At 50.8% G+C, this 71,004-nt stretch overlaps 1 protein-coding gene across 2 annotated transcripts; it reads right to left on the bottom strand.

Annotated features, from left to right (window-relative positions):
* Positions 1-30,570: 30,570 nt before the first annotated feature.
* Positions 30,571-59,311, bottom strand: VAPB (VAMP associated protein B and C). 2 transcript variants are annotated; one of them, XM_049776366.1, is made up of 6 exons: positions 59,136-59,311; positions 44,881-45,033; positions 37,969-38,072; positions 35,203-35,283; positions 33,624-33,800; positions 30,571-31,811 (listed from the first exon to the last, which is right to left on the bottom strand). In XM_049776366.1, the coding sequence occupies exons 1-6, from the start codon at positions 59,191-59,193 to the stop codon at positions 31,647-31,649; spliced, it is 738 nt and encodes a 245-aa protein (XP_049632323.1). In that variant the 5' UTR covers positions 59,194-59,311; the 3' UTR covers positions 30,571-31,646. The 2 variants fall into 2 exon arrangements, with proteins under 2 accessions (XP_049632323.1, XP_049632322.1); XM_049776365.1 differs by having other exon boundaries at positions 30,571-31,814.
* Between the last annotated feature and the right edge of the window lie 11,693 nt (positions 59,312-71,004).

The following is a 71,004-nucleotide window of genomic DNA, read 5'->3' on the forward strand; positions in this document are numbered from 1 at the left end:
GGGGGACACATGGATCCCAGGCCTGGTTTCTCCCTCCACTTTCTTTGGAGAAATTCTGTTTGTCCCCTGGTAAATCCTTGGGTCCATCTACTTTCCACTCCTGATCCTTGCTCCTTCCTTGTACTGGGATCTGTTTACTGCTTTGGGAACATTACTAGGATTTTTTTTTTTTCTCCAACGATCATTTCTCCTCTTCTTTGTTTTTTTCTCCCCTCTGGGCGGTGTCATTTTGACTTTCTCCTGAAAGTGCTGATGTTCTTAATCCTGTTTCTGCATTTTCAGCCTCTTTTCCCTCCTAAATGTTGGGAATTTCCTTTGATCTATTTTCCAATTCATGGATCCCCTTTTCAACTGTATCTAATCTTCTCCCTTTTAGTCACTAAATTTTATGCCAAAAATTATAATTTTATTTCTTAAAATATTTCTTTTCAGAGCCATACATTTGTCTATAGAGGTCCAACCCTCTGCTCCTTATATTTTAATTCTGTATTTTAATGAAAAAAAAAGACCTGTTTTGCTCTGTTTTTTTGTTTGTTTGTTTGTTTTTGGAGACAGAGCCTCTGAGGAGTCTCTGCTGGCTCAAGCTCATGGCCAGGCACCTACCTGATGACCTTGAACTACCCTACAGGTCTTCATGGCCTTGATCTATTGAAATCTATTGAAATCTTTGGGGCTAGAAGTAATGCTTTTCTCAAGAAGCCCTGTTCGCTTCTGGGAGCCAACAAGCACTGACCCTGGGCACTCTCTTCTGACTGCCCCTCACCCAGCACAGACCACAGTGAAATGTGCCCATATTTGTTTACTTTCGGGGCAGGAGAACCCTGAAGTTTTCCTTCATTTCAGAAATGACAAAGCCAATCTGTGGGGACATCGAGGCTAAACTTTAGGGTATCCAGCATTGGGAGACCCCTTGGCATTCTGCAAAGATCATAGTCCTGACAGGAAGGGACTAGGGGTGTGGACCAGGGGCCTTCAGGTGGGGCTGATAAGAAGATAAACAGAAAGGGTTAGCCCAAGGTCACAGGGACACCTGACTAGCATGCCCCTCTCTTTGCCTATGAGCCTCTAAATGTACAAGACTACTGGAGACTTTGCTTCTTTGCTTCACATTAGATTTGCAGAAAGTGAAATATTTTGGGGGGCTAGATAAGGCAGCAGGGAGGGATCTTGTCTTGCATGCTTCTGACACAGGTTCCATACCTGGCACCCAGAGGATTCCCTGGATTCCTCCAGGAGTAATTCCAGTGAGTCCAGGGGTAAGGACCAGGAGTAAGCTCTGTGCACTGCTCGGTGTGCCCCTCCCCTCCAAAAAAAACCAAGTGCATGTTAAGTAGTCATCATTGTGACAGAGGTCTGGGAAGCAAAATCTCACACTCACAGAGGAAGGGTGAGTGGAGCTGTGCATTTGGAAGGAAAGACAGTCACCTCAATGCCCAGTTTCATGCACACCCCATTTGGGCTACGGATGTCTCCTGCAATGCTGTTTATGTGCAGATACAGTGACAGGCGTCATGGTGACAACTCCAGGGGAGCAAAACCATGACTGGGATAAAAAGAACATGTCAGAGACAGGAATTATCCATCTGAGTGAGTGAGACTGTCTATCTCACAGACATCAGTCCCTGCCGACAAGCTCTCCCTGATCTCCCTGATCTCCCTGATACATATATATGTATATACATACACATATATATGTATATATATATACACATAGGCAGCAGAACAGAAGCATGGAAATGGAAAGACTGCATTCATAAAAGCATTTTGATGGCCAAATAAAACATGCGCATTTCTAGGCAGAGGTGGGTTTAAAATCATGGCTAGAGGCCAGGTAGATGGAGAGGAAACGGGACTCATTTTCATTTCACATCTTCCTCAGACCTTCATCAAATTCTCCCATCAGCCTCATGGCTTTGGGGATTGGGCTGGACCAGTTTTTATTGGCCTCTTCCTGATTCAGGCTCCTGTTTCCTTATTTATTACAGATGCTGCCATTTTCAGAGCAGCCTGGGGACCCCCTTCCCTGTGCCCCAAGACTTGGACTGCCCCCCCCCACGCCACTATTCTGCAAAGCTGCCAGAAATCTCTTACATCATCCTATGCAGATTTCAAATCATAAAGTGAGGACTAGCCCAGGCTCCCCTAGAAACAGTGGGATAAAGGGATAAACAGCGGAATCAAGTATTTGTGTGGAAGCGTCTAGAAAGATTTATTCATTCAACAAGGATGCATTCAGGGTTGTGTGGGCCAGCGGCAGTGACCCAGAGATGGAAGTTCAATAGGGGGTGGCCAAGCCCACGCCTGAGTCTCAGACTCTGGACTGTGGGTTTGGAGAACAGTCAGGAGGATCACAGCCCCCCTGGGAGTTTCATATGTCCCCTCTGCCACTTTCCGTGTCTTCTGATCTGCCACTGTGCTCCGGTATGGCCTAAGAACTTGTATAAAAATGATAATTAAACCATAAAACACACTGAGACGACAGCTGCTAGGTCTGTTTACGCCCACCTGCGGCTGAACTGTTCCCCCCACCCCAACCTATTCTTGTGCCTCACCCCGTGTTCAGCTTCCCAGCACCCCTACTGGTCACTGTCTTCTTCAGGCCAGCCCCAGCCTTCGCCCAGATGGACAGACCGTGTATGGACTGGCTGGCTGCCACACAGCACTCAGAACTCAGACACCCCCAGACCACTCAGAAGCCAACCCCTGAACTCTAACATCAATGCAGAGACACCCCCACCTCACCCCCTGGACTCTAATCTCAATGCTGAGAGGCTGAATGTCCCTTGATCCTCACATTTCAGTTTGATTTTAAGGATCCCTCCCATCCCTCCACCTTTGGGCACCCTTCACTGGTCTAGATCCCCCATTTCCTGCCTCTGGGAGCCATCTGGCAATCCAGTCCCATCTGAACAATTGTATTCCTTCCACCCCATGGACTCACTTTCAGGTCTATTTAAAAATAGCCCCTGTGGGGCCAGAGCCATAGTACAGCGGTAGGGCATTTGCCTTGCATGCATCCAACCCCAGATGGACCCCGGTTTGATTCCCATCATCCCTTATGGTCTCCCCAAGCCTGCCAGGAATGATTTCTGAGCGCAGAATCAGGAGGAACCCTTGAGCATTGCCGGGTTGTGACCAACACCCTCTCAAAAAAAAATACCCTTTGCCTAATGCCCCCTATGCCTGGTGCCAGCAAAACTGGGTTCCACTTGGATGAGAGTCTAGATGTGAAACTCATCCCTCATGCGAGCCAAGCCAGCTTTGTAATCATGTGATGTCCACCAACCTTCTTACGGAGCTCCCTGCTTGCACCCCAACTTCACTCCTCCTGCTCTTCCTCCCTGTTTTAGAGTCCCTCTTGCCTTGCTCGGCTTCACACCTCCTTGCCACCTCTGCAGACAGCACCCAGGCAGCTCAGCCACCTGCCAAGGCTCTGCGTCCTACCAGGCAACGCTGCCCCTGGGCCCACCTTGGATCTGTCTGTCTGTCTGTCTGTCTTTCTGGTCCAGGAGTTGGCTGATTGAGCAGATGAGTGGACACCCACCAACTGAGATTTCAGCATCCTTGTTCGCTTTTCAGGATTAGAGGGCACCCTATCCCCCAGGGCTTGTTCTCAGCAGACCCTGGACTCTGATTCAAGTGTGTCTCACACCCAGCGTGTTAATCTCTAGGGATTAATCTGCTGCTGACCCCTAAGGCGGGGAACTTGGTGCCACAGGGCAGGGGCCAGCGTGGGCAGAAATCACCAACCTGTTTATTTAACATTTAGGGGCCAACACATTTCTCTGGGCTTGTCGGCAACACTTAAACCAATATTTGCGTCTTCGGATTCTATTTGTATGGTAATTTAAAAATAGGGTCTGGACTTGCAGCTGGCCTTTCTCCGGAAACTCCAAAAGCGCATTAATTTTCCGAGATGGCAACAATAACGCCATAATTAAATATTACCATTTCTCTGAAAATAAAATCAGGTAAGTCCGAACAAAAAGGAATTTTTTATTTATATTTTTCGAAACATGATGTAGGTTTTCCCACAAAATTGCACTCCCGGGAAATTCCTGATTTTGAATGTCTGAGAGAGACCACGCGTTTAATCTCCAAGCAATGGAAGAAAAATTGATTTGTTAGATGACAATAATTTTCTTGCATTTAAGATCTCACTTCTTCCTGACGCACTCATCCTTTGGGGACCCCCATGTGCATCTTTGGGGAGAGGCCTAGGCCCCAGATAGGTCTTCGCTGCTGCTCCCCAACTCGATAGATTCTATTGTTGCTTTTGTTCAATGTTGTAGGAAGAGAAGATGGGGTAGCCCCATCCCTGGGCCCTTCTGCCTCAAAATCTCCTTCTCGACATGACTGGGAACCAAGAACGACCCCATGAAAGAGTGCTTGGGCCCCAACATTGAGCCCCGAAATCTGCAGGGGGTCCGCTAGGCCCCAACATTGAGCACCAAAGACCTGGCTGGGGTCCCCCAAGGCAAGGTGGACCTCAAGGTGGAAGGGAAAGGTTGAGCGTCACCCCCTTATCCAATAGCCCCAACCACAGCTCAAGGGCGCCCCCTAGTGGAGGCTTCCCAGAATAGCCCTGAGTGGTGTCTGTTTCCCCCCTACACCCCCAATGCTGGAGCAACTCCCCCAAGTCCCCCCATAGCTCTGGCCAGTTCTCCAACTCAAATGCACCAATGGAAACGGACGTGTTCTAGCCTACCCTCAAACCCGTACTGATTCTGGGGGTTCAGCAGGCTCTTGGCCCACACTCCAGCTCCCCAAGAAGAACCCCAAGAGCGTACACTCAAGAGGAACCACCATGGCATTGTATTGTCTTCCTTCTGCCAGGGCCATCGACAGTGGCGTCCAATTCCTGTTCTATAGAACAATGAGGGCAGCAGGCGCCTTCCGTTGAGAGGATGAGGATCCACCCACAAGGAAGCTTCTAGAAGGAGTTCTGTGGAGCAAGAGTTGACCGATCTGCTCCTTCCTGATCAGGCACCAGGATGTCCAGAGAGATGGGGAAGTGATCAGAAGCTCCCTGAGGGCTGGTACTTCGTCTCTCCAGCCCTGGGTTCCCCTGTACCCCTGCGGCAAATCTTCCCAAGCTGTATCCCTTGGACAGAGCTGACCAGATCTGCTCTTGGTTACCCACAAACATCAAGAGTCAAAGAGCTCTATTGGGAGCTTGTCCCAAGACCAAAGAACATCAGGGGGTCCAGGCAACTCCCCTATCAATCACCCCATGGCCTGGCCTTGGCTAGAACCTTCTGGGTATGAGGCTCTTCCCTATCAATCACCCCCATGGCCTGGCGTTGGCTCAACCAACAAGTAGAATCCTTAGCTTCCCTGAGGAGCGAAAAAAAATTAGGATGTGAGAAAACAAGGAAACTTGGTTGAGGCCCAGCCCTGGGGGACAGACTTCAGGGTCCCTAGCAGCCCCTTCCCTCATTTCAGCCTTCCTAAGTGGAAAATGCTGACCAGAGGGCACACACCCGAGGTCCTATGCAGTCACATCCTTCTCCGCATATTTTCCACTTGCGAAGCCTAGGCCTAGACCCCTCAGCTCTGAAGGGGAGCCTGGTTAAACCTTCCCGACACCAGTGTCTGGCCTAGACAGAGCTTCACATGCAGAAATGGGGTGGGGGGATCAAAAAAGCCAGCTATGCTCCAGGGAGCTAAATGAGCTAAATGTGTAGCCACTGATTCCCTGTACTCTTAATACTTTCCTAATGGTTTCTTGGCAGACTACCAGATCCCCTCAGGACAATGCTCTGGCAGGGGGTATCTTTGTTTTGGTCATATGGTTCCTGTGGGAAGAAGGAAGGAAGGAAGGAAGGAAGGAAGGAAGGAAGGAAGGAAGGAAGGAAGGAAGGAAGGAAGGAAGGAAGGAAGGAAGGAAGGAAGGAAGGGTATCTTTGTTTTGGTCATATGGTTCCTGTGGGAAGAAGGAAGGAAGGAAGGAAGGAAGGAAGGAAGGAAGGAAGGAAGGAAGGAAGGAAGGAAGGAAGGAAGGAAGGAAGGAAGGAAGGAAGGAAGGAAGGGAGGGAGGGAGGGAGGGAGGGAGGGAGGGAGGGAGGGAGGGAAAAGGCTACACCCAATAGGGTGCCTATTTCCAACAAGCATGTCCAGCCCCCAGATTTTGGCTTCTAAACCCCTTCTCGAAGTCAGAATGCCAGGAAAAACAGCATCCCTGAGGCCAGTGAAAGACATGAATACCTACCATGACAAGAGTCTGGAAGACCCTCTGGGTCCAGCAAATAACAAGAGAGTATGGAGTAGACACAGGAGTCAGACACATGAGGAGCAAAGGGAGTGTCAAGCTGAAGCACACAAGAAAGAAAATTCCCTGGGATTTGGGGGAAGACAAATGGAGACTGGAAGGGGTCACTGAGAGATGGACTGGGATGTCCTCACTGCAAAGTACAGTTCCAGCTAAAACAATCCCAACAAGGACTGAGCATTAGGGAAATACCACCAGAATGTCCTGATTCTGATGATTCTGATAAGGAGGTTGAATGAGATTTTTCTCATGCATATCTCTAGGTTTTTGCCATATGCTTAAAGGGCTTTTGTGCAGTCACTGGCAGAACATAAAAGAGAAAAACCAAAGAACAACACTTTAATTGCAGGGACCCCAGTCTGTAGACAGAGATACGTGCCTTCTTGGGTGAAGGGGTTCCCTCTCGGTAGACAATACTTTTACAAGCCTGGTATTTGCTTCAAATCAGAAAGTCCAGAGACTAAAGTCGATGGAAAAGCCAGTCAATGAGCAAAGTACCGAGCTACGGAGGGTGGTGTGGGACGGGACCCATAGGAGAATAGACAGATCCAGCTACCAGGGCCCCCTTTTTATAAAAACCCTTCTAAAGACAGAGCATCCACCCAACACAGGAATGAACAGGAGGTCCTGGGTTTGGGCTAAGGCAGTGACAACTGAACCCACAAACTTGAGGCCACATGGAGATGGATGAACCATGTGCTGGGGGCACAGTGGCACCGTCTTCTCTAGAACACATGGGTATTTGAGGGGCCACCTCTCGAGGTCTGTGGGGTTCTGCATCATCGACAGCTGAGGGTTTAGGGAGAGGAGAGGAAACAACTAACACTGTAGGGTGGAGAGAGCTGGTCAATGGGGTGGCTCTGGGTGTCTGTTGTGGTTTGAATCGTACTCCTCAAAACACAAAGGAAGAAAATTGGCCAGCTGGTCCCTCTGATGATAGTCTTTGGAACCGGTTTTGGTCTTTGCAAAGTAATTGGGTTGAGCTGAAGACTGTCAGATAGGACTGTTAGAAACTGCAAGGAGGTTTGCTGGGTGAGGAGACTGGGTTCTGATGGGGAAGGAACCTGATTGGGTTTTCTCAGGGAGAAGTCATCAGATGGAATATCTCTCTGGAAGGGAACACTGGTTGGATTCTGTCAGGGAGGGAATGCTGGTTCATTTCTGTTAGGGAAGGAAATTTGGTTGGGTTCTGTCGAGTTCTGTTAGGAAGACGATGCTGGTTGGGATCTCTCTGGGAGGAAATGCTATTTCAATTCTGTCAGAGAGGGAATACTAGTTGGGATCTGTCCAGAAAGGAACACTAGTTAGAATCTGACTGGAAGAGAATGCTAGTTAGGTTCTGTAGAAGAGGGGAACACTGATTCGGTTGTGTCAGGGAGATTATGCTGGTCCAATTCTGTCGGTGGGTTGCCCTGGTTTAGTTCTGTCAAGGAGGGAATGCTGGTTGGGGACTGTCAGAGAGAGAACACTAGTTGAGTTCTGTTGAGAGGGAACTCCGCTTCTGTCATGGCTGTCATGGAGGGAATGTTCATTGAGTTTTTATGGGGAGAGAATGCTGTTTTTGGTTTGTCAAGTAGAGGATGTCTGGGAGGGAATACAGGTTTGATTATTATATCAGGGTTTGATTGATCAGGGAATACAGGCTTGATTATTATATCAGGGGGAATGCTGTTTGGGATTTTTCTGGGATGGAATGCTGTTGGTGAGGGCATGCTGGTTGGGATCTGCTAGTCATGGAATGCTGGTTTGGCTTTACCTAGAGGGAATGTTGATTGGGATCTGTCTGGAGGAAAAACTGGTTGGGTTCTGTTGGGAGGGAACACTGTGTTGGGTGTGTCCTGGAGAGAATGCTGGTTGGGTTCTGTCTGGGAGGGAATGCCATCTGAGAGGGAATGCTGGTTAAGTTCTGGAAACGTGGATGGGTTCTTTCGTGGGGAGAGAATGATTGTTTGGGTCACTCTGGGATGGAACACTGGCTAGGTTCTATCTGGGAATATGCTGCTTGGGATCTTACAAGGAAAGAACGCTGGTTCAGTTTGTCAGGGAGGGAATTCTTGCAGGGATCTCAAACTCAATTTCCCTGGGGGCCGCAGGAGGCAAAGTCGGGGTGATCCTTGAGTGCAAAGTCAGTAGTAAACCTTGAACATTGGAGGGTGTGACCCAAACAACTCAAACAAAACAAAACAAAAACAGATTCCTCTAGGGCAGGACCACAAAATGTACGGAGGGCCGTTTGTGGTCCGAGGGCCTCGAGTTTGAGACCCTGATTACTGGGATCTGTTAGGGAGAGAATGCTGTTGGGTTCTGTGGGTGAGGAAACACTGGTCAGGATCTGTCCAAGAAGGAAGGCTGGGTTGGTTCTGACTGAGCAGAAACAATGGTTGGAATCTGTCTGGAGAGAATGCTGGTTGGGTTCTGTCAGGAAGGGAACACTGGTTGAGATATAACAGGGAGGGTTGTGACACAACCCATTGTGGTTGTGTTGTGTCAAGAAGGGAATGCTGATTTTGTTTTTTGGTTTTTTGTTTGTTTTTTTTTTTTTTTTTGGTTTTTGGGCCACACCCGGCGGTGCTCAGGGGTTACTCCTGGCTGTCTGCTCAGAAATAGCTCCTGGCAGGCACGGGGGGACCCTATGGGACACCGGGATTCGAACCAACCACCTTTGGTCCTGGATCGGCTGCTTGCAAGGCAAACGCCACTGTGCTATCTCTCCGGGCCCAGGAATGCTGATTTTGATCTCTCCAAGATGGAATGCTGGTTCAGTTCTGTTAGAGAGGGAATACTGGTGTGATCTCTCTGGGATGGAAATCTGGTTTGGTTCTGTTGGGGAGAGAATGTTGGTTTCGTTCTGTTTGAAAGATAATGCTGATTGGACTCTGTCTGGGACAGAATGCTGGTTGGATTCTGTTCGGGGAGCGATCACTGGAATCTGTCTGAGAAGGACCACTGGTTAGGTTCTGCCATGGAAGGAATGCTGTTTGGGATTTGGTGTGGAGGGAACTCTGATTCAGTTTTGTTGGAGAGAGAATGTTACTTCGAATCTATCTGGGGGGGGGGGGATGCTGTTTTGTTTCTGTCAGGAAGGAAATGTTGGTTGGGTTGTTTTGGAAAGGGAATGCTGGTTGGGGAGAGATCACTGGTTTGGATCTGTCAGGGAGAAAATGCTAGTTGGGATCCTTTGGGGAGGAAATGCTGGTTCAGTGATGTCGGGTTGGAATTCCAAAACTGGTTGGAATTGCTCTGGGATAGAAGGTAGTTTTGGTTTTATCTGGGAATAAGAACTTGTTGAATTCTGTCAGGAGGGAATGTTGGTTTTGTTCTGTCAGTGAGAGAACATTTGTTGTGTTCTGTTGGGGTGAGAATGTATTTGTGTTGTGTCATAGAGGGAATGCTTTTTCAGTTCTGTCTGAGAGAGAACGCTAGTTGGGTTCTGTCAGGGAGGGAATGCTGGTTGGCTTTGGTCAGAAAGGAAATTCTGGTTGGGTTTTTCAGGGAAGGAAGGCTCATTTGGGTTCTGAAGAGGAGGAAATGCTGGTTCTGTTCTGTCAGGGAGAGAACACTCATTGGGATCTGTTGGTGAAGGAACTCTGGTTCAGTTCTGTCAGGGAAGAAATGGTGGTTTGTTTTTCTCAGGGAGAGAATTCTGATTCAGTTCTGTTGAGGAGGATGGTTGGGTTCTGTTGGGGATGGAACCCTGGCTGAATTCTGTTGGGGGAGAGAATGTTTGGGTTCTGTCAGAGTATGCTGGTTGGGTTCTGTCTGGGAGGGATTCAGTTATATCAGGGATGGAATACTGGTTGTGATTTCTCTTGGAGGGAACACTGGTTGGTTCTGTTGAGGAGGGGACACTGGTTGGAATCTATTGGTTAAGGAACGTTGTTTTGTTTCTGTTCAGAGGAAACACTGGTTGGTGTCTGTGGGGAGGGAACGCTGGTTCAGTTCTATCTGGGAGAGAATACTGGTTGGGTTCTGACTGGGAGGAAATGTTGTTTGGCTGTGTTGAGGAGGGAATGCTATTTTTGGAGGGAATTTGTCAGGGAGGGAACGCTGGTTGGGTTCTCTCAGGGAGGAAATACTGGTTGGGACCTGTCCAGGAGGGAACTCTGGAATTTCTTTTTTTTTTTTTTTTTTTTTTTTTTTTTGGTTTTTGGGCCACACCCGGTAACGCTCAGGGGTTACTCCTGGCTATGCGCTCAGAAGTTGCTCCTGGCTTGGGGGACCATATGGGACACCGGGGGATCGAACCGCGGTCCGTCCAAGGCTACCGCAGGCAAGGCAGGCGCACCTTACCTTTAGCGCCACCGCCCGGCCCCAACTCTGGAATTTCTGTCTGGAAGAGAACACCAGTTGGGTTTTATCAGGCAGGGAACATAGCTGTAGATATGTAGATATGTCAGGGAAAGAACATATCTGTAGATATGTAGATCTGGTTGATATCTGTAGAGTAGGAAACTCTGGGTTCTTTCAGTGAATATGGTGCTTTGATTCTGTCAGTGAGAAAACACTGGTTGGGTTCTGTTGTAGGGAGGGGGAACACTGATTGGATTCTGTCAGGGAAGGAATACTTGTTGGATTCTGTTCAAGGGAGAATACTGGTTTGGTTGTCAGGGAGGGAACATGGTTGGTATCTGTCCAGGATGGAACACTGGTTGGTTTCTGTCAGGTTGGGAGCCCTCGTTGGGATCTGTCTGGGATGGAATGTTGGTTGGGTATATGTCAGGGAGAAAATACTGATTGGGGGGCCGGGCGGTGGCGCTGGAGGTAAGGTGCCTGCCTTGCCTGCGCTAGCCTAGGACGGACCGCGGTTCGATCCCCCGGCGTCCCATATAGTCCCCCAAGAAGCCAGGAGCAACTTCTGAGCGCATAGCCAGGAGTAACCCCTGAGCGTCACAGGGTGTGGCCCAAAAACAAAACAAAACAAAAAACAAAAAACAAAAAAAAAATACTGATTGGGTTCAGTCAGGGAGGAATGATTGTTGAGTTCTTTCAGGATAGATTGCAGTTTTGGTTCTGTCAGGGAGGGAATTCTGGTTCATTTCTGTCAGGGATAGAATGCTGGTTGGGTTCTGTCACAGAGGTAATGCTGATTGGGATCTGTCAATGAGGGACTGCTGGTTCAGTTCTGTTATGGTGGGAAAACTGGTTGGGATCTTTTGGGGAGAGAACACTGGTTTGGATCAGTCATGGAGGGAATGCTAGTTTGGTTCTCTTGGGTGGGAATGCTGTTTGGGATCTGTTATGGAGAGAATGCTAGTTAGGTTTGGTGGCTGAGGTCACACGCTGTTGGTGGCATTGGGTTAAGATCTGATGTAGCACTTTCATAAGTCCCCATCTTAGGGGACTTAGGAGAAGGCATCCCCCACTCTTAGATATGAGCTCACAGGCAAAACCCCGCACTTCTCCCCACTCTCCCTAGAGCTGGCGGCATCCAACCAGGGCCCAGCACTTCAGGCCCATCTGAAAAGGTGTGGAGGCTGCTGAGGCATTTTAGCACCTTCTCCAAGCAGAGCTGGTAGAGGGATTGGAGGGGGGGAACAGCCTTGGAACAAGAACAAGGACCCCAAAGAGGGTGGGGGTGGGCAGAATAGCCTCCTCAAAACAGACAAGGACCTGGGGTGTTGGAACAAGCCAATTAGGGGAAGAAGGAGTGAAACCTCAGCTTTGTTTTGAGCCCTAGTAGGAAGTTTCTGAAAGCTGATTTTTTCATCAGCTCTGAGGACAGAGTCTATCCTCACTCGCTCCTCCATTCTTGCGACAGTGCAGGGAGGAGGCTGTGAGGGAGGTGTCTCTGAACCCCCTTTTGATCTGTGTAAAAGGGGTCCCCACCAGAACTGCCCCCCACAGTTCAGAGGATAGGATAGGGCGTGAATTCTCACAGCGTGTTTAGGCTTTGTCAGCACAGCTCATCTCATTAAAATGGAGAGACTTGGGTGGTAAAGGGGGGCACACTGTAAATCTGGGATGGAATGGGGGCACACTGAAAGTATCATATTTCCTTTGGGGGGGTGTTGAGAACGTTCTGGAACCAGGAGCTGCAGCACCCCATGCAAAAAATACCTGGATTTTCATTGGATCCTTTCCCGAAACAAGAGATGGGATCTTTAAACCTTATTTTATTTTTCAACTGAATAAAGAGGCAAAATTTGAGGGTGAGATTGGGGGAGAGGGGGCAGGACACAGTCTGAGTCCCATCACTGCCCAAAGCCCGTTTCTTCATCTGCATTGGAGGGGAGGCTTCCAGGGCCCTCCAAGATGGGAGACTCTGTAGGTGACACTTTTAGGAGCAGAGGAAATAGGAGGCCCAGGCAGGCCCCCTATTTCTTGATGCAGAAAGCCGATTTGTGAATGAATCCCCCCAACAATGTCAACCAACAACACCCACTCAGAGGAGGCTGCATCTGAGAATCCCTTTGCCCTACCAACCCCAGGTAAGGTTGCACACCTCGAATGCCCATTTCCAGTACTAGCACTCAGCACCAATGGTCACAAACACACCAGGCTGGACAAGATCGTATTTGAGAGCCCAGAAGTCTGCTCCGAGCCATCCATCGGGTGCTGTGGGTTTAATTCTGCAGGTAATTCAAACGATGCTATCGAATTTCAAATGGCCTCGCTGTTATGAGTGCAAAAGCAGCATAATTTTTAATTAGTGGCTAAGCAGTAAATAATGGCTGGCAGTAAGTGGACTGTCCTGCTAATTAAAAAAATCCATGGTTGATAAAAATCAATTTGGCCCTTTGCATTTAACTCCCATCTAGCGGGTCCCTTTGTAAAAAGGTGCACGGCACAGCCTGCGTTTACCATCTGCTCTTAGCACCTGTTTCTTGAGATGGAGCAAACTCAGGGCGACCTCTGCAGAAAAAAGCTCAAGTGCTCAGCAGTGACTGGCTCGCTCCACTCCGAGGCCCTGAGTGTTGAAGGTGACAAGAAGGTACTCCGTGTGCTGGGAAGCTGTGGGGAATTAACTGTCTCTCCAGCCCCCCACACTCCAACTTCACTGAGTCCTAATTTTAAGGGGTAACTTGCCTTCGAAATTCTTCCCAGTTGAGGTGGCCAAAGGTTGTTCTCAGGAACAGAAAATCCTCCCCACCCCACCTCCAGGAAATGGTGCTTGGGGGAGACAAGACTGTGGGCAGTGCCAGGCACCTAGGGTTCTGCTGGAAGGTGGGAAGCTAGCTTTATAGACCCTTAGGGCCCCTACAGGAGGGGTAGGCAGAGGGTGTCTGGTCGAGGTTTTGGCCTCTCTCACCCCCTGTGCCCATAAGTGGGCATCTCCTTCCCAAATGCTGGACCATGACGTGACAGTCACCCAGGAGATGACACCATGAGGACACCCCCAGGACTGTACAGCCTGAGAAGGGGCAGGCATGGGCCACTCCACGAAGTGTTGATGGTCACCTCCAAGGTGTGGTGACATCTGTCTGTTCTTTAGCCTGCTCTGTGGGCAGAGTCTGGAGACTCCTGAGAGCCTCTGAACCCCTCACACCCAGCACCTCAATGCAGCCTACATGTCTGACAGGGCCTAAGGGATGAGACCCTGGAACCAGGATAGGCCTGGCTGGACACAGACAGTCCACATTCTATCCAGCACAGACCTGCCATAGCCTCTGCCCAGAGGGGTCCAGGCTATAGCTGATGCAGGAGAGACCTGAATCTACATACTTGGTGAGGGAGGGAATCCTGTGTCTGTATATGGGGTGAGGGAGAGATCCCAGGGGTAAGAGGGTACTAGGGGTTGTACAAGGGTAGAGAAGGCACCAGGGGGTACATCCCTAGCATCAGCAGGGAAGGCCCCTTAGCACTGACCTAGAGCAGAGATCTTGAAAAGGGTGTCCACCTGGGAAAGCAGGAGGAGAGGGGCACATGGCAGGGTCAAAGGCAGGCCGTCCAAGAGGGATGGGATATTCAGAAGGGACATTTGGGAGGACAGTTGGGAGGGACGTTTGGGAAGGACAGTTATGAGGGACCGTTGGGAGAACCAATCAAGAGGGAATGGGCAGGTGGGGACACCCTCTATCCCCAAAGCTAAACCCTTTCTTCCTTTCCCCTGCCTGTTTTGCCTATGTGAACTGAAATCCATGCACCATTGCACCTCTTTCATGGAGATATAATTGGGGAACAGAAGCAGCACCCCCCTGCATGCACGAAAATTATTTTTGAAAGGAAGTGGAGCCCCCACCTCCATTCACAAGCAGAGCTTCTCCCAGACAGGCACTGCAGTGGGAAAGCTAGTGAGAAACACGCAAACTAATTACTTCTCCCAGGACACATGTTCCTGACACCCCGATGCCTGATGCCTGTTCTCTCAGGAACAAAGGGGCTGGTGTGAAGGACACATTTATGCAGCCAAACACCCCCAGCATTACGGGACAGATGGAGAGCAGGAGGAGAGGACAGTGGGCAGATGGGTGGGGAGATGGATGGGTAGGGGGATGGACAGGAGGGAGGGGGAGAGGAAGGAAGGAAGGAAGAAAGGAAGGAAGGAAGGAAGGAAGGAAGGAAGGAAGGAAGGAAGGAAGGAAGGAAGGAAGGAAGGAAGGAAGGAAGGAAGGAAGGAGGGAGGGAGGGAGGGAGGGAAGGAGGGAAAAGGGAAGAAGAAAAGGAGAGAGGGAGGGATGGAGGGAAGGAGAAAGGGATAAAAGGGGGAAGAAGAATGGGAAGAAGGAAGAAAAGGAGAGAGGGAGAAAGGGAGGGAGGGAGAGAGGAAGATGAATGGATGGTGAGTGGGTGGATAGGTGGATGGACAGGTGGGTGGATGGACAGATAGGCAGATGTATGAAATGGATAGACCAACAGATGGATGTTGTAGAATGAATGGATGATGAAAGAAAGGATGTGTGGGTAGATGGATGGGTGAATAGATGGATTGATGGATGGATAAATGAGTGTATGATGAGTGAGTCTATGAATGGGTAGATGATGGGTAGTTGGGTATATGAATGTGTGGATGGATGGGTGGATGAGAGTATGATGGATGGGTGGATAGATGGATGAATGGGTAGGTGGATATATGAATGGGTGAATGGGTGGATGATGGGTGGTTATATGAATGGGTGAATGAATAGGTGGTATATGTATGCATTTAAATGTCCCTAATCAGCATTCTATGCCCTTAGACAACCCTCATGTCACCCTGCATACATTGAGTATCTACTTGTACTAGAACTAAGTTGCATCGGGCAACCAGGAGTAGCTGCTCATCAAAGCAACTAAGATGGGGTACCAGAAATAAGCCCCATGCACTCCTCGTTCCTCCCACCTACCCCCACTTCTATCTCGGAGAGCCACGGGGCCATTCTGAACAGAAAATGAGCCAGAGCTCCTGCTCTGGTCTGAGTCCATGTCCACGGCTGCTCTGGCTTGCTCCTTGTGAATCCCAGTGTTCATTGTGTCATTGCAGGTAACAGTGCCAACAGAATAGTCCCCAGGTCTCAGGAAGGGTGGGGGGTGCAGTATGGAGCAGTTGGGGGAAGATACTACATAAAGCATGGATGAACAGGCAGACAACGCCCACTCATTATATGAACACCCACTTGCTTCCTGCCCCTGCCTGGGGAAAAGGGAGGAAACAGGAGAATCATTTCAAAAGAGGAAAAGCCATCAAGAAGAAATCCCCAAGTATCAAACCAGCTCTTACCCTGTGCTCCCCAGACCCCCTGTCTCATCCGGGACCCAGACAGGATGGCACACACAGACATTCCCAGAAGTTGATTTAATCCCAATGTGATTTCCCCAAATTAACGGCACGGATAGAATCGGAATCAATCTGTCAATGCTGAACCCAAACCCACAGAACCAATGAGCACCTCTTGGGGTTCTTTGAAAAGTGCTGACGGAGAAAGAACAGTCCTAAATAGCTAAAAAATAGCTATCTTGAGGGTCAGGTGCTAGCCCCAGATGAATGGGGGATCTTCCTCTAGCCCATGAGCCCCTCACCCCGCAGGCTGGAGAGGGTAAATTTCCACACCGAAGGGGCCTGCAAAAAACCTTCCAGAAGGATCTATCTTTTGCACCTTAGAATTTTGCTAGCTCCTAATGCGTTTCTGTCTGGAGAAAAGATGGCCTCCAATGACCAATTAACACCCCCAATTGTCCTGCCTGCAAAAGATAGCTGAGGAGGGGTGAGGGGGTGCAGATGAGCTGTCCTGGGATTATTGTGATGTGATGCATCACCCTGTCACCACACATTAGTGTGAGAAAGGCTGGTGTGCAGGGTAAAATGCCAAGATTAGAGCGAACACTTAGGGAGCCTGCTCCTGGTGCCAGCACTCTGTAATCAGCCCGCCCGCACGCTTCTGGCCCCCCGAAATACTTTTATGACCATTTACTGCCACTTCAAAGCACTTCCAGTCCTCTGGTTCAAAATTTCCCAAGCAAAAATAATAGTGTCCCCTGGTAGGAAAATCAAGGCCAGTATCAGCTCATCAGGGGGAAATAAATAGCAAAAGCTTCTGAGGTGCCAATGCCAAACAGGGAAGCTGCCCTCGGCTGCCAGCCACTGTTTTCTCTCACGATCAGAACCCCTAAATACCACCTGTTGGGCACGAAGCTCCCCAGCAGCAATCTTTGGAAACTTTTTGCTCCCCCCAAAAAAGAAGAAGAAAACGTTCTGTAAGAAAATAAAAAATAATTTTATTCTGAGAAAACAATTATTTTAAGTATTTTATTAAATATTACTTTAGAAATCATTGTATAGATTTTATTCATGATATGATTTTTATAAACAATACTTAATAAATATTTTAAGTATTTATTATTCTGAGAAAATATTTTATTTTTATTTGTTTTGTTTTTGTTTTTGTTTTTTTGGAGTCACACCGGCAGCACTCAGGGGTTACTCCTGGCTCAATGCTCAGAAATCACCCCTGGCAGGCACAGGGGACCATACGGGATGCCGGGATTCGAACCACCATCCTTCTGCATGAAAGGCAAACGCCTTACCTCCATGCTATCTCTCTGGCCCCTATTTGTAATGTTTTAATTAAATATTATTTAATAAATAATCTCTAAATGTTATATATAATATGAATTTATTTATGCTATAAAATGTATACATAATATTTAATTAATAGCTATAATATTTATTATTCTGAGAAAAGTTTTTCTATGAACCTAGACTTGAGAACCTGAAGGCCTGGAAGTACTTTTTCTTCTGGAAAGTTCTGGGTCTTGGATCAGCTTATGTAACAGAAGAGATGATGGTCAGAACTCAGTTCTGGCAATGACTCCTTTCACCAAAAGCAAATCATCCGGCAGAAGTTGCTGATGCCTCGGTACCTCCATGGAACCTTTTTCTCCCTCCTCAAGACATTGAGCACCTCCATCATTCACCTTCACACCTGCTTCCTGTTGATGTGCTTTCCGCCAGCTCCAGAATTCAGGCAGGGACAGGGACAACTGTAAATAAAGACAAAGGAACAAAGGGCTGGGCTCCGGCCTGTAAACTCCCCTCAGGTAAATAGCACCAGGACGACCATCTCTGACGTGCTTGGCAACTTCCCCTCCAGCTCCTGCACAATGGAACCCAGCACCCCAACAGACAGACGCCATCTCTCTGTCTCTCCCTTCCGGAGCGGTAGGAGACCGTGATGGTCCCAATGAAGCCGCTGACCCGGGCGAGTGAAGGTCACCATGCTCCGAAATGCCACGAGTGCCCAAAGGCGGCTTCGGCATCAGTCCAGTCATGTCTTCTTAGCTAACAGCTGGATTATAGCTCAGGGCCACCCACCACTACAAAGTCCCCGGGCCCCTGTCCCTACTGCAGTCACCCCATTTCCACTAAATCCCCCCAGGCAGCAGGAAAGCACTGTTGGTCATGGCCGCTTCACCAATGAGGCATCTTCATGCTTAGCCTAGCTGTTAAAAAAAAAAAAAAGGCGGGCCCGGAGAGATAGCACAGCGGTGTTTGCCTTGCAAGCAGCCGATCCAGGACCAAAGGTGGTTGGTTTGAATCCTGCTGTCCCATATGGTCCCCCGTGCCTGTCAGGAGCTATTTCTGAGCAGACAGCCAGGAGTTACCCCTGAGCAACGCCGGGTGTGGCCCAAAAACCCAAAAAAACCCAAAAAAAAGGCAGTGCCTTCTCTTGCCCAGACCTTGGGAATGCCACAGATCACCCAGCACCTAACTGTGAGAGCTTTCTTCCCAGGAAGAAAGGGGTGCAAGATGCCAGTTGAAGAGGGATAGCTTCTTTGGCAGTGGCTTCTTTGGCATCTTTGGCACCATCTTCCAGCGCTATCCCTGTGGGCTCTGCTGGATGGCCACTGAGTGAGCGCCTGGTGCAAGGCTCAGCCCGCAGTGCTCTTTCTCATCAGGCACTTCCCTTTCCACAGCCATAGCTGCTCCTGAGAGGGGATCTACCGCCACTTCTCAGACCCTGCCTGCCACCAGCCCAGCTCACCCCTGAAGCTGCCCCACTCCTTGCTGCAGTGCCAAGGGCTTTGAGCTACTGTTTCAGGTCTTACAAGCACCAGCTATACCCACCACAGCCCTGAGCAGCATCTCTGAGTCCCACAACTACAGGGGGGCCTGGCATCCAGGCCCTGAGCACTGAGCCATTCATGGGACACATGGCCATCGAGAGGGTGGGCATAGCGCTGGGCATTAGGCTGCACCATGTGGAGTTCAAGCATTTCAGGCTGGAGCTGTGAGAACCAAAGCTCCCTGGGCCTGGGACCAAGATGTTCCCAAGTCCCCAGTAAAGCCATTATAAATATTTTTGTTTTGTTTTGTTTTTGGGTCATACCCGACAGTGCTCAGGGGTTACTCCTAACTCCATGCTCAGAAATCGCTCCTGGCAGACATGGGGGACCATATGGGTTGCTGGGATTTGAACCAATGACCTTCTGCCTTACCTCAATGCTATCTCTCCGGCCCATAAGTATTTCTTTTTTGACTCTACAACTTCCTCATAGGCCAAAGATAAAACCACAAAATGTCTCCTCTAAAGGGCAAGACCCACCCCCACCCTATTCTGCTGAAATAGAGGATTTAGGTGGATCCGAATGTTCCACCAGATAAGGAGCCCTTGACACGAAGTTGAGGCAGCAATGAGTTGGGGTGCCAATCCTGAGACATGAATGTGGTTTGTGTGCAAGTGGAAATGGGCCAATCGTGTAAGTGATGAGGGATGAACTGCTTGTATTAACCAATGAAATGCTTGAATTGCTAAATCTTTTGATCCCTATATAAACGAGTTGGAAATTTGCTTCAGGGTCCTGGCCAAGACACCGCTGAATTAGATGAGACTTGGACCTTGGCTCGCTGAATATACTCCCTTTTGCACCTTGCATTATCAGAGGTGATTTCTGACTGTTAGCTCCAACTTTGGTGCTTTCGAACCCTCCAGAGCGAGATGCCTGGGGCCAGCCAGAGGATCCAGCCCCAAATCCCTAGGTGCTCCTCACATCCTGTCAGCCCCTCATGGGGGGTGAGGAAACACTGAGCACTGTCCCCTATTCCTCCCTGCTCCTATTTCTAGGGCTAGCCTGGCCCCAAGGGCTGTGACCACCATGGCCTTCTCTGCCCTCGACTATCCCAGGATCCTGGTGCAGGAACTCCACCCCCAACCCTCCCACAGCAGGAGTTGGCCCTCCCTGATCCTTTCTGGAGCAGCTGGGGGGCATCATGGGACTTCATCTGCTCTCCTCACACCCAAAGACTAATGGGGGCAGGATCCTTCTTGGCCTACCCTACCTTATTGGTTCAAGCTGATCTGTTGGAATTCTATTAGATGGACCCCGATGGAGCCTTAAAGCTAGTTTGGGGTGCCTGTACATCCCAGCTTCCTGGCAGGATACCCACAGCTGCTGGTAGTCATGTGGGCCCACCACCTGTGACTCCAACAGCCAAGACTGGGCTAATCCATGCTGCACTGGGTAGAGTCCCTAAAACTAGTGAGTGCTACTACTGACTGACCTGTTCTCAGCTTAGTAGGGAAGCATTTGGGGGACCCTCAAGGAAGAGGGCAGGGGCCACCCTGCTGACATGCCCCAGTCCCCTCTACTCCCTCCCAGGGCTGCCATCAAGGAGGGGACAGGCCCTGTTGTCTCTCCAGGATGTTCACCAGTCCAAGGTCCTAAGCCTCCAGGGAGAACCCTGAGGTACCTCCTTCCTGCCATTCCATCTCAGCCCTCGGCACAGATCTGGAACATTCTCTGGACATTTCAGAGGGCAGACTTATGTTCCTGGGCTGCAGATGCCAAGCATCTGAAAGTGATCCAGGCTTTCTTCTTCACATTTCCTTAAAACAAAACAAAATAAATAAATAAAACACGCCAAGTTTCTATCTGTTGTCATTGGGTCCAGAGTGATAGCACAGTGCCAAAAGTGTTTGCTTTGCATGTGGCCAACCTAAGTTCGAATTCCAGCATTTCATATGGTATCCTGAGCCCACCAGGAGTGATTTCTGAGCACAAAGCCAGGAGTAACCCTTGAGTGCACTGTATGTGGCCCCCAAATAAACAAACAAAAACTAAAATATTCTCTGTTGTCCCAAGAGCTTGCTGAAATGTTTACCAAAGTACAGGGCAGTGAAATGCTTTAGGTTTTGAGGCTGCATCGGGGGGTGTTCCTGAGGGTGAGGACGGGTGAGCTCTGATGGCTGAGGGTGGTGCCAACCCTCTGGACCCTGCCAGGCTAAGTGAGCATTTGAGCTCGAGGCCACTCTGATGTTGTTTATCATGGAATTTGAATCTTTTCATAAAACTAAACAGCCTGAGAAATGTGCTTGTTATTAAAGTCAACCGAGAGAATTATGGTTCTCAAAAGGAAGTAGAGTGTCCTCCCAAGAATATGCCAGAGAAGAAAAACCAGCAGGCTCGAACCTGGGTTGCAGTAGCAGACCTGCTGCTGCACAGGTGAAAACCCGGGTACAGGACCCTCGGCCACACCCTGCGTGCCCCTTCAGCCTGTACAGGATCCACGTTTCACCCTGGGACTGCCATTGCCTCTTGCCACAGGGCCTTTGCACTGATGCCTGTTTCTTCCCTGAACAACCCTGATTTCTTTCAAGTCCAGACCAAATGGTCCCTTCTCAGGGAGACCCCATTTCATTCCCTGCAAAGTGCAGCCCCCTTTTGCCTTTGGCCTTCATATGCCCAAGTCACTGTCCTTCTCCTGCCTTGCCTGTCTCTGCTGGGGAGATTTCCCTGCCTGGCACCTGTTCACAGCCCAGGAACCTCACCAACGGCTCACATATTGGGGCTACTGGTCCATTTTTGCCCCCAAAACTGGCACAGAAGAGACTGCTGAATTCTGGGTCCAGGGCAAGCACCCAGCAGCTGAGACCCAAGTAGCCACATGGGGCAGGAATCTGGGCTGGCACAAGGAAAGGAGCAATAATCCTAGCTGCTGCCTCGAGGGGTCCAACATAAGCACCCCCTAATCAAACGCAGGACCCCCTAATCGTATGCAGGTGTGGGATGGGAGAAGTTCAAGGACCCCCAAAGCTCAGGCTTCCCTCCCCTGGGCCTTTTCATTCTAGCAGAAAAAATAAGCTAGGGGGCTGGAGAGATGGCATGGAGGTAGAGTGTTTGCCTTGCATGCAGAATCCCGGCATCCCATATGGTTCTCCAAGCCTGCCAGGAGCGATTTCTGAAAGTAGAGCCAAGGGTAACCCCTGAACGCTGCCAGTTGTGCCCCCCCCCTAAAATAAAAATAAAAATAAATTGAAAAAGCAAGCTAGCAAAGGGTAAGCTCCCAGCTCCTGCCTCAACCCCCCTCCCGTACCCCTGGGCCAGGGTGAGGGGCCTCCTACCCTCCCCAACCCCCCCACTCTCTCCACCTTTTTCTGATCCTGAGGTAGCTTTAATCACAAGAGGGGGAAGGGGAGCAAAGTGCGTGCTTCTGTTTCCAAACAAAACAACACAAAATTAATGCGCTGCACTGCATGTTCGGTCACGTTTAACAGGGGGACCTGCGGTTTATAATTTCCACTGTTCTCCCAGGAGAGGAAATGAGGCGGCTTTTCCCTGGCTTCTTTTTTTTTTTTTTTTTTAATAAAAAGTTTGAATTGTCTGTGGCTCTCAGAGGTCCATTCACTAACATGCTGGTTATCAAGAGAACTTATTTCTTGGCGGCTTCTAAGAGAATGTGCTTAATCTCCTAGGGGAGCCAGCCTGAGAAAGCGGGGGGCTCCTGGGACTTGGGGCCAGACACAGCATCAAGCCCCAGGTCAGGAGCCATTAGTGGGAACATGGGGAGAATCCAGAGCTGCCTTGGCATTTTCAGAGTCTGAAAATGGTCTCCCAGGGCCAGAGAGATAGCATAGTGGTAGGGTGTTTGCCTTGCACACAGCCAACCCAGGATGGACCCAGGTTAGAAACCCAGCATCCTATTTGGTCCCCCGTGCTTGCCAGGGGTGATTTCTGAACACAGAACCAGAAGGAACCCCTGAGTGTCGCCAGCTATGACCCAAAAACAAAAACAAAAACAAGTTATTCTCAGGGCCAGAGAGGTTGTACAGTGGTAGGGCGTTTGCCTTGCACACTGCTGACCCTGGACAACCTGGGCTCAATCCCCGGCATCCATATGGACTCCTGAACCTGCCAGGAGTGCAGAGTGTAGAGTCAGGAGTAACCCCTGAGCATCGCCAGGTGTAACCCAAAAACCAAAAACAAACAAAAAAAAATGGTTTCTTCACTCATCCAGATTAGCAGCCCACCACCACCAGTAGTACCTGCCTGCTCACAGGCTCCTCCACTGCCCCCCAACACTTTTCCGTGTTGCTCTTCCGTGTTTCCCTTCTCTGCTCTTTTCCAGATCATCACAGGACCCTGTGTGGGAGATGCCCCCTGGGGCATCGAGGGCCACAGAAGGGGGTTTGTAGAAATGAGGCCCATGAGCTTCTCCACAGAAGCACTCCAGGAAGTTGGTGATGGTCCAAGAGCACTCCAACTCCACTAGGGAGGACCGCCACACTCGCTGAGTCCCCTTCCACTCCACCCCACGTCTCCACTACTGAGCTGACCCCGAGTCTGAGCTCTGAAGAATACTGGAGGACAGGCACATGGGAGATGGGACAGACAAGTGGGGGGTGCCGAGTTGACAGGCAACATGGCCACATGGGAGGTGGAGGGGCTGCCTGGAGCACAGCAAAGGCAGAGACCCAAGGAACTTGGGGTGCCCAGGACCAAGGGTCTCTGTGGGGTTCCATGCCTCAAGACTCTATGCACAGTGTTCAGAGGGTATAGATGGTAAAGACACCCCAAATCAGAATTCAATCGCATAGCCCACAAGGTCCCTATGATTTCAAACTAGGAGGAAGCAGGGTGTGATTTGGCCCCTGGAGAAGGGATTAGAGCACTGAGTGTGGAGAAGAGAGACCCCACAGGCTACACTGCCCGGCCTTGGCTTCCAGCTGCTCCTCCATCGATTCAGGCAGGTTAGGACCTGTGTCACAGCAACACTCAGCAGACCCTTCTAGAAGCTTCCCACAGGCTGGACTGCAGACCTGGGCAAGCTGATTTGTGCATTGGGTGGGCACAGACAGAGCACACAGTAGGCTGAGCCAAGAGGCATCTGCCAGGGTTGGACACAGATGGGGTCCCCCATGCTGACCCCTTTGGCCCATTTTTTTAAAGGTTTATTTTGGGGAGGCTGTATCTAGAGATGCTCAAGGGTTACTCCTGACTCTGCACTCAGGGATCACTCCTGGCTATGCTCAGTCCTTCCATATGAGATGCCGGGGATCAAACCCAGATCAACTGTGTGCAAGACAAACACTGCCCACCTTCTGCACTTTACTATCAGAACCAAGCAGGCAGTGAGAGAAGAGAGATACCCCTTTCTGCACAGCCACATTCCTGAAAAGTTTCCCATGTGACAGGAGCCACACCAGCCCAGCTCAGAACCTGAGATTTCTTGTCCCTGGTTTGCTCCTGGTGCCATATGGGTCATGACCCTTCCAGCCCAGGAACCACCCTAGACCGCTGTGCACTCACAGGAGAGAAGTGAGTGGGCCACAAAGAACTGAGGAAAAAGAAACTTTGGTTTGCCTTTGGTTTTGCCCCATCTGGGTCCAACCCTGGCAGATGTCCTCTTGGCTCAGCCTACTGTGTGCTCTGTCTGTGCCCACCCAATGCACAAATCAGGTTTGCCTTGCATGAACCCAGATTCAATCCCCGGAATCCCATAGGGGTTCCCCAAGCCTGAGTACAGAGTCAAAAGTAACCTCTGGGGCCCGGAGAGATAGCACAGTGGCGTTTGCCTTGCAAGCAGCCGATCCAGGACCAAAGGTGGTTGGTTCGAATCCCGGTGTCCCATAGGGTCCCCCGTGCCTGCCAGGAGCTATTTCTGAGCAGACAGCCAGGAGTAACCCCTGAGCACCGCTGGGTGTGGCCCAAAAACCAAAAAAAAAAAAAAAAAAAGAAAGGGGAAGGGGCCAGAGCAGTGGGGCATTTGCCTTGCATGTGCTAACCTAGGACATGGTTCTAGGATCGTGGTTCGATCCCCTGGCATCCTATATGGTCCCCCCAGCCAGGGGCAATTTTTGAGTATGTAGCCAGGAGTAACCTCTGAGCATCACCGGGTGTGGTCCAAAAACCAAAAAAAAAAAAAAAAAGAAGTAACCTCTGAGCATCACCAAGTATGCCCCCCCCCCAAAAAAAAGAAGCTTTGGTGCCTTCCAAGTGAACCAGAGGGCATGGGCAAGGCAGGGTGGCCCAGCACATAAGAAAATCTGCCCCGATGTGAGTGGCACAGGAGACAGCCACCTCCAATGCCCTGCCTGGTGGCACTCAGGAGCTGTGCCTATCCTCCAGTGTCTGCATGTCAGGAGGTCTACGTGGGAGCCAGAGTCACTAAGAGGTCCCTGCCTGCCCAGCACATGCACTGACACTCACAGCAGGCCCTGCACCAAGGGGTCTGATGGGAGCCTTTGGGGGTCATAGCTGTGGGCTTGGGCAGTGGTTCATGCCACCCCTTGGCTGCTTGCTGTCTTTCATGAAGGTGCTATGTCTGCAAGAAAAGTGCAAACATTTGCCTTCAGGAGCCTATTATGGCCTGGGGAAGAGACCCCACAGCAGGATTTGGGGGAACAGGGAGCAACCTAGCTCGCCCAAGAGGAGCTGGACCCTTGATCTACTTTCTGACACAGGACACCCACACCCAAATCTGTGCCAGATTTCTCATTTGTGCCAGTTTCAGGGTCCACAGAAACAGGTTGGGGGCAGTCTGGCCTAGCTCTTCTCGGATACACCTATCAATGGGTTCTGCATTGACCTACGTGCTGTGTTCCCTGAAACTCTGAAATTGCTCCCTGGGGAGGGTGGTCTGGGGGCGCCACAGATGGGTCAGAAACGTCAAATCAGTCATCAAGGGCGGCTTCACCTCAACACACACACAATAACCCACAAGACAATGGCAACTTCATTCACAAATTCCATGTCCCAACAGGAAACACAACTCCAAAAACATAAATGCTGAGAAAACAAAAGGAACTCCCGGGCGCCTCTTAAAATGCCCAGTTCTCAAAAAACAACACACAAAAAGACCTCACCAAGAATCTTCACTGAGGTCAGAGCCAGAGTGGCTCCAAGCCTGACAACTTTTCCCCGGATGGGGAGAGGTCAGGGGTCGCTGGGCCTGTGGTCCACTCATCACCGAGGACAGGAGACACTTCAAGAAAGGGCCTGGATTTCTCTTTAGGATGCGCCTGACGGCAGCAGCTTCTAGATTGTCTTGGCAAAGGAAACTGCGAACAACAGGAACAAGAAACTCACGTTGTCTGTGCGTCTACGGATGCTTTTGACTGAGGATTGGAGCCAAACAAGCACATTCCCGGAGTTAGCTATTTCTAGGCCCCTCGAGCAGGAGGCCACCTGGTGAATGCTTGGTATCCGCCTTGGGAACAATCTCAGGGCCACAAATCAATGGGGGACAGTTTCCTTCTCTGTGAGTTCTGTGCCAAGAGGCAAAGGCCAAAGGTGGCAGCTGCTTCTAAAAATCCACAGCAAAGAAACAGGAGGTGGGAGCCATCTCCCCCCAGGTTCCCAGCCTTTCTGCATTGCAGGCAAAGTTGACGCCCAGGCTAAGAACCATCTATCACCCGGAGACAGGCCTTAGCAGGAGGCCTCAGTGAAGCTGCTGAGATCTCAGATTTGTGGGTGCTAGCAGAGAAAAATCCAAGTCAGAGACTCGTTTCAGCAGACGGCTCTCGGGGATTTGGGGGGCTCCTTAGGACAGTGACTCCCGTGGCCTGTGCATCTCAGACTAGCTTGCTGGCCTGAAGCATTATGTCCTGCACCCACCCCCATTAGCCAACAGACCTAAATGAAATCATTGTGATTGGCATTGCCGCATCCTGGTTTGGAAATAAACGTTAGCATTTGTCTGGCAGCCGCCAGCCATGACCCCAGGCTTGTTTTATTCAACTGACATTTTTTTAATCAAAGTAATCCATATCATGGCTGCGATCCAAAGCATCATCACTGCAAATATATATATATATATATATATATATATATATATATATATATATATATATATATATATATATATATATATATATAGCAGCAGAGTAGATAGCGATATTTTTTTCCCAGCAAGCTTTTCCTTTCTTTACTACACATTTCACGAAGACGTTGTCTAATGAATTCATTCCATTAAGGGAGAAAAAAGGAGGTAATTACTATGGGCCCGCCTCCACGGGCCAGCGTCCCTGAAAACTCGCATCACAATTGCTTCTATGTTTTCTGACTCAAACATTTTTCAAAACACCTCTATAAGGAAAACCAAAAGGAACCCCATTTCTATCTGAGCCATGATTGAAGCTAACAATAGTCTATGGGGAGAGAGAGACTGGGGTTCCTGGGTAGCTGGCGGGGTAGAGAGGGTTCAAAGCAAGGTAGAGGAGAGTGAGCCTGACCAGGCAGGGGATGTGGGATGGAGAGGGGATCCTGCTACAAAATCCTTTCCAGTCTCTCTAGCCTACCCCTGACCTACCCCTGTGTCTTGTTGCTGCCTTGGGTGATTTTGGGGAAATGCGCCCTGCTCACTGGGGGAGGGGGTTGTCCTAAGACAGCAGCTCAGCTGATCCTCAATCTCCTCCATCCTCTCTGACCAGGTCCAGGGGCTGCCCCAGGTCCTATCTTCTAGAATGTGCTGGAATGTTCTAAGACTCAGACCTAAGGCAGAAAGCACAATGGCACATGGGAAAGTTCAGGGTCCTGCATCTAAGTCCCGATGCCCAAGATGGTCCATCCTTACATGAAGTGCTGGGGCCCCCCCAGCAAATACAAGAGGACAAGGGTCTGCATAGCTGAACCGGGCAGTGACCCCTTTGCATACTACCTACATGGTTCTCTATAACTCAATACTGCCCAAACCTTGGGCCCCTTCTGTTTCCTCGGCATCAACAGCCTTGGGCTCACAGCCGGTGTCGTGGGGAGGGTGATGTCCAGAGGAATGTGCTGGAAATGCACTTCCCTGTCCCAGTCAACAGCTGGACAGTCAGAGCAGCTGTCTTGGCAAGGTTTAGTTAAAAAAAAAAAAAGTACAGCTTCAACTAAACCCCATCAACTCACTCCAGGAGCTCACTGACCCCTCTGTGGGCTGGCCCGGTCACCTGTGTCCTCGTACACTCTATTGACCTAAGCTACAGTTAGCTTAGTGGTCAGACCTCAGGAGACATGCCTGGGGCAGATTAGAAGGTACAAGAAAGCCAGTGAAGGTATCCCAGGGATTCTAGAACGTTCTAAACTCCCCTTCCCCTCAACCAGTGTTTTCCAAAGTAAGGGGGTGATACTATACCTATGACTCAGGGGACACTGGAAAGATGGGGGCTAGGGGTTCATGGAGGACTGCTTTCTGCTTGCTCAGGCACAGGTATGTGAGGGAGGTTCTTGCTGAGAGGGAACCATGAGTCAGATGGTTTGGGGGTACTCTAGAGTCCTTAAGAAGAGACAGATCAGTCTCTATGTGGGACCCCGGACATGCCACTGGGAGTAGTGCCACAGCCGGCACGAATGGGGCACAGGACCTCCATCTTGGTTTGAAGGCCTGGGAGGCAAAATCATGGTTCTGGGGTCCCATAGGGCTCCATGCATGAACCCGATATCTCTGACTCCCTCCCTTTTCATCAAGGATCTCAAACAAATGAGAACCATGAAAACAAGTCTGTTCTTGAGAAGGAACGAAATGACAAATGGCCTTAGGCTTAGGCACAGATTCTGTAGTTGCGACTCTAAAGGTTGGCGTGTGCAAAAAATAGAGGTCTCGTTTGAAAACGTTAAGCCCCTGATGTATGGCACATAGGCGGCTCCTACTCGTACACACACGTACTTGTTTTCCAATTAATTTGAGAGGCTCTTTAGCTCTAAGCTATCGCCACCTTCACTTCTATCTGACTCGACTCAGCCTGCAAGTCCAGCCCTGATACTTTGTGATAGCAATTCCGGGGCTGGGATTTGTACGAAAGTGCTTAGGTTTGCACGGTTCGCTGGAGGCTCTTCATTCCCCACCCTGTGTTATGTAGGTTTAAGCCGTCTCTCCGGGCATAAACTGTCCACTGGTAAAAATCAATTTTGATTTTATCAGGATTTATTACCGCTAGTGCCGGTGGTTCAGAAGACCAGAGAGAAAACATGCAAACGAGGAAGAGGGGTAAAAAAAATTAAATAAATAAAAACTGGCTTCTCACGCCTCCCAATGATACGACCTCTGTCTTTCTTTCGGAGGCCAAGAGGCATTTTGCATCATGCATGAGCTTAAATGATCAGATGAAAATTTTGATCAATGAAGGTTGGGGGGAAGGTTGTTATTGCTCCTATGTTCCAGTGAGAGCCGTGAGGAGGGGGGGGCATTGCTACAAGTAGGTCCCAAGGCTGGGTCCCTTCTGCTGCGAACCTAGCTGCACTGGCATGGTCCCCCTGGCCAGGTTCCTCCATGCATCTGCTCTTTTTCCTGCCCAGACAGAAGTGACTTCACAAGAGGGGTGCAGTGCCTCCCCCTCCACACACAAACTCACACAGAGACAACAGGATGAGGCTTCCGGGAATGGTTTCGAGTTTCACGCACATTCTTTGCTCTTCTCGACATCACAACCCAGGTGACCTCTGGCAATGCATCCTCTCACTTGTGTTTTATTCCCAGGCATTTTCTTGCAATGGGATGGCTTCATTTGGCCTTATATGCCACTGAGCCTGGTTTAATCTTCAGCATAAGGTCCCCCCAAACCCACCAGGAGTGATCCCTGAGTGCAGAGCCACGAGTGAGCCCTGCACACTGCTGGGCGTGCTCCTATCCTCCTCCCTAAATACCCCCAAGCAGCAGGGTCCAGAGGGCTAGTACAAGATGCAGCCAGACCTATGTTTGACCTTTGGCACACCAGATGCCTCTTCCCCAGAACTGCTGGGGTGATCCTTGAGCACAGAGCGAGGAGTGAGCCCTGAGCACTGCCAGGTATGGCCCAACACCTCCCATTCCCCCAAAATAAAATTCATCAGGAGTTGGAGAGCTCCAAGGACCAGAGCTCAGGATCGGCAGCAGGGAACAAGGACCTAATTTCCACGCGGCACCATGGGACCCAAGCCAGGCCCCGAATTTCCAGCAGCTGCATTCTTGTACTTCCTGAAGCCGATGTGCATGCAAATGTGTAAGTTGTGCCCATGACATGCATTCTTGTCCTACATAACTGTATTACTCCTGTCATACCAGCCATAAAAGGGGTTGCCCCTCTAGGAAAGATCTTAGTCAACTGTCATTGATGGCAGTTTGATGGGAGCAAGAATAAAACCATCCACTGTAAGTGAAGCTTGAGGCGGGAGTTGAAAGTGGCAGTTGAGTGGCAACTGTGGACTAGCAAATAGTTTCTACTCATGGCTGTGGCTTGCTCTGATTTCTACTGGACTCAGCTCTGTTTTCCTGGACAGTTGATCCTTTTACCTTGTATACCTGTTCCTTGCAGTTGGCCCTTAATCTGACCTTAACCTGGTCCCAAACCCAGCTCTATCTCCCCCTTTCTCCCTCTCCTGGCCCAAGGGTTTGTCATAAGGCCCCTGGCCTTTCTATCCTCCCTGTTTATTAAATTAGGCTTAAAGAAAAGCATCTTGTCAGAGTCTTGCTTGCTTGGCCTCCAGCAGGTTAAGGGCCCTGCAGACTCTGGCAATGAACCATATGTGTATGTATGTATGTATGTATGTATGTATGTATGTATGTATGTATGTATGTATGTAGTTGAGTCAGAACTGCATGCAATTGTCACTGATAAAAACCTTTAATCACCCTTCCGGTGACACTGGAGCTGCTGCTAAAATAGCCCTCATGCCCGCCCTACAGTAACTGGAACAGGAGACAATGGAAGAACTTTTAATTTGGGGCTTTATTTTCATTTCTTTTAAAGATGCTACATAGTCAAACGGAATTGGATTGGTCTTTCACGGCATAAATTCGATTCACAGTCAAACTCTCAATCACCATTCGATGGACGATGACCCAGGAGCCCGTAACCCCCACTGGCCAGCACCCAGCCGGAGCCCCAGACTCCGGGGCATTGTGTGTGCTGGGAACAGGAGTGCAAGCGAGGGAACCAGATGGGGGGCCGCTCCTGGCTTCCTGGGGAAGGGGTAAGGCAGACAGACCGTCACCTGAAGACTGTCCTCCACACTGGCCACTTCGTTCCAAAGAAGCCCATCCTGGCGGGTACCCCCTGGCCCCCAGACAGCTGCCCCCTTCCCAGAGCTGAATGTGCAGCAGACAAGAGGCCTGCTCTGCCCCTGGCCCCGCGAAATGAGCTCCATTCAATAAGTTAGGTGCGTGGTCGCCACCTTGGGACCCTCCCAGCTGCCTTTGCTGTGTGAACCCAGCGAGGGAGCCTGGTCGCTTGAAGGAAACGAAGCATCAACTCTCAGTTCCAGGAGGCCAGGCAGCTCCGGGGGGAACACAGCACCCCCCGCCCCCTACGTGCACAGGGGTGCCAGGCCCTTCTCTCCGGCTGGGGGAGCTGACAGCATGGGCGGGAGGAGCAAGAGGGGCAGCAGGGGGTGGGGAGCAGCGTGCGGGGGTGGGGGTGTCTCCTTGCATTGCGCTGGGCCCTGGCTCCCCGAGGGGCCAGACCGAGTGTCCTATCCTGAGAGCGGAGGCCCAGCGGGCATGTCCCCGGCTCTGGATGCCACTGACATTCTGCCACGGCCACGACCTGCGGCCTGCGGCTTCAGGGTTCGTGGCCTCCACCGAGCTCTTCCTGCTCTGGGGAGACGGCCGGGCCCGACTTCCTACAAGGTTGGTTGTTGGTAGCTATATGGTTGCGCGTGCGCGGACGCACCAGCAGGGAGAGGGGGGACTGAAAGGCAAGACCTGTGAGATGTCGTCAGATACTGGTTTCTTTATACACATGGTGATGGGGAACGCGCCGCCCGCCGGCCAATCCGCATGCTGCTTCTACAAGGCGATCTTGCCGATGATGACGCCCACGATGAAGAACAGCACCACCAGTGCCAGCAGCCGGGCGCTCAGGCCCTCCTCCTTGCCTGTGGCCGCCGAGGCCAGGGCGGGCGTGGGGCTGCTGCTCCGCACGGCCTTCCGCATCCGCAGTCCATCTTCTTCCTGCTGGAGTGGACGAGAGGGTCACAGCTGGGACAAGAGCAGGGCGGAAGCCAACTATGCTCAGCCCAGCGTTCTGGCAAGGCCTCGTTGGGCAGGCGGAGACAAGGAAGCCCCCGGCCGACCGAAGAACGAGGCAGAGGGCCCTGAGGAAGGTTCGCCAGCTCATCCCTCGTCAGATGACCAAGGGAAGGCAGGCCACTGACTTCAAGGTCTTCAGAGCCTGCCTGTCGCCCCTTAATCTCAGGACCCACCCACCCCCTGCCCTTCTGCTATCAGGCACCCTGAACCAACTCCTCCATCGGGGTCTGGGTTTTGTTTTGCAGGGGGCAACAAGGGGTATTTGAGGGCCAAACTGCAGTGCTCAGGGCTGACTCCTGGCTCTGAGCTATGGGACCACCCTCGGTTGTCCATGGGAGGACCAGAGACAGTGCCGGGATCAAACCAGGGTAGGCTTCATGCAAGGCAAACACCTTCCCTTCTGTGCCATTGCTCCAGCCCTGAGCTATGTGTACAGAAATGACAACAGGGAAAAAAAAAAAAAAACACAGTGAAAGGGGGTGGCCCTGGAAACGAAGTAAATGATGCTCCAAATGAAACAATTTCCTCCATCCTCTTAATTTGGCCATGTCTACCAAGGGCCAGTGTTCAGCTGGACATGGGTGTATTGCTGTTGCCCATGGAAGGACCCACTTCAGCCAGTCTCCCTGAGAGAGCGGGTACAGGGGAGCCCCTAAGGAAACTCACTATTCGAAGGAGAAAGAATAAAAGAACATGAAACCCGCCATCGGCATCTGGCAGGAAAAAGAATCTTCTGATGTCAAGACTGGTCTGATAATATTTTAAAGATATTCTGCTCGTGGGGCCCGGCCAATATCCAGGCCCAGCTGATAAATGACTGGCGTTATTAGATTAACTTCAAGAAGGGGGAAAAAAATCGAGCACAGCAAAATACACATTTATTTGACTGGGTTTCTACAGAAAGCCCTTTCCCCAGATTCATCATTTTAAGCGCCACAGAACCCTATTTTAGAAGAGAAATACACTCAAGACAAAGCTTTAGGCAGATCTGAGATTCCCGGGCAAAAAGGGAAGAGTCAGGATCCGTAATTTACCTCTCCCCGAGAGAGGTGACAGAAAAGGAGATGGAGGGAGATTTCTGCCAAGAGGCGGAGCGGCCCCAGCAGAAGGGGCGAGGGGAGAAGTCGGCTGGAATGAACTGATCCTGTTTATTTTGTGTACCTGGTGTCGCGGGAGCTCAGGAGCGAAACCTATTACACGCTTGGAGGCATGATCAAGAGGAAGAGACCAGAGCAGGCTTACCAAAAAAAAAAATATACCGGTATATATATATTGAAGCCACTACCCGAGTTCCTCAGATCAGATGTTTGGAACATTGCTCCTGACAAGCTTTTCCAGCTGCAAGGAGCCCAGTGAAGGAGTCTGGGAGGCGCAGAGGTACCCCATGGCCACGCTTGGGGAGGGGCCCTGCACTGCTCCCCATCCAGAGCCCGCTGTGGTTGAACTATCTAAGTAGACACCTTTATCCATGACCTCGCAACAGCTCCTGTGGGTCCCAGAGCCCTGTGACAGCTGCAATCTGTGCTGGGGACGGTCGCCCTTGTGCACCAGGGGGTGGAGGGAAGGTTTGTTCGTCAACGGGTGTGGAGGAAGAGTCTGAATCATTCAAACTCTTTTTGAGGGGCCCAGCGTAAACGGCAATGGAACCCTGGAAGAAGGCACAGTGTGGAGGGGACAGGAAGTGAATGAGACTTGACAGACGTCGGGCCCAGTGGGAAGGAGCCTCCTCCTTACCTTGAAGTGTCGGTTCTCGTCCCGCAGCCGCTGGACCTCGGCCTGCAGCCGCCTACACTCCTCCATCACTTTCTTCACCTCTGCATCCTCCAGTGCTGGGCTCAGGGACTTGGCCAGTGTGGGGACCTCGGTCTTGGAAGCCGCGGTGGAGACGAGTTTATTGATCTCTATGTCATGCTGATCGAGGAGAAAAGAGCCAGAGCGTCACCGCCTCTGGAATCCAGGATTTTTGTTTCGCTTATGAGAAGTCTAGTCGTTCTCGGGGCCACATTTCAGCCCACTGGTTTCGAGACTGGATCACTTGATCCAGCCTCTGTCATCTCCAGCAACTGGAAATGATGAGTAAAGGGCAGAGCAGAAAGCGAGGCTGAGACTGAGACGAAACTGAGGCTTCAGAGCCAGGCCTTCCGCACCCCCAGATTCAGGCTGAGTCAGGGCCCCTCAGCCATGAGCCACAAAGCGGAGAATGGGTGCGGTAGGCATATGTACGTGGGACGTCCAGGCCAAGACCAAAGGGAAAAGCTCTGTAGCCCCCCACGACATCCCCGGGGGCCAAAACTGCCAGGATACCCACTCCCAATGAGATGAACTGTGACTGCAGCTATGAATGCGATAGAGCCAAAGGAACTGGGGCACACAGACCCGGTGAATAAGCCCCGCCGCCTGCAGGTTCTGCTCCCCTACCATGGGCATGGGAACCCCACTGCAGGACACAGGCTCGCCACAGGTAGCTGCCACCTTCCCGAACACACAGGGCAAATGCTGCTCTCTACTCTGGAGCAGAGCTGACACAGGCCCCCAAAGACTATGGCAGAATGTGGCAACACATGGCCAAGTCCCAAGTGCCACAGCAGCTGGGGCCAGAGCCACAGAACGGCGGTAGGGCATTTGCCTTGCACACCGTTGATTCAGGATGGACCCAGGTTCGATCCCTGGCATCCCATAGGGTCCCATGAACCTGATAGGAGTAACCCCTGAGCGCAGAGCCAGGAGTAACCCCTGAGTGCCCTGAGTGTGGCCCAAAACAAAAAACAAAGAAACAGAAACCAAACAAAACCAAGTGCCACAGCAGGGTTCGCAGTGCTCTGCTGAACACAGGAGCAGCCTGGACCGCCCTTCCCAGGTTCCGGGCTATCGTCAGCACCCATCTACTCCTGTCCAGCTGCAGAAGGGGTACTAGGGCCCTTGGGGAAGCAGCAAGAAGACCCAGTGCATTGGGGGAAAGGCATGTACTGGACATGCAACAGGCATAGGACAGGCTCCTAGCCTCCTGGAATCAAGGACTGAGCACAGGAAGGCAGCGATACAAGACTCCCCAGACAGCGCTCTATGCCATGGTCTTCTGGTTCTAACTGATCACTCGTCACAGCAACCTGGCCTGTTGACATTTCTTCAGTGCCCGAGCCCCGAAAGCTGCTGCTGGCTGGGTTGGCTGCGGATTCTTTTTATTTTTAAGATTCATCAAAAAGGGGAAGATAATTTGCCAGCTCCAATCTCGGTCGTGCAGGACATGGGATGCCAATAAGTGTCAAGCGGCAACATTCAACCGCAGTGGGACCCGGAACATGAACATACTTACGGGTTTATCATTTTCCGCTGGCAATTCAAACACACATCGAAGTTTCGAATCCATGAGGTCTTCCGGTTTTGCTTCCTTCCACTAAAACAATTTAAATTTAATAATGAGGATATTGTAAAGCCGTGAGAAGAATAATTTCCTTCTTACAACTGACAATTGCAGGGGGAAAAAATAGCCTTAATGAGAAAGCCTTGATGTATATCAAATAAAGAACTTAAAAGTCTGGGGCTGGGCGGTGGCGCTAAAGGTAAGGTGCCTGCCTTGCCTGCGCTAACCTTGGACGGACCGCGGTTCGATCCCCCGGTGTCCCATATGGTCCCCCAAGCCAGGAGCAACTTCTGAGCACATAGCCAGGAGTAACCCCTGAGCGTTACTGGGTGTGGCCCAAAAACCAAAAAAAAAAAAAAAAAAAAAAAAAAAAAAGTCTGCGGAGATTTCAATATTTTGAACATGACAAGATGGGGGGAAAAAAAAATCACAAGAGCTCCGGAATATTTATCACACATGGCACAAAACCTGGCTCACAACGCTCACATCTCAAGTTAGCCCCGTCTGCTCCGGCCAGTCTCTGTGAAGGTTTTGGAAAGGGGGTCTCCGAAGAGTGACCCTGGCTCGGGAGGGCACAGTCTGATATGGGGGTGGCTGTGGGCCCCACACCCATGCAGGAAGCCCTTATCGCTTGGAAGGGTGCAATACCTCCGGGGAGAGCAACAGATAATAAGGAGGGAGGAGGTCACCCCAGCGTCATCTGGTAGTCTGACCTAACAGACTGAGGCACACAGGGGTGGGGCAGCTGGCTCTGGACAGGGAAGCCATGGGGCATCACCACAAACACCCTTAGTGGCAGAAAATCATCCCACCAGGCTTGGGATATAGGTGCCAGGATGTGGCAATCAGGTAAGACAGTTCGGGGCCCTGGGTTTCTCCCTCGGATCAGATGGAAACACTGGGTAAGGCGGGGAGTGAAGCTGGCAAGGAGACGCCTGCCTGGTCTCAGTCACAGCGGAACAAAGGAGACACCAGAAAGGGACAGACGAAGTGAGGAGTCCCGGCTGAGTGGTCAGTGCACTAGTGTGTGACGATCTGAGTGTCAGACAAAAGACTGGGGGGCTGAGTCAGAGCAATAGGACAGGCGACCAACCCCAGTTCACTACAAAGGTTCCCCCTGAGGTCAACAAGGGGCAGCTGAGCAGTCACAAAATCCCAGCATCACCAGGTGTGACCCCAAACCCGAAATGACTGAACAGAAAAGCAAGAGCTGGGGGGGTTGTAAGGTGGCACCTGGCAATTAATCCAAAACAAAGGCATTCCCCCCTTTTCCCCGCCCCCACCAAGCTTTTCCTTTGAAATGTAAAAGCCCACCCATATCTTACTCCACCCTGCCCACCTGGTTATATTTTGAACTGAATAAAGAGCAATTCTGGCATTGGGCGCAGAGAGATCATGAAAAGCTACAGGCTCTGTGATTCTTTCCTGACTGGCTTGGCTTATTAATTCTTTGTCGCTAACCTGCTTCTTCAGTGGAAGTGCAGCACAAACCATGGGGATATAGTTTACTGGGGATGGTGAGGCCCAGTGGGGCAAATTAATCAGTCTCCCCCACACCCCGCCCCACGCCTTTCATCTTTTTGTCCCCTCTCTCTGGCCGCTGGCCCTTCAAATAAAAGTGGGGCTCCCCTTTGCAGACCTGTACCTGGCCCTGGAATAGGTCCCCCACCAAGGTGACAAGCATCCTCAGTCCAGCTCTTTGGGTCCAGCCCTCAGAGCTCTTACCAAGGTCCTAGAGCTAGTCTGCCATATAGACACGGCTACATGCCCCAAACCCTGAATCCGAGCTTGTAACTCCCAAGCTCAAGGCACTTGGGTCTGCTGCACCCGGGTGTGGGTGTGCGAACACAGGCCAATAGGCCCCAGCCCAGGCCCCAGGAAAACCCCTAAAACATTGGGGAGGGGGGAAAGATAGCTGGTCACCAGCACCTGGTTCACCTTCTGGTCCTGCCACCCAAGTCTGACAGCCATGAAGATGCTCCTCAAGGCTTTCCCCAACTGGTGAGGCCCTAGGACACGAACCCCACTAAATTCTAACACTCCGGGCAGTCCCTGCAGCTGGGCTGGCAAGCTGGGAAGTGATGAAAAAATCGAGGGTTCCCCAGTAGGGCTGAAACAGCCACCCCAGGGGCTAGGGTGGGAGCCGAGCTGTCACACCAGGACCACTGCTCCCTCACTCAGAGATGTGCGCACGATGGTGTTTCCCCAGGGGAATTGGTAATGGAATTGGTAATATAAACATCTTATGTTTGATGAAAATGAAGTCAGCTTCAATTACTGAAATCAGACATGGATATGGGGGTGGGGGGAGAGGAGGAATCTAAAGGGAAAAGCAAAAGCAATAACTCGTGCGCCCCAAACCCCGCAAAGAGACAGCCTGGCAGATAGGAGGGTGTTCAGAAGCCCACTGCTCCCCCATCACTAGAGTGGGGGCTCGGAGAAGGGCAGACGGCACACCCACAGACACACATGCCCTTTCCTGTGGCAGGAAGAACAGGGAAACTGGAGAAACTCCCCCAAACCATCCAAGGCGCAAAAATCCTTCACAGCAAGGGGCAGCTGCAGGAAAGTAAGAGAAAAGTCCAGGGTTGTGGGGGGGAATAATGCTCGGGAACGTTCCATGAAAGGAGGCAAAAAGAGCCAGAAATGGATCTGCAGGACTGTGCCCGGCTACCCCCCAGAACCGTCCAACACCCCAAGAAACAGCTCGGTACTTACTACAGCCTCCATGTCCGAGGTGTCGGCCGGAGCGAAGAGAGACTGAACCATGAACTTGTGTTTGCTCTTCTCATTGGGATCATAATCAAAAGGCTGCAACATCACTGGGGAAGAAAACAGTTCCTCAGGCGGGTGGGACTGGCTCAGTGGCCACTACCTAACAAGGGAGGAGTCCCCGCCCCAGGGCCAGGTGAGGTCACGTCTGCACACCCGGAGAACTGCTCAAGGTTGGATTCTGCTTCTTCCCCTCGTCTCCCACAGAGCTGGTCTTGGCCACACGTGGCTTTGACTCAACAACAGAACCCCAAGCTCCTTCCATGCTCCTCTGAGCCTGGAGGACAAGACCCTGCAGACTCATGAGGGCCTGGACCCGGGCTCTGCTCGCATTCACCGACCCCAGGATCCTGGACACTCACCGATCTCAGAGTCCAGCAGGGCCCTGGGCTGTCTCCAGGAGGGAGACCAGGGCACAGATGCCTCCACTGCGGGTGGATATGGGGACGGGGTGTCCTGGCCCTGTGGGGTGGCTCAGCTGGTTCTGATGACGCCCCACCTATCTGCTGGCCCTGAGTGCCTCTGAGCCTCGCTCAAATGTTCCTAAGAGGCTGAGGAGCCACCACACCCCACTTTACAAATGGGAATACCATTTTTTATCCCGTCCATCCATCAAGGATCCCATCCATCCACTGGAGATCCAACTGTCCACTGAGGATCCCATATGTCCACTGAGGAGCCATCCAACAACTGAGGATCCCATATGTCCACTGGGTCATATGAAGATGCAAACCCTGGGGAGCCCCCCATATGGCCAAGGACACCCACTGGGCAGCAGCAGGGTGCTTGCTTGGGAAGAAAAACCCAGATCCCCAAGGCCCAGAAATGGCTGGTGAGTGGATCAGCCAAGAGCTCAGGGTGCCAGGGACCCTGACCTACCCACTGCAGCCGACTGAGGGGACCGGCCACCTCCCAGCTCATCTGTGGCGACCCACATCCCACAGAAAGGAGGTGCCCCACCCCGTGTCTTTGGGAGTTTCTTTCCCAGCCACTTCTGGCCCGTGCCCAGGTCACCGACTGGACCCTCTAAGTGGTCACTTAGTGAGAACGTGACAGAACCAGGGCGGCCCAGTGTCTGCTGGTCAGGTCTCACCTGCCTACAAGCACACTAGGTCCTCCCTTCCCGTGGCAGACTGAGGAGGAGCTGAGCTCCCAAGGAACTGAATTTATCTCACTTGCATGCCAGCAACACTGATGATGAAGCTCTCATATGTGAACCATCTATCCTGCTTCTGGAGCAGGACAGAAGGAGGCTCTGCTAATACTTTATTGAAGAGAAGCCTGGTCCCAGAGGACGGGTAGCCCCCTACCCCTGTTCACACCGGGGGTCCGACCCCACCTCATCCCAGAGCACACAAGGCAGGGCCTTGAAGACCGGGCTTCAGTGGGCACTGGCCACGACTACGTCAGTGAAGTCCAACTCTCTGGGGCTGGAGAGCTAGCACAGCAGTAGGATAGTGCATTTGCCTTGTGTGCTGCTGACCTGGGAGAGACCCGGTTCAGTTCCCTGCATCCCGTGTGGGGTGATTTCTGAGTGCAGAGCCGAGCCAGGGGTGACCCCTTAGTGCTGCTGGGTGTGGCCCAGAAACTAATCAATCAATCAATCAATCAATAATACAGTTAAAGAAAAAAAGAAGGGCCCGGAGAGATAGCACAGCAGCGTTTGCCTTGCAAGAAGCCGATCCAGGACCAAAGGTGGTTGGTTCGAATCCCGGTATCCCATATGGTCCCCTGTGCCTGCCAGGAGTTATTTCTGAGCAGACAGCCAGGAGTAACCCCTGAGCATCGCCGGTGTGACCCAAAAAAACAAAAAAACAAAAAAAAAAGAAAGAAAAAAAGAAGTCCATCTGTCCTCCAGAGACATGCAGAAGGCATGCTGACACAGGCACTCACGCAGTCATATACACTCACGCACACACCACCCATACCCAGTACCACACATGGCTGCAACTCAATTCTCATAAACTACAGGCATGCATACCGACTTACGCACCCCACACTCACACGTAAACCCATTCACACGCACAGACCCACACACCCCACACTTGGACTCTCACAGTCGCACACGCACACACATACACACGAAAAATGGCTGCTTCAGTGGAGAGTAAGTTTCCTGAGGAGCTGGGGAGTCCCAGAAGGCCCCAGAGCCTACAGAGTGAAGAGTGAGGGGCCCAGCATCTCCCTCCCAGGGCCTTCCCCTCCCTTTCCACCATCTCTCACTCAAGCCCAGGCCCCAGACACCCCTGAGCCCTAGAATGTCACCTCCCAGGGCCTTCCCCTCCCCGTGTCCCCAAAGCACTCACTCCCACAGAAATGCCCTTTCCAAGAGGCAGCTCAGCCCTGCCAGGACACTCCTGGTGATAGTGGCAGTGGCCCCGCTGTACCCACTACATCCCCGGGGCTAGCCCTGATGCTCACTCATCTCTTGCACCACTATACTGTGCTCTGCAGAGGGGCTGGCATTTGAGAGACCCATGCCCCGATCAGAGTGGCAAATGGGACGGCGACAGGACTGGACCTGCCAGGACTCCTTCCCAAGGGGACCACACATGGCGTGGTGCTCAAGGACATTAGGTTACACCTTATTTTATCCCAAAAAAGACCATTCCTGGTTTCTTCGTATCTGTTTGTTTACTCTTGGTTTCGCCCAAACCACAGACTCTCGTGTATGTAAACCTGGGCAGGATAGGCTCAAGATAGCCTGAGCTATCTGCCCTTACTATGTCCTTACTGCCCCACCCAGGAGTGGTCTCTGGATTGAATAAAAATGACAGTTCTGGCAGGCAGCTAGGTGGAGATACGAGGTAGAAGACTGCCAGACTACACATGTTTCACCCTGGGCCTGGTTTGGATTATTATTTTATGATTCAGACTCGTTCACCTAAGCTTGAAGATATGGCGCATGGGGTGATTTTACACAAGGGTCGCACCTGCCTCCACACTCAGGCTCAGGAGCCCAGAGGCGATGCCAGGGATGGAACCCAGGCTGGATGTGTGCCAGGCCGCCGCTCTCCTTGCTGCACCATCCCTAAGGCCCCTGTGTATGAGTTTTATAAGAACATCTCATGGGGTAGAAAGAAAACAACAACTAAAGCCCTTGCTTAAGCGAGTCTGCAAGTTGTTCTTCTCAAAGTCTGATAAACGTGGCCTGCAGAAACCAGTTACGAAAAGAGTTGGCTCGTCAGGGGCTTCTGAAGCCAAAGATCAAAGCAAGGATGCGAGCTCCACCACCCCACCCCAAATCCAGCTCCCACTCCGCCCTTTGGCAGATGGATGGCCGGTTCCCTTCTCCAGGGCCAAGCACTTAACTTCGGATCCAAATCCCCTAAAAGCATGGCCCCATCCTTACCCTCCCCGTAGAGGGGGGCATCCTCGCCAAGTGAGCGAGCGAGCGAGCAGCTCGTTTTGAACCCAGTCAGCAAATCTTCCAAGGATTAATTATCAATGGCGATGCTGCCCGATTCCATTAATTGCCTGATGTTTCCGTCCAAGGAGAGTTGCTGAGATCCGTTCTCTGTGCCCGGGGATTTTATTGGAAGAACTTTATGCTTTAAAGGGTGATGAGAATAAATGCTGAAAGGGGCTATATGTCAGGGCTGAACACTGCTCCTTAATTCTCCGCATTTTAAATTAAAATACAGACTCGGGACGCGAGGAGATTTGTGTTTGTTTGTCTTTAATTCATTTCCAATTCCCGGGACACAATTACTCAAGTCTGTCTGTACCTAAATATCGGTATCTTTAATGACTAATTCCACCACCCCCCCGCCTACCCCCACCGAGATATTTTTGCATTTCTAATTTGCTCCGGTATTTTTGCATTTCTAATTTGCTCCGTGTACGGGCAAAAACCAATGTGCATAATTGAACTGCAAATGGAACTGTTGTTTGCGGCTCCAGTGAAATCAGAAGGCAGCGAAGGGCTATAAAAATATTAGACTTAATATCGTATTACGGGAAGCGTAAGCATGTTTGATGGGCTCATAATCCCACCACTTCACCTGAGTATCCGCTGGCAAACACGGTTTGTAATAGTAGCACAAAACTCCCTCCTTATTAAACTGCGGCATTAGGGGGGGAAAAAAAGGCCCGCGACCGCTCCCGGCTCACCACCAGCATTTTCAGAAAATGATCCCCCTTGAAACTATTTCCCCACCACAGTTCAGAAGACAGATTAATATTGCAGAGAAGGGACAAATGGCGGTGGCCGCATCTCCCCACCCCAACCACACACACGACATCTCACTCTTTGGAAGCTTCACTTTTCCCGTGTTTAATCTCCTTGCTCCCCTCTCCCTGACGTGTGCTGGCTGGCTGGACTTTATTTTGGTTTGGGCTTTTGGGGACCAACCACAACTACCAACGCTCAGGGCTTACTACTGGCTCTGTGCTCGGGGATCACTTCTGGTCAGGCTTGGGAGATCTCGTTCCGGGGTGCGGGGGATGGAACTTGGCTTGAATGCCTGCAAAGCAAATGCCCTTCCAGCTGCTGCAAAGATCACCCTAGCCCGTCGGGCTTATTTTAAAACCAGAAAACAGCTGTTTTGATCTTAGATTTCAAGAACATCGGGCCAGAGAGATAGTACAGGAGTTAGAGGCACTTGTCTTGCGAGTGGCTGACCTAGGTTGGAGTCTCACCTCAGCCTAACCCACAAGGTGTGACATTTGAACACAGTCAGATATGGCCTAAACAATAAATGAGAAAAGCTCCACAGGCCCGGGACATGGCTTAATGGGAAGCAGACGCCAGGCTCTGCATCCAACAGAACTAGGATCAGGGACCGGAGAGATAGCATGGAGGTAAAGCGTTTGCCTTGCGTGCAGAAGGTCAGTGATTCAAATCCCGGCATCCTATGTGGTCCCCTGAGCCTGCCAGGAGTGATTTGTTTTTTTTGGTTTTTTTGGTTTTTTTGGTTTTTGGGCCACACCCGGTAACGCTCAGGGGTTACTCCTGGCTATGCGCTCAGAAGTTGCTCCTGGCTTGGGGGACCATATGGGACACCGGGGGATCGAACCGCGGTCCGTCCAAGGATAGCGCAGGCAAGGCAGGCACCTTACCTTTAGCGCCACCGCCCGGCCCCGAGGAGTGATTTGTGAGCATAGAGCCAGGAGTAACTCCAGGTGTGACCCAAAAACCAAAAAATAAATAAATAAAAAGAACTGGGTTCAGAGTTGGCACACACCCCTCACACATTTGCCCACTTCTGACTCCTCACTCAGAAAACTGAAAACTGGTTGGTTATTTCTTTCTCTCTCTCTCTTTTTTTTTTTTTGGCTTCTGTGCCACACCAGAAGCACTCAGGTTACTCTTGGCTCTGCACTCAGAACTCACACCTGACAGGCTCGGGGGACCCTATGGGATGCTGGGGATCGAACCCAAATTGGCTGCGTGCAGGACAAACTGCTGCTGTGCCCTTACCCTTATCTGGCCTCCACTTCCTATCGTTCTCCACAGTGTCTGAGGAATGGCCAGTACCAGCATCGCCATGCACTCTGTGGTGGGCAGGGGCAGCCCAGGAGCCCTTTGTGGCTTTGGAAGTTTCTCATGATGCAAAATCTGATGGGATATGCAGGCAAGAAGTCCACTATAGGTGAACAGAGAGCCTTAAGGCCCCTGGTCAACCATAAGAGGGCTCCTGCCCCTTTAAAGGTTCAAATGGCAGTTAGGTAGGGCCCCTTGTAATTGCCACTGGAGGACAGTTGGGGGGACATATAAGCCCATCCCTCTGGGCTGAAATGCAAGGGGTGGGAGGGGAGCCCTGCTGGACTGTTGCTGCCTAATTCCTGGAGAAACCATTTGCTAGACTCCCTGCTGCTGCTGCCGTCTTTGGCTGCCTCTCCTCCTCTTTCCCTTTCTCTGGTCCTTTCATCCTTTCCCTGGCTGACTCCTCGCTCTAGTCCCAAACTTGACCCCACCCCCTCACCCTCCCCTTTGGGCCTAGGGAACTGGCTGTAAGGCCCCTGACCTCCCTGCACAGCCTCTTCCTTGATTAAACCCTGTTTCTAACCCCCTTTTATTGGGGTTTTGCCTGGCCCTGATACCCTTCCCATCCAATCCACCCACCCCAATGTGGCCCCCACTGGCATCTCCCGCTGCCTTTCACAGCCTGTCACGTGCGGCCGCCGATCGCTGGAAATGACATGTGCTTCATGTGAGGGATTATTTAGATTAAATAAGAAAATAACTCCCTTTCGCTTTCTCCCACAAAGGAAAATTAAGTTTGTTTAGCGACCTCCGCCAAAATTTGTTGCCAAAAGGCAGATTTAATTTCCAGGGAGTGAAAACCCAACTCACTCAGAAGCCAAGACTGAAGTTATTCTTTTCCTTTTGCTCTGAGGACTGAGGCTTTGCAAAAGCCGAAAACATGGACACCAAAGAGGCAAAGAACGGGAAAACTGTGGGCGAGTGGGGGCCCGGGACGCTCTGAAATCAGGGGGTGCAGGGTGTGGGAGGGTGGAACGATAGCACAGTGGGGCAGCAGGGCACTTGTGTTGCATGCAGCCGTCCCGGGTTCAATCCCCAGCATCCCGAAGGGTCCCTAGAGCATCGCCAGGCATGTCATAAGCCACAGATAAACAAGAAACAAACAAAAAATGAAGTGTGGGGGCCGGAGTGATAGCTCAGCGATAAGGCGTTTGCCTTGCATGTGGTTGACTTGGGACGAATCTGGGTTCGACCTCCAGCATTCCATATACTCCCCTGAGCCTGCCAGGAGCTATTTTTGAGTGTAGACCCAGGCCAGGCGTAACCCTAGTGCCGCCGGGTGTGACCCCAAAACAACAAAACAAAACAAAAAACAGCTGTGCAAGTGAAAGGGAAATCCCACACTGGAGTCAGGGACCCTGGGCACCTACCGGACACGTTGATGGAGGCGCCCGCGTCGATGACCCCGCTGTTGGGTCGCACGCAGTACCTGCGTGGCGCCGTGGTCTTCACCTTGAAGCACACATTCCGTTCCGTGGGGTTCCCCAGCTTCAGGTTGGTGGTGACCACGTCGGTGAAGGGGCCTAGAGCAGGAAGGGGAGACAGAGTGTAAACGGGGGTAGAGGTGTGGAGGGGTTGCTCTTGGGAAAGCCAACTAAGGGCTAGGAACAGGGGAGGATCTGGAACATTGCAGAATCCCAGAGCATCCCAGAATCCCAGTCTCCAAACACTTCCCAAATCCCAGAGCCTCTGGGTGGATGGTGCAGGGGACACCCTACAGTTTTCAGATGCACATCTGGCTGCTATGGAAAACAGGCCGGGACCCTTTGAAGCGGCCATGTGTGCTGAACGGTGAGGCTTGGGCCCCACCCTACAGCCTCTCACACTGACACCCCCAATACCGAACACCCCCAGGGACACCAGCAGCCAGCGGGGTACTCCTGAGGGCCCAAAGCGCCCAGTCTACAAGGAGCTAACCGGCTGCCAGGGAGGCGACAGCCTGGCTCTAGCATGGGCTCGTGGCTCTGAGCCCCACGGGTGTTTTTTATTATTATTTATTCATTTTCGACTTTATTAGATTTTTTAATTAAAAAAAGTAAAACGTGGCTTTTAAAGCAGGCCTGACAATAAAAGATGAATAAAGAGGCAGCTAATGAGCTTTCTCTGTTCCCTGGAGGGAACTGATATTCATACCACGAGCACTCTCCCCACAGCCTCTGTGCTTAGGCACGGACACGCGCACACATACGCATATGCACACACTGCAGAGGGGAATAAACAAAATCCCACCCCTGACCATCTGTTCTCGACTGTGGGCACCCCGATCGTGACATTCCCTCGAGTCAGCTGGGATGGGGTCAGCTCTGAGGACTCCATCCACAGTCTTTTCAAATGGAGACTCTCGCACAGTGGGGAGGCCCTTTGCTTTGTACAGGGCTAAACTGGGTTCGATTCCCAGCATCCCATGATTCCCTGAGCACCATCAAGAGAGATCCCTGAGCACAGAGCCAGAAGTTAGCCCTGAGCACAGCTGGGTGTGGCCCCAACACTGAAGACCAACCAATCCAAACCACATGAGTTCTTGTCACTCAGGAGACCAGACAGACACCTGTGTTTCTCCCCCATTGAGTGTTCCCACCTTTCCATGCCACTGTTTTGGGGGCCACCCCTTGCAGTCGGAGGGCACGCACAATGCAGCCTGATACCCCACCAGCCACATCCTGGGCCGCCCTGTACAAATAAGTAGGGGTGCCCATGAGGATACACCCACCTTCCTCTTGCTCCCCAAGAAAATCCTGCGGTCCCCATATCCCTCCCAGTCTCTCCATGTGCTCCCTGAGGGACAGAACCAATGGGCGGGCCCTGGGCAGATCTAAAGCCAACTCACTCCTCGAGGGGTGTCTGGGGTACAAAGAATCAACTGGGTGTGGATTGAACTGAAGGGCCAAGTAGGGAACGATGACCAGGGCAAAAAGGAAGAAGGGGATGGGGGAACTCTCCCTCCTACAATCCCGTCCACGGAAGCCAGGCAGATTTGGAAAACACAGGAGTTGATTCGAATGTGATCAATGTGCCGATTAGGGGGCAACCCAGGCGTGAAAGGAACGACACATCTACTCCCCCACGATTTGAACGCATCTGGGCACTCCCACACTGGCACCTGGCGAGTTGGTCCCCAGGGAGGGAAAAGAGGGGACAGGGTTCAAGACACACACACACACACACACACACACACACACACACACACACGCATCCTATCTGAACCCGATTCAGCGATCAGCTTTCAGGGGAGATGTGTTCCAGGGGCCTCTGGCTCACGGTCACATATGGATGATTCCAGAACTTGGGTGGCCTTGCACACAGCTGACCCATGTTCAACCCCCAGCATCCCATATGGTACCTGAGCATCGCCAGGAATGATACCTGAGCACAGAAGGAACCAGCCCTGAGCACTGACAGGTAGGAACAGGACCTTGTGTGCCACCCATTACTGTGCCAGAACCTGAGGCTCCAGGCTTTCCTGGTAGACTCCCAGCTCCGCTGCCAAGAGGACAGAAAACATTCACATTCACACTGGAACCCTAGGGTGTGCAGCAGAAGGGGTCCCAGCTAGCACCAAGAGAGATGTCCGTACTACACCCTGGGGAGCTGACAGGATGTGGGTCCCTGCACTCAGGCCTCATCTCTAGCTTCCACTGACCTCCACAAAAATAATCCAGTGTCTGGGGTCAGAGAGAGCACAGTGGTAGGGCTGTTGCCTTGCATGTGGCCAACCCAGGACAGACCCTGATTTGATCCCTGGCATTCCATACAGTCCCCCGAGCCTGCCAGGGGCAATTTCTGAGTGCAGAGCCAGGAGTAACCCCTGAATACCACTGGGTATGACCCAAAAACCAAAAAAAAAAAAAAAAAAAAATCCAGTGTCGGGGCCGGAGAGATAGCATGGAGGCAGGGTGTTTGCCTTGCATGCAAAAGGATGGTGGTTCAAATCCCGGCATCCCATATGGTCCCCTGAACCTGCCAGGAGCAATTTCTGAGTGTAGAGCCAGGAGTAACCCCTGAGTGCTGCCGGGTGTGACCCAAAAAACCAAACCAAAACAAAACAATCCAGTGTCACCCAGAACTTCAAGCTGCCTTTGGAACTCACTGCCCTCACCTTTACAGCAATTGAAAGAATTGCAACTTATCTGGCAGAGTAAACAGATGGAGGGGGAGGGCAATGGGCACCCTAAATCCCAACCCCCAAGAGTTCAAGGCTTCCTGTCAAAACCTGCAGGGAACTAGATTTAAACTACAAACTAGTCGACACCGTCACTAGCAGAAAGACACTTTCATTGGAGGAAATCCAGGTCTTTTGTAAAAACAATCCAACCTTCTTTCTCCCATTTGCTTTAAGATTTTGATTGAAAATAATTCTGCATTACTTGAGTAATTACAAGAAATAAACCATGTTCGTGTTCTCCTTTCCCCCTGTATTAATGAATTAGAATGCAAAAAAAAAAAAAATTCACCTCAATAAAAATTACTTAAGGACTTAATAAACTTCAGATTTTTACTAGTCATTTTCATTTCATAAAGCTGCCACTGTATAAAATGAGGCCGGAGCGATAGCATAGTAAAGGCATTTGGCTTGCATGCAGCCGACCTGGGATGGACCAGGGTTCAATCCCCAGCATCCCATATGGTCCCCTGAGCCTGCCAGGAGTGATTTCTGAGCACAGAGTCAGAAGTAACCCCTGAAGGCTGCCAGGTGTGGCCCCAAAACAAAAAACAAACAAAAGACTGTGAAAAATGGGCATTTACTGGGCAAACACCGAGATCACCGAAAAATTTAAAGAATGAATTTTACAAATGCATATGCCTCCAAAAGTTTCTTTTTTACTTTCAGAAAAAAAAATTTTTTTTGCTAAGTTGATAATTACTATTTTTCTAAAAGTGTGTTCTTTATTACTGATTCTAAATTTTATTTTTTCATATCTTTATTTAAACACAGTGATTACAAACATGACTGTAGTCGGGTTTCATTCAGAAAACTTTTCTTTATTTTTTGGTTTTTTTTGGGGGGGGGGGGCCACACCCGGTGACACTCAGGGGTTACTCCTGATTATGCGCTCAAAAATCGCTCCTGGCGTGGGGGACCATATGGTACGCCGGGGGATCGAACCTCGGTCCATCCTAGGCTAACGCTGGCAAGGCAGATGATGCCTACTGCTTGCGCCACCATTCCTGCCCCTCATTCAGAAAACTTTTCAAAGAATCTGGTCTCTCCAGAAAAGGCACCAATTTCTAATTTTTCTTTCTGATCTACCATTCGTTCCTTCAGTTATTGATACAAAAAAAAAAAGTAGGAAGAACCCAATATGCTAAATGGGAGATTTAAGAAAAAAAAGTGATGAGAATTTGGTGCCATTTCTTTATATCTCAATTTATGTGAAAGTGGGCCCAGAGAGATAGCACAGCGGTGTTTGCCTTGCAAGCAGCCGATCCAGGACCAAAGGTGGTTGGTTCGAATCCCGGTGTCCCATATGGTCCCCCGTGCCTGCCAGGAGCTATTTCTGAGCAGACAGCCAGGAGTAACCCCTGAGCACCGCCGGGTGTGGCCCAAAAAAAAAAAAAAAAAAAAAAATTATGTGAAAGTCTTGGGAGAGTGACAGATACTCAGTGTCTTAAGAAATATTTGGGTAATCCCCAGCACCCTGGGAATTAAATTCTCCCCAGCTTTGGCTATTGTCAAAAAATTTTTTGTCTGTTTTTATTTTACTTTATTTTATTTTATTTTATTTTGTTTTTGGGCCACACCCAGCGGTGCTCAGGGGTTACTCCTGGCTGTCTGCTCAGAAATAGCTCCTGGCAGGCACGGGGGACCCTATGGGACACCGGGATTCGAACCAACCACCTTAGGTCCTGTATCAGCTGCTTGCAAGGCAAACACCGCTGTGCTATCTCTCCGGGCCCCTATTTTTATTTTTATTTTTGTTTTGGGCCACATCTAGCAGTGCTAGGTTACTCATGCTCAAGAATTATTCCTGTCCATCTGCACCAAACTGCAGAACAAGGAACATGTGATTGAGGCTCTGCATTGGGCCAAGTTCAAGTTTCCTGGTCGCCAGAAGATCCACATCTCCAAGAAGTGGGGCTTTACCAAGTTTAATGCAGACGAGTTTGAGGACATGGTGGCTGAGAAGCGCCTCATCCCAGATGGCTGTGGAGTCAAGTACATCCCAAATTGTGGGCCTCTGGACAAATGGCGTGCACTGCACTCCTGAGCGCCTTGGTGTGGGCTCCTGATCTCAGCTCACCACCCCATCCTACCCACCACAATAAATCTTGGCTACTTTAAAAAAAAAAAAAAGAATTATTCCTGGTGGTGAGGCTGGAGAGATAGCACAGCAGTAGGACATTTGCCTTGTACAAGACCAACCCTGGATAGATACCGGTTCAATTCCCAGCATCCCATATGGTCCCCTGAGACTGCCAGGGACGATTTCTGAGTGCAGAGTCAGGAGTAAGCCCTGAGCGCTGCTGGGTGTGACCCACAAAATCAAAACCAGAAAAAGAAAAAAAAAAAAAAAGAAGAATTATTCCTGGTGGTGCTCTGGTGACCTTGTGGGATGCTGGAGATTGAACCCAGGATGGACGTTTGCAGGGCAAATGCCCTCTCCCCTCAGCTCTTACTCACTGGAGGAATCTCCAGTTTGCCATCAGTGTTGAATGAATATGGTTCCTTTTTCACCACACCCCCCTGAATTCTTCCCAGCCCTTTTGCGCCATGAATGGTGTAGCTACTTTACACACCTTTTTTGGGTTTTGTTTGGGACCACCCTCAGCAGAACTCAGAACAGGTGGGGCCAGGACTGGATTTGGGCCCCCAGATGTATCAGCGCTGAGCCATCTTGTGCTTGCCTGGACAAAATGTCTTCTGGCTAGCAGTCGTGTCCCCCCCCCCCCCCAATTTGGTCGAGTCCCCACTCGGCCATACCGACTTATATGTATCCCTCTCACAGCACTGAATTGACTGTCTTCACTTTCCTGTGCACAGTCAGCTGTGAGGACCAAAAGCAGTCCGGGCTGAACAGATGCAGGGAAAGACTGGGGAGGGGGAAAACAGAACATCAGGGGCCTTCAAGGCTCCAATTTGGTCTGAGTACAGGGGTGTGAGGGAATGAATGAGGGTAAAAAATACGTAGGACCACAGGACTTTAGGGGCTTGCCTTGCAAGGTTCCATCCCTACCACCCTGCAGGGGTTTCCTGAGTCTGGCCAAGCCCTGAGCACCACCTGGTGTGGCCCCCAGAAACAAAACAGAAAAACTACAGAGTAAAGGCAGACCAGATGAGCAGGCATTGAGCTCCACAGGCAATGGGTAGTGTAGAAACATTGGAGTGGTGGAAGGCAGCTTGAGGGACGGTCCTTCCCACTGATGGCTTGAATGGGACAGTCCAGGGCAGGTACCCAGGGAGTGGCGGGTGTGTGTGTGTGTGTGTGTGTGTGTGTGTGTGTGTGTGTGTGTGTGTGTGTGTGTGTGGTATGTGTGTGTTTGTGTATGTGTGTGCGTGGTGTGTGTTTGTGCGTGTGATGACTCTGACAACCTACAAATGAGAGATGGAAATCGCTCCTGGCAGGCTCTGGGGAGCATATGGGATGCTGGGGATTGAACCCGGGTCTGTCCTGGGTCAGCCGCGTGCAAGGCAAATACCCTACTGCTGTGCTATCATTCAGGCCCCCAAGAACACTTTCCTGAAGGAAACACCATGATTGAGTTCCAGTGGCGGAGAAATAAGTCAGTAGGACAGCCAGTGGAAGATGGAAACGCAAGGAGGAGAAAAGGGGTACAAACTCCACTCTGCTCAAGCTGCTAGGCAAGGGAGAGGAGGGAAGGGGTGGACCTGGGGAGGGTTGTGGACAGAGAGATGGGTGACCTGAGGGAGTCCAGCTCGCCTGATGGGGCACAGGGTGATCCCCAAGATGTGAGCTACCGCATGGTGTGTGTGAAACAAGGGGTCTGGGAGAGCACAGGGGGGAAAGGTGCTAATTGGATCCTAGGGTACCGCAGATGGGCTCCAGTGATATGGCTGAAGTTACTCCTGAGCACAGTGCCAGGAGTAGCCTCTAAGCTTTAGCAGGGTGCCCCCCACACACTGCCCAAAGCAAATGGGGAAGCGAAACAGACAAAGGAGGGGAGCCATCATCCATCACCCTCAGTCTCACTGACAGGAGCAAGAGGCCAAAGCCATCGAGCTTTGGAAGCAGGGTAGATGTGGGCTGATCCCTTCATAGCGAACATCTGGCTGCCAAACATTGTGCCTCAATTCTGACATGGACTCCCCAACCCTGCTGAGAAGATAGGATGGCAGCTAGACACCTACGACCAAAATGCAGTGCTGTCCCCAAACGGAAGAGGGCTGAGGGGATGCCTCATGGCTTCCCTTCACTCGTCAGGGTGTCTGACTACAGAAAGGTCAGAAGGGCCGGGCTCAGCTCCTTGGAGAGTCCAGCAGGATAGCTAGATGCCAACAAATCAATTCAACCAACAGAGAGAATTCAAATCAGTTTCCCCTCAACTGCTGCCTGTGTGTGCCTAGTGCCTAGTGCCCAGAGGGCAGCCATGTTCACAGGGTCACCGTCAGAGACAGGCCGGCTATGGAAGAGCAAACCCTACACACATCTCCATGATGGTCTGAAAACGAAGTGGATGCAGCCCACCAGGGAGAAAGAGGAAAGGAAGCAGCCTCTCTTTGAGAGGCTTCTCAGAGTGGGGGTCTTTCTTCAGAGCGAGGACGCTCCTCCAAGCAAGGGCTTTCCCTCAGAGTGGGGGCTTCTCCTCAGAGAGATGTCACAGGGGTCCAATACTTGGTGCCTGTCAGCAGTGCTGATGCCAGAGTGCTGATGGCATAAGCAGAGCCCATGTGTTGGGTTAACGGTCTTCACCCTAATCCAAGATGGCTTCCTCTTTACATGTCAAAAACCCTCTTGGGCAGGGAGAACCTCTGGAAAGGCTCTCTGGCCCAGCCTGTTCTCCACCCACTGGGGTGGCTCTATTCAATAAAGACTGCAGTCCCCATAGGCCTCTTTTCTCTCCTCACCTTTCCCCAGTGGAAAGGTTCCTTGGACCTGTGTTTTGTCTCTCTCCAGCCTGGTTTGGCTTATTTCTTGTGGCAACCCTGTTCCAGACCAGCTTCCGCTTTCCCCTCAGGATTGGGGTATGAGGATTTATGCACACGTCGACACCACGCAAGGACAAAACAGACGCCGACTGGTCCCCAAATGACCTATAACTCTGTAAAAGGGCTGCAGGGTAGGCACATCTACCAAGACACACTACAGCCTGTTTGGAGAGGTTCTATGTAATTAAAGTGACTAAGAAAAAGTACCCCATGATTCATCCCAGTATTTATTTATCACTTTTGTTTTGGGGCCACACTCAGTGACACTCAGAGGTTACTCCTGGCTCTGTGCTTAGAAATCGCTCCTGGCTTGGGGGACCATATGGGACGCCGGGGAATTGAGCTGCGGTCCATCCTAGGTCAACACATACAAGGCAAACACCACTTGCGCCGCTGCTCTGGTCCCTAACTATTTTGTATATTTTTGTTTTTTTGGGTTTTTTTGACATGCAAGCAAGAGAGAAAAAAAATCCCCAAAACACAGGCGGCCGATGTTTCTGGGCATGGACAATGTGTACTGAAAACGATACAACAGATCACAGGTAGAACAGATATACCACAGGACAATCTGATCTGAGCAAGTGGAATTCGTGAAATGATTTCAAAGCGGGCTTTTCAAAAGTTTGGACCTTTGTTCCTTCTTTGTAGCACCCCACCCCACCCCAATCAGGTAACGAAACCTCCACGAAGATGCAACAGGTGCCTGGTGAGGGTGAGCAGGGCTGAATGGAGCCAGAGCGAGGGGCTTCAGCTGACTCTGACCCGTCAGGCCCTGGCACAGACCAAGGCAGGGCTCTGACTTGCTTTGGTGTCAAAGAGCAACCTTGTCTTGACAAATGTGGTCCAGCAGCGGACGTTCGTCTTCCCTGTCACCTCGCGAGACGCCACACTCATTTGTCGCGGGCCATGGCCATCTTGGCAGACAAGAGCATTTTTCAAATCCAAATGGGGGATGTAGGAGCCGATCAAGGAGCTAATTCCCTATGTAGGGAGTCAAAGCTTCAGCCTCAGGAGCCAGGCGAGGGGTTTGGGGTGAGTGATCACGCCCTTCACTTGCTGAGTGATTTTTGACCTTCCTAAGAATTCCTAAGACTTGTGCAGGAGCCAAGTTCTCTGTGCAGCTTGACGTGGCTTGACGTTCATAAATGAAACAGCATTAAAAATGGTGAAGAGGTGGTCTTTTTTCAAAAATGAGCTTCAACTCAAAGAATGACTATTTGAATGAATGCACAATTGGAGGCCGAGCTAGCAGGTATGAAGGTAACAGTGAGACTCTATAGACAACCTTAAAGCAAAGATTCATCCATCTCTTCCAAACACAAGGAAGGAAGAAAAGAGGGAAGGAAGAAAGTTAGCAGGCAAGGAGGGATTAAGGGAGGGAAGAAGAGGAAGGAAGGAAGGAAGGAAGGAAGGAAGGAAGGAAGGAAGGAAGGAAGGAAGGAAGGAAGGAAGGAAGGAAGGAAGGAAGGAAGGGAAGGAGGGAAGGAGGGAAGGAAGGAGGAAAGGAAGAAAGGAAGGAGGGAAGGAAAGGAGGGAAGGAAGAAGGAAAGGAAGGAGGAAAGGAAGAAAGGAAGGAGGGAAGGAAAGGAGGGAAGGAAGGAAAGGAAGGAGGGAGGGAAGGAAGGAAGGAAGGAAGGAAGGAAGGAAGGAAGGAAGGAAGGAAGGAAGGAAGGAAGGAAGGAAGGAAGGAAGGAAGGAGGGAGGGAGGGAGGGAGGGGGAGGGAGGGGGGGAGGGAGGGAAGGAAGGAAGGAAGGAAGGAAGGAAGGAAGGAAGGAAGGAAGGAAGGAAGGAAGGAAGGAAGGAAGGAAGGAGGGAAGGAGGGAGGGAAGGAGGGAAGGAGGGAGGGAGGGAGGGAGGGAAGGAGGGAAGGAAAGAAGGAGGGAGGGAGGGAAGGAGGGAGGGAGGGAGGGAGGGAGGGAGGGAGGGAGGGAGAAAGGAAAAAGGAAGACAGGAAGTAGTACTATCCATGAAGATTTAAGTTTAGTAGAACTGAGAACTTTAGGACTACTTGCGTGGGCCAGGCAAGCTGGTTGATAATTAGATAGACGAAGTCACCTCTTTGGGACCGTGGTCACCAAGGCTCTCAGGCACACGGCTGGCATTCTGCTGGGCACAGGCAACAGGAGGAAAACCAGTGCCACACGGAAGCTGGAGAGTTAATGCTGTACTTAGCACCAGAGAGACCATTACTGCATAGAACTGACTCTCTGCAGGCCTTTATATTTTTGAGCTTCCCAAACAATCTTAAATTACACATTAATAGGAGGGGGAACTAACGACTCGAAACAATGCTTCTTACACCATAAAACAGCAGCCTGAACCTGGATGCAATCTTTACTGCTCAAGTTCCTACTTTCTCCCCCAAAAGGGTAACCAGCCATACCAGTGAGCATGTAGCAGCGGGGAGCGCCTGCTACACCCCTAAATCCACAGCAGGGCCACCTGCATCAGGGTTGGGAGTCGGGAAGCCGTCGGGATGTGAAGAAGGACCAACAGGCACAGACAAGGAGCAAAACAACAGTATTTCCCACAGTTGGACTTTGGGGGAAGGGAGGAGAAAGGAGAGGGAGCAGGGACAAAAGGCACCCAAGAATCTGCAAAAAAAAAAAAAAAAAGCAACAATCGCCAGAATCAAAGGACACCCCAGAGACTACGAGAAGGTATCTGACAATCACTCATGTGGCAAAGGGTCAACATCCAAGATATATAAAGTATCATAATAAAACATAACAAGGGGGGTGGAAGTCTCATCTCAAATATATGGGGAGAAGGGATGAAGAAATACTTCTTTCATGATGCACAGATGGTCAATGGGTGGACTAAAACCTGCACTGTACCCCTCAGTAGGGAGGGAGAGGGAAAGCAAAGGTCATTAAGACCTCACTCTGGGGTCCGGGCGGTGGCGCTAAAGGTAAGGTGCCTGCCTTGCCTGCGCTAGCCTTGGACGGACCGCGGTTCGATCCCCCGGCGTCCCATATGGTCCCCCAAGCCAGGAGCGACTTCTGAGCACATAGCCAGGAGTAACCCCTGTGCATTACCGGGTGTGGCCCAAAAACCAAAAAAAAAAAAGACCTCACTCTGCACCAGTGACTCTGGCACCAGAGAAAATGAGCCTGTGTACTGGCATGCACAGACGTATGGGAAAGGAGGCCGTGGCCACCTCGGGTGGAAACAGCAAGGGCCTCAACCTTGCTGGAAGATGAAAAGGAAACTTCTCCAAAACCTAAGACCCAAGCTTCCAGCAAAGTCAGCAATTCCACGGTCTAGGCTCAAAGACACGACTACAAACTAAGTCTGGCACCCCCAGTTCCTCAGAATAGCCTAGATCTGGGAAGAGCTCTCATGTCCAGGAACAGATGACGGAGAGACACAGTGGACGTCGAATCTGCAATAAGACAAGAGGGACTCAGCCTGCAGTGAATGCTACATGGCCAGATCTGGGCCAGGAGAGGGACGGACTCGGGATGGGGTGAGCTCTCAGATGAGGACAATGAAGAGACAAAATAAAGGTACAACGAAGGGTCCCAGACAAGAGAGCTGGGGAACCACTTTCCAGAACTGAGCTCACTGAGGGCAGAGAGGTTCAGGTGGGTAGGAGGGGTCCCTGGAGGTGACAGTGGTGGGTTAGGAGTTGGGCGCTTATACAGGGAGTCTGAGGGTGAACTGTAAACCACAGTGCCTCGAATATATACACAATACACATATAAGGAAGTATTTTAAAATGCCCTCAAAGTGACTCAGAAAAGGCCATGGGAATGGGCAGCAGTTGGGTATGGTAGAGGGTGGGGGTCTAGGAAGGTTCTGGAAGAAGTGACAGGCCTCGAGAGCACCCTAAACCCCTACAGGCCCCCAGCTCCAAAACTGGATCCCTCAATCTTGACAGGTACCCCTGGCCTGAGACTGGGACCATCACCCCAATGGGACCCCCAAGTTCTGACACCAGGACTCAATCCTTAGAGTCACCCCAGGCTCTGAGACCAGTACCCTTCCCCAACGGAACCCTCACACTCTGAGATCAGGGCCCTTCAACCCCTAGATATCCATACTTTGAAACCAGGACCCCTTAAGCCTGACAGGGCCCCAGGGTTGAGACCTCACCCTGATAAGATGCTCAGGCTGAGAATAGGACCCCTTACCTCAACAGGGTGGGAGATGGGGTGGGGGTGGGGACTGTAGCTGGCCCACACTTCCCCATACCCACCCAGATCTGGGGAGACATGAGATGAAGATGGAGACAAGAGTCGGGACCATCTAACAACCGTGAGATCCCCAACATTTCAAACGTTAACCTCCTGAGTGAAGCTGCCCTGCATAACTGATCATCCCAAGGAAACCCCAGGAGGAGAGTCGGACCCGCTCAACATGCAGCTCTCACTCGATCGAGTGATCCAATATATACACCACAGAACGACCAACGAGGCCCTGATTCCAGACCACATAAAACAGTGCTTCTGCTTCTCAGCTCCAAACCCTCCTTTGGCCATCTACCAGGGAAGCTTCATTTCTTTATCTGGGGTTTTGGGGTCACGCATGGTGGTGCTCAGAGAAGTATGTGGTGCCGGTGTTGAATCCCAGGCCCCCTGCATGCAAAGCCGTTGCTCAGCTCTGAGATCTCTCGAGTACTGTCTCCAGCTTAAAGTCGGCTCAGCAAGGCCAAGATGGGAAGGAAGAAAGGCAAGGCGCCGCGTTTCACGAACAGCCCATCATCCCCGATCCATCCTGGGAACACTGATGTTTCCCTGAGCACTGTGAGGAACAACCCAAGCACAAGACGTGCCCTTCTCCCCAAATCCAAAGTAAATAAATAAATGAAAGCAAATAGCTCAACTGGGCCCATCCAGGAGCTAAGCCCATGGATTACCACCCCTTGGGCTATTCTTGCTGATTCGGTCATCTGCGTCCTTCTCCGGGACTGAGGGAGAGTGGGGTGACCTGGGTGGAAAGCAGGTCCTTGCTCAAGACGGGTTGGATCCCAGGGGCATGCCTAGACCTCAGCGAAGAAGCAGAGACCCCCAAGGGAGGGCACTTCCAACCTGCCAAGCCCCTATGGGGCAGCTCCGCTGGAGGACAGAGCTGTACCAAGAAAAGTTTGGCAAGGCTAAGGCTTGAGTCTTCCTTTCTTCAAGTAACCAATCCAGAAGCACTTTCCCTGGTTGGGATGAGAGCGAAGGGTGAAGGGCCTGGGCTGGGATGGGGGGAGTTCAGAAGAGGGGGGACCCCCTGGGGTCACATCCCAGCATTGCCAAAACCCACTAATAGATGTGATGTCAGAAGATTAGGGCCACAGATGTGGCTCAGTATTGGAGCACTTCACTCCCCTTGCTGGTGTGACAATTTGTTCTTGCTGGACTTAACCCCCAGGACCCCCCAGTTCAAAAGTGGGGGGGGCTGCCTTCCCAAGTGCCAAGTGTCAGCAAGGTAACGCTAGGCCAGTCATCAAATTAGGGCAACACAGGCACTGGAAAGCCATGGGGGGGATAGCATTCATTCATAAGCACCTACAATGCGCCGAAAAGTGGGTGGGCGAGTGTTTGTGTGTGTGTGTGTGCGCGCGCGCGCGAGTGTGTGTGTGTGTGTGTGTGTGTGTGTGTGTGTGTGTGTGTGTGTGTGCAGTAAGATGCCCCGCACTGTCCCATAGCCATAGTGTCACTTGTCCCTCACTTACCTCCTGGCATATGGGGTATGCTCAGGGGCCCAGCCAGCACCCACTCACAGGCCAGACAACCAGTATGGGGGGCACAGCAAGACCTGTGTGTATCCCCACTCCAGTGGGTAAGTGGGTGGCCGGCTATACGACGCCCAGACGTAACACCTCCGTGCAAAGAAGCATCCTCTAGGCTGGGAGTGCGCGCAGTAAGACGACCCCTCACTGTCCCGTAGCCCTAGTGTCACTTGTCCCTCACTTACCTTCTGGCCTATGAGGCATGCTCGGGGGCCCAGCCAGCACCCACCCACCCACCCATGCTAGACAACCAGTATGGGGGGTGTGGGCACTGCAAGGCCTGTGTGTATCCCCACTCCAGTGGATAAGTGGGTGGCTAGCTCTGCAATGCACAGGGTGCAAAGAAGCACCCTCTAGGCTGGGCACAGGCCATTGGGACCTGCCAGCCCCCCCCAAAACGCCAAGTGGGAGGGGACCCACGTGCCAGCCAGCCAGCCAAGGCCCCAATGGCCCCAGTGGGGCTCCCTTGCCCGCTCAGCAGGCACGTGGCAGCGAGGTGCCAGGCTTCCCAGGTCCTCGAGGCTCTCCTTCCAGGCAGGGAGGCCCCTGCTCAGGCCTGCCAGGGTTGGGGTGCAGGCATGGGGAGCAAGGTGAGCATGGAGGGGCGCACCCAGGGGTGCAGGCATGGGGTGTGGGGGTGGTGGTGGGCCAAGGCAGGGTCAGGAAGCTGGGGCCCCGCGAGATCACCCTTGGGGGGCCATCAGGGGGCAAGACCCGCGGGGTGCAAGCCCCCCTGGGCAATCTGGGGTGCAGGCCCAGCCCCCCAACACCCCGACCAGGCTCGCAGGGCATCACTCACCTCGGAATTTGAGCTCGTGCTGCGGCTCGAGGCTCAGGACCTGCTCCACCTTCGCCATGTTCCTGGCCGCGGGTCTGGGGACCCCTGCGCCCCCTTTCGAGCGCCTGGGGGTTCGGCGGCGGCGCGCGGGGGAGGGGGCGGCCTACGCGCTGCGGGCGCCGAGGGCGAGGGCGAGGCGGCGGGAGGCCTGGTGCGCATGCGCACGCACGCACGACGTAGCGACGCGGCGACGTACGCATGCGCACTCAGAGGCTCGAAGCCGTTCCCGAGCCAGGGCGCGCCAGAGCGCAGGCGCCATCGCTGACAGCCCGGGTTGGGGGTGGTCGGGGAAGCTGAGCTTCCGGATGAAGGGTGGAGCTTGGGTCGGGAGGGGGCGTGGCTTGTGGCAAGGGGCGGGGCTTGGAGGGGAGAACTGACAGCTGGAAGGAGGATCTGCGTTCAGGCTGGCTGGCTGGCTGGGTTTGTTTTTTTTTTTAAATATTTTTATAATAAGTATAATTTGGTTATCTTTCAAGAAAAGTGAAAAAGATTTTTTAATATTTTTATTTTTAAAATTTTTTTATAATAAGTATAATTTATTTGGTTCTCTTTCAAGAAAAGTGAAAAACAATTTTTATAATTTTTGGTTTGGGGGCCACATCCCCAGTGATATGACTTTTGGCTCTCTGCTCAAGAATCACTCTCTCAGGTGACCACATGGAATGCCAGCATTTGAATCCAGGCCAGCTGTATCTACAAGGAAAGTGCCATACCCTGCTCTACTGTTAAACTGACCCTCTAAAAACAATTTTATTATATTTTATTTTGGGTGAATTTTATTTTATTTTTTAATAATTTCATTATTTAAACACCGTGATCACAAACATAATTGTAGTTGGGTTTCAGTCATAACAAGAACCACCCCCCCTTCACTGTGCAACCTTCCCATCACCAATGCCCCAATCTCTTCCCTCCCTCCTTTTTTGTAATACTTTTAAAACTAAAATTTATTTATTGTGAGATATGGATACGTTCTACCACATTTTATATACTGTAAACTAGGCCTTAGGTTTTGACAACATCCCTAAAATAGCCTAATGAATTTTTATTCCGCAAAACAGTTTTAGGTCAATAAGATAGAAACATAAACTATAAATGGCTCTCAGATGATTTTCCACCTCACCCACCCCAATGGCTGGGATGAAGAGTTATGATTTGGTCTTTGATTATGAACAACCTTGAGTCTGGAATAAAGCGATCCAAGCAGCACACGGATGTACCAACACGTGTCTGTTTGTCTACGCTTTGCCGTTGATTTCATCCATGCATCCATGCAAAATAAAAAGTCTTCTTTGGTCCATAAGAGTAATGAATAAAAACAGACTTCCACTTTGCAATGGCTGAGAGACTGCCAGGTACTGCTAGGAACCCCACATGCTAATGAAAGCACTAATTAATTAGTCTTCCTGCAAGCATCCTATTTATGAAAGGGATGAGGGTGCCATGGGGAACGTCTAGGATTAATAACTATAAATGGAGAAGCCACTGATGGTACCTGCTTGCTTGCTATGTTCCTCCCTGCTCTCAGTCACGGCAGAAATGGAATAAAATTACCTAAAAGGCTACCCTGTTTTAAATGTGTACTATCTAGTAGGCACTGCGCTGAATACCTGACCAGGAAGCTGCCCTCTACACTGAAAAATAAGGCCTTAAAAAGGACAGGCTAGAGGCCGGAGAGATAGCATGGAGGTAAGGTGTTTGCCTTGCATGCAGAAGGTTGGTGGTTTGAATCCCGGCATCCCATATGGTCCCCCGAGACTGCCAGGAGCGATTTCTGAACATAGAGCCAGGAGGAACCCCTGGGCGCTGATGGGTGTGACCCAAAATCCAAAATATAAATAAATGAATAAATAAATAAATAAATAAATAAATAAAAATAAAGGACAGGCTGGACTTTATTCTCGTTCACTCCAGTTTTTCAGTAAAGAACCCCACAAAGAAGTTATGGGATGAAAGAGTGCTGGCAATTCAGACTGCTTAACCTCCAAAATGGGCAACTCATTATTGGGGCTGAAAATTTCTTCTTTTTTGCTGTTTTTTTTTTATATATAATTTTTGGGGTCACATCCAGTGCTGCTAAGGGGTTCTTCCTGGCTCTGCACTCTAAAACCTCTCCTGGCAGGCTCAGGGGACCATATGGGATGCCGGGAATGGAATCTGAGTCGGCTGCATGCAAGGCAAACACCCTACCTGCTGTGCTATCTCCAGTCCAGGAGCTGAAAATTTCTTCTATAGTCTAACATAAAAAAGTGTGTCCTGGGCCCAGAGAGATAGCACAGAGGCGTTTGCCTTGCAAGCAGTCGATCCAGGACCAAAGGTGAGCACCCCTGAGCACCGCTGGGTGTGGCCCAAAAACAAAAACAAAAAAAAAGTGTGTCCTTTAACCATCTCCTGTATATACATACATCGATAAAATCAATAGCAAAGAGTGGACCATATTGGCAGACACGTGCATTCTGTTTATTATGCTGTTTTGATGACTTTGTTATAGACTCAAGATTGTTCATAATCAAAAGCTTCTTTTTTTAAGACAATCTTTGTCTTTGAAGTAGGGCATTTTGGTCCATTTATACTTATTATATTTATCAATATATCTAGATTTATTTTTATTCCTTGATTTGTGCTTTCTATCTCATGCCTATTTTTCATTTTCCTTGCTTCTGTAGGGTTGCAATTTTTTTCTATTTCCATTTGTCTTCCCATGACTCACTCTGCTCCTAATGTCTCAGTGACTCCCCTCAACATTTAAGCATGAATCTTCATGTTATGAAAGCCCCATTATTTTTTTTTTTTTTGGTTTTTGGGCCACACCCTGTGACGCTCAGAGGTTACTCCTGGCTATGCGCTCAGAAGTTGCTCCTGCTTCTTGGGGGACCATATGGGACGCCGGGGGATCGAACCGCGGTCCATCCTAGGCTAGCGCAGGCAAGGCAGGCACCTTACCTCCAGCGCCACCGCCCGGCCCCATTATTTTTTTTAAATCTCTTTACCCTGCTCCCTGAAAACATTAGGACTTTAAATTGTTTAAATCACTCATTATATGCCTTAACTAAAATGTATCTCAACTTTTATATACGTATATATGTATATATATATATATATATATATGTATATATATATGGACACAACCACACACAATTATTCATTTCTTTGCTCAATTTCTTTTCAACATCTCAGAACTCACAACCAGGTTTATATTTCTGGGATCTGAAATAACCCCTTTTAAATTTTCTTTCAGTGGCAGAGGAAAAAGAGTGCAGGCATAGCACTCATAGGGCATTTGCCTTGCACATGGCCAACCCTGGACAAACCTGGGTTCGATTCTTGGCATCCCATTTGAACCCCGAACCTACCAACGGTGATTTCTGAGTGGAGAGCCAGAAGCAACCCCTGAGAACCTCTAGGTGTGGCCCAAAAACAAACAAAAACAAAACAAAACAAAACTCACAGTTACCCTGGTTTCATCTTTGTAATCACACAGCTTGAGTCTGGCCCCCAAGCCATAAATTCCATTTCAGTTAGAAAAAGATACTCTCCGGCCAGGAGAGATAACACAGCGGTGTTTGCCTTGCAAGCAGCCGATCCAGGACCTAAGGTGGTTGGTTCGAATCCCGGCATTCCATGTGGTCCCCCGTGCCTGCCAGGAGCTCTTTCTGAGCAGACAGCAAAGAGTAGCCCCTGAGCATCACCGAGTGTGGCCCCCCCCAAAAAAAAAATTCTAGGGCCCGGAGAGATAGCACAGCGGTGTTTGCCTTGCAAGCAGCTGATCCAGGGCCAAAGGTGATTGGTTCGAATCCCGGTGTCCCATATGGTCCCCCGTGCCTGCCAGGAGCTATTTCTGAGCAGACAGCCGGGAGTAACCCCTGAGCACTGCTGGGTGTGGCCCAAAAACCAAAAAAAAAAAAAAAAAAGAAAGAAAGAAAAAGAAAAAGATACTCTCAAATTCTATTTGTCTGAAAAAGTATTTGATTTTACTCTTCTTCTTCAACGTTGATTTTGGCCACTTGTTCTATGGACAGTAGCTCTCTGGAAACGAAGATTCCAGATACCAGTTCCTAGCCCTGTGCCTGGCTCCTGGCCAGGCCAGATGAGGGGCTCCTGTTATTACTCCTTCAGCCAGAATCTGGTTTCCCCCACGTTCTGTTCTGGTCTTTTGCAGTTTCGCCACAAGTACTTTAAAACCTGCTCATTTGTCTAGTCCAGCAACTACTTTACTACAAGAAACCCTTTAGACTCTAATGGCAAATGGTCTTTGCAGTCCTGGAGACCTGGCAGGCCCCTCCGGGCCCAACCTGGCTGTTCTCTCGCTCCCTGTGGGTTTTCTAGTCCAGGCTCAGATCTCCTTCAGCCTTGTGGCCCAACTGCCTCCCAACTACCACATCGGGAATGAAGAATACAAACAAAGCTCTGATAACGTGACTCTTGGTTGACTTCTTTGATCTTTCTGTTCATTGGTATCTTGCAGTATTCTGGAATATTCACAGCAAACAAGAATCATTATTATTGTGTTATGGTAGGATATGCACAAATGTTATCATCTGGGCTATTTGAGGGGTGGTTGGTCCTCCAGCTTCATGTTCAGGGTCCCTCCCTTCAGGGAGGCAGAGAGAAGTCCCTCCCCCCACATGGGCTCCATGTGGAGCATGGTCTCCCTCATACCAAGCATATGGTCAGCCCATTGACCCATCTTCCCAGCCCATTGTTTTGTTTTGCTTTGTTTTGGGGTCACACTCAGTGGCCACCCCAGTGGCCAATGAGGTTACTCCTGGCTCTGTGTTCAGAAATCACTCCTGGCAAATTCGGGAGGACTATATGGGATGCCAGAAATCAAACCCAGGTCTGGTTCAGATAAGCCGCATGCACGGCAAACACCCTACCATTGAGCTACCACTCCGCCCCTCACCCAGCTCATTTTTTTTTGGCGGGGGGGGACACACTCAATGATACCCTGGGCTTATTCTGGCTCTGCACTCAAAAATTACTCCTGGCAGTGCTCAGGGATATGTGATATCAGATATCAGGGATCAAGCCCAGGTCAGCCGTGTACAAGGCAAGTGTCGTACCCACTGTGCATCTTTCTGACCCTCTCTGATCCATTTTAACCAATCATGTGTGCAGTTCAGTAGTAGTAGGTCCAGGTACTGTCCTATGAACTCTGGAGCTCTCAAAGCTGGAACTAAACCCACAAAACTGAGACTCCCCAACCCTTCCACACTATAGTTTCTTTCCTTCATCTACTTCCAGCTGTTCCTCTGCCTCACAGAGAAGACCCAGATGTTCTTTATCCTTTGTGTCTGTTTGATTTTAGGCAGCATCTTGCATTCTAGTCCTCTCGCGTCACCTTGAATTATGCCCTTGGACCCGTCTCCTGCCCTTCTCTCCTGTAAGTATATTGAGGAGGAAGCCCAATATAAGGTAGTCCAATAGAGACTCAGAAAACCAATTGAGTATGTTGTTCCCAGCCCCGAGAAAGTGAATCAAAAACTCCAGAGCATGTGGCGATTTTTCACGAGCTTCTGTTTCTATTGTATTTATGAAGCCACCTCTGCATATATCTGTGAGGCGAATCTCAGATAAAATGCATTTATTACTGTGGGTTATGGCAGCACAAAGAAAAAGAAAGGAGAGAGAGAGAGAGAGAGAGAGAGAGAGAGAGAGAGAGAGAGAGAGAGAGAGAGAGAGAGAGAGAGAGACTTAGCCCATTTGCCAAATCTCTATATATTCATTCTTGTCAGCTCTTCACGGCTCATCTTCATGGCCCATATTCTGGGTGTCTCTTCAGATCTTTCCTCCCAGGTGCTAATTCTTCCTTCAACTGCTTCTGAGCCCGAGATATGAGCTTTATTTCAATTCATGAATGTCTGTGAATCTCGGAACATGTTGGTTTGGATTTCAGACTGAGTGCAGCATGTCCGCTCCTAGCCAGGGCCAGAACTGGGTGTGAATGTGGTGTAGACAGGCTGTGGTCAGCGCAACTGAGTGTCCTCATCTGAGTCCTAGCCACTGTCTGAGCAATCGAAGAAAGCAAACAGGAATATGTTTGAGAAAAGTCCATTAGGCCAGTTCTGTCCCAGGTACCACTCAGCAGTGTCCAGGCACAGGACAGTCACACAAGATACTAGAATTATCGCCCCGTGTCCATCCAAGAAATCTCCACTCCACATGTCCCCTTATACCCCAGTTCTGACCCCTCCACCCAACCCTGATGCAGTGTAAACGACCACACAACCTGCTGAAGAGTGTAGCAAATGGATTCACTTCCTCTCCGACATTCTGCAGTGTGCATGTACGAAAGTCAGTGTTGTGGGGAAGGTCTACACAGGGGTCTCAAACTCAATTTACCTGGGGGCCGCAGGAGGCAAAGCCGGAGTGATCCTTGAGTGCAAAGTCAGTAGTAAGCCTTGAACATTGGGGGGTGTGACCCAAACAACTCGACCAAAACAAAAAAGATTCCTCTAGGGCAGGGCCACAAAATGTTGTATGGAGGGCTGCAAATGGCCCTCGGGCCTCGAGTTTGAGACCCCTGGTCTACAGCTTCTGCAAGGATTGTGCTGGGAACCCAGAGAATCTCTCTGGTCCTTCCTACTTGTGGTGGAAACCCCAAGCAGTAAATGCAGATCATTGTTTTCCAGCATAGCTCCAATAAGTCTGACCAGCTCCCCATGCAGACATACACATGTCCACCTAAATGAACACATGCTGATGCAGCTAACGGTTTGTTCACATGCATTCCTGTACATCTGTACATGCAGAGACACATATGAACACACATGCATAGAAACTTCTAGAACTATCCAAATACAATGGTATCTACAGATGTGTGTTCAAAGAGATATCTCTGGACAGAAATGCTCTCACAGGGCTGACAGGTTGAAGGCCTGGGTTTTGTTGTTGTTGTTTTGGTTTGGGGGGCTACACCCAGAGATTCTCAGAGGTGACTCCTGGTTCTTCGCTCAAGAAATTTCTTCTGGTATGCTTGGAGGCCATATGGGATGTCAGGAATCAAACCCAGGTTGGTCACATGCAAGGTAAACGCCCTCTCCTCTGTACTACCACTCCAGCCCTGGTTTTGATTCCTCCCACTGTTTTGTTTTGTTTTGTTTTTGGTTTTGGTTTTGGTTTTTGGTTTTTGGGCCACACCTGGTGATGCTTAGGGATTACTCCTGGCTATGCACTCAGAAGTTGCTCCTGGCTTGGGGGACCATATAGGACGCTGGGGGATCGAACCGCGGTCCGTCCTAGGCTAGCGCTGGCAAGGCAGACACCTTACCTCTAGCGCCACCGTGCCGAGCCCCAAATCCTAAATTCTATATATATATATATATATATATATATATATATTTTTTTTTTTTTTTTTTTTTTTGGTTTTTGGGTCACACCCGGCAGAACTCAGGGGTTACTCCCGGCTCTACACTCAGAAATAGCTCCTGGCAGGTTCAGAGGAATATATGGGACGCCGGGATTCAAACCACCGACCTTCTGCATGTGAGGCAAACACCTTACCTCCATGCTATCTCTCTGGCTCTCTCTGGCCCCAAATGCATTCTTTTTTTTTTTTTCTTCTGGTTTTTGGGCCACACCTGGTGGTCCTCAGGGGTTACTCCTGGCTATCTGCTCAGAAATAGCTTCTGGTAGGCACGGGGGACCACATGGAATGCCGGGATTCGAACCAACCACCTTAGGTCCTAAATCAGCTGCTTGCAAGGCAAACACCGCTGTGCTATCTCTCCGGGCCCTAAATAACTTTTTTTTTAGTTCTTTTTGGGCCACACCCATTTGATGCTCAGGGGTTACTCCTGGCTAAGCGCTCAGAAATTGCCCCTGGCTTGGGGGGACCATATGGGACGCCGGGGGAAACAAACTGCAGTCCTTCCTTGGCTAGCGCTCGCAAGACAGACACCTTACCTCTAGTGCCACCTCTCCGGCCTTTTTTTTTTTTTAATATTATTGATTGATTAATTGATTAGTCGTTGGGCCACATCCAGCAGCACTCAGGGGCCACTCCTGGCTCTGCACTCAAACATCGCTTCCAGCAGGCTCTGAGGACCACATGGGGTCCCTCCCGGGTCAGCCACATGTAAGGCAAATGCCCTGCTGTTGTGCTATCTCTCTGTCCTCCCTCCCACTGTTTTTGATTACTAGGAGCACCCTCTCTCCCAGAGCCCAGAACATCCCCCAAGCACCACTGGGTGTGGCCCTAAAGCCCCTAAATGAAGAGTTCTACACACACACACACACACACACACACACACACACACACACACACACACACACACACACACACACGTGCGCACGCGCGCACACACACTCATCTGAAGCTGATTCAGTGAGCTGCTTTCAGGTGAGATGTGTTCCAGGGGCCTCTGGTTCATGGTCATATATGTATGATTCCAGAACTTGTGTGCTACCTGGCTCTCTGGAGATGAACTGACATTTCCATGTGTTTCCATTTCCTCACACCAGCACTGACTCAAAGGCTTTCCAGAAGTCAGGGTTAAGAAGCAAAGGCCTGGGGCCCGGAGAAATAGCACAGAACCTAAGGTGGTTGGTTCAAATCCCGGTGTCCCATATGGTCCCCCGTGCCTGCCAGGAGCTATTTCTGAGCAGACAGCCAGGAGTAACCCCTGAGCACCACCGGGTGTGGCCCAAAAACCAAAAAAAAAAAAAAAAAAAAAAAAAGAAGCAAAGGCCTGTGTAGCCCTAGGGATGTGGCTCCAATGAGCACAGAGATGGTCACCAGCCCTTTCATCAAGGGCAAGGAATGGGAAATGGGCTAGCAGGTGAGGAGAGGTGCATTTGTGCCATCAGCCTGGATAGCCAAACCCCACGCACTGTCCTTAGGAGCTATGTCTGTCCCTGCTGTCTGTCCCGAGGTCAGGGCCTGTCCCCAGGCATGTGGTATCAGGCGCTCTGTAACCTGGAGAGCAAGACGTCTTGCGGCCTTAATTTTGGCAAAGTCTGTTAGGTTTCCCAAAACAAATATCATCCCTGATTCCTTTGTATGTTTGTTTACAACTTGGTTTCACCCAAAACAAAGACTGTCTTACATGTAAACCTGGGTGGGACAGGCTCAGGATAGCCTGAGCTGTATGTCCTTACTCTGTCCTTATTGTTCTACCTGGGGGTGGTCTTGGGACTCAATAAAAAGGGCAGTTCTGGAAGAAAACTGGCCCTCCATATGAGGTAGAAGACTGCCAGATTACACGTGTTTCACACTCAGCCTGGTCTAAATTATTTCATGTGTGACCCTGATTCAAACTCATTCACTTGGAGTTGGAAATAGAGCGTATGGGGTGGTTGGGGTGACTTTTACAAAAGTCCACATGATCTAAGGAGGTCTGAAGTAGGTGAACAAACTGTAAACCCCAAAGAGAAAGGTGCCATGAAGGAGCAATGTTTGGGGGGAGGGGCAGGCCCTGGGAGCCCAGAGAGGTGCCCCTAGAGAAAGCAATGAGGCTCCTTCAGGAATTTGGTGCTCCCTGAAAGTTAGTGTTCCCTGGTTTACTGTGAAAGGTCACCTCCCTCCTCCTACCTTTAGTGCTCCCCGCAGAGCAATGCCCAGGAAGGTATGCGTGTCCCAAGAGGGACTTGGTGTCTTGGTTCTTCCTTCCCATGAGCAACTGAGGTGGCAAGGGTTTTTTCGGGCCCATCTCTATGCTTGGCAATTAAAAGGTTCCCCGCTAAATGTTTGATGAATGGAGGAAATAATGTAATTAAGCATTTGAGGCACTGGGGGGGCGCCTCTGAGTCTTTCCAATCCTTAGGACTTGTCCCCAAGCACCCAGAAGGCCACATTTGCATACAAATAATTGATATTCTAATTACAAATCATTCGTATTGATTTATTAAGCAGGTCCCCAAAGGGTCTCTGGAAGATAATTAGATTCTCTGCTCGGAAGGGGCGAGGGAGGCGGATTTACCTCTGGTCCCCCAAGGCTACGTGATAAATGTTTGATGAGGCAGAGCCAGGATGGCTTTTCGTGGGGAGCATTTTCGGGGTCCCATGGCGGCCTGTTGGTGCGGGGGAAGGTACCACTTATGTGTGTGAGTGTATAGACGTGTGTGTTATGCGTGCTTCTGTATGCATCTTTCATGGGCAAAGCTCTCTCTACCCCATGTTTGCACACACTTGTAGGCACTGGGGACCCCAAGCCAAAGGACTTGTCCAGCCAGGAGGTAAAGCCAAGCTCAACGGGGGTCCTGCTGGGTCCCATCACCTCCGTCCCCCTTCCCTGAAGACACTCCAGAAAGTGACACTGTAGCCATACAGCACAAAACATACAAGCTGGGGTTGGAGAGATAGCACAGCGGTAGGGTGTTTGCCTTGCACGTGGCTGACCCAGGACGAACCAGGGTTCGATCTCCAGCATCCCATATGGTTCCTCGAGCCTGCCAGTAGTGATTTCTGAGCACAGAGCCAGGGGGAACCCCAGAACACCCCATGTACAGCTCAAACAAACAAAATTCAAACAAACTAGCACCAGAAAACTGGTTTTTCCCTCCATCTGCTCAGTTCTGGCTCCATCTGGCCAGTCCAGATAATTCCCAGATCCCCCAGCCCACCCCTGTGTGGCTCAGCTCCTTGGCCAGTTGCAAGATCTTTTTGGGAAGAGACCCCAGAGGCCTGGAGCTGGAAGGAAGAGTCAGGTGAGAGAGCACGAAGGAGGAGGAGGAAGAGGAGGACAGGGAGGCCTGTCTACATTCCTGCAGAGTGAAGGCTTTTCATGGAGGTGTGTGTTTGGGCCACACCTCGAAGTGCTCAGGGCTCACTCCCAGCTCTGTGCTAAGGGATCACTCCTGGCAGAGCTCCGGGACCACTGTGGTAACAGTAAACAACCTGGTGTCCGCTACGTAGAAGGCGAGTGCCTTGACCTCTGTACTGTCTCTCTAGCCCCCATTTTTAATTTCCTTCTAAATGATATTGATTTTGGGGGGCAGTTTCTGGGCCACACCTCGAGATATTCAGAGAACCATGTGTGGTGTGGGAAATGGAATCAGGGCCTGTGGGGTGCACACATCACAGCAGACATCACAGTCCTGTTTTCTCTCTAGAGACCCAAATCTTTTTATTTACTCATTCACTATTTTTTTTTGTTTTGTTTGTTTTGTTTTTTGGCCACATCTGGTGATGCTCAGGGGTTATTCCTGGCTATGTGTTCAGAAGTCGCTCCTGGCTTGGGGGATCATAGTGGACACCAGGGGATCGAACCATGCTTCGTCCTAGGTTAGTGCATGCAAGACAAACGCCCTACTGCTTGCGCCACTGCTCCGGCCCCTACTCATTTACTATTTTTGTCATTTATTTTTTAGGGGAGAAGCGCCACAGAATTTACTTACTCCTGGCTCTGCACTCAGAAAACACGCCTGGTGGGCTCAGGGGATGCTATGGAATGCTGGAGATATAACCTGGGTCAGCTACGTGCAAGACAAATACCCTAACCGCTGTGCAATCTCTCTGGCCCTTTATTTTCAAGAACCTTTTACTCCTTTCCTTCCTCTCTCTCCCACGTTGCTGTTGGGATGATGATTGCATGCAGACTGGGGTGGTGCCCACGCGTGGCAGGGGTGTCAGTGAGGGTCGCATTAGGTCCAAAGACCCCTCCTTTAGCCAAAGGACGCTATGGTGCTTACATATGGTGCTCACCAGGGGCCCTACCCTTTTCCCTGACACACACATCTAGGCGTGTAGTCAGACATTCTGGGCATCACTTGCAGTACTGGGCAGAGCAGAGAGTGACAGACTCATCTTAGGCTGCCAGTGTTGAGCTTGGCAATGTGGACCATCTCTCCCAGACTTGGAGTATTTGGTCTTTGGTCTTTTCTCTCTTTC

This window comes from Suncus etruscus, chromosome 7 (assembly GCF_024139225.1).
Source record: "Suncus etruscus isolate mSunEtr1 chromosome 7, mSunEtr1.pri.cur, whole genome shotgun sequence".
In the NCBI taxonomy this organism is placed as follows: domain Eukaryota; kingdom Metazoa; phylum Chordata; class Mammalia; order Eulipotyphla; family Soricidae; genus Suncus; species Suncus etruscus.

Bases quoted from the DNA above. Each gene is read 5' to 3' on its own strand.
- VAPB (XM_049776365.1), bottom strand. From the start codon at position 59,193: ATGGCGAAGGTGGAGCAGGTCCTGAGCCTCGAGCCGCAGCACGAGCTC. The intron at 45,034-59,135 runs GTGAGTGATGCC...TTCCTGCTCTAG, and splicing joins GCACGAGCTCAAATTCCGAG to GCCCCTTCACCGACGTGGTC. The intron at 33,801-35,202 runs GTAAGTATGTTC...CTCCTCGATCAG, and splicing joins CAGCGGAAAATGATAAACCC to CATGACATAGAGATCAATAA.